Source organism: Lampetra planeri, chromosome 3 (assembly GCF_965212315.1).
Source record: "Lampetra planeri chromosome 3, kcLamPlan1.2.h2, whole genome shotgun sequence".
NCBI classification, from domain to species: domain Eukaryota; kingdom Metazoa; phylum Chordata; class Hyperoartia; order Petromyzontiformes; family Petromyzontidae; genus Lampetra; species Lampetra planeri.
In genome coordinates this window covers 29,363,814-29,425,224 of record NC_136109.1, presented here as the reverse complement: position 1 = coordinate 29,425,224, position 61,411 = coordinate 29,363,814, and the positions used below count along the sequence as shown (strand labels likewise).

At 53.0% G+C, this 61,411-nt stretch overlaps 4 protein-coding genes across 6 annotated transcripts; 1 reads left to right on the top strand and 3 right to left on the bottom strand.

Annotated features, from left to right (window-relative positions):
* The first annotated feature begins 1,641 nt into the window (after positions 1–1,641).
* Positions 1,642–9,695, top strand: VPS45 (vacuolar protein sorting 45 homolog). Its single transcript, XM_078592612.1, has 15 exons — positions 1,642–1,814; positions 2,354–2,488; positions 2,629–2,689; positions 3,358–3,437; positions 3,676–3,744; positions 4,202–4,339; positions 4,920–5,030; positions 5,666–5,800; positions 6,080–6,190; positions 6,319–6,486; positions 6,883–7,041; positions 7,151–7,258; positions 7,362–7,483; positions 7,753–7,884; positions 8,297–9,695. The coding sequence occupies exons 1-15, from the start codon at positions 1,722–1,724 to the stop codon at positions 8,394–8,396; spliced, it is 1,722 nt and encodes a 573-aa protein (XP_078448738.1). The 5' UTR covers positions 1,642–1,721; the 3' UTR covers positions 8,397–9,695.
* On the bottom strand, positions 9,642–22,293 carry CCDC87 (coiled-coil domain containing 87). The gene is made up of 13 exons (XM_078592611.1): positions 21,634–22,293; positions 19,026–19,126; positions 16,703–17,076; positions 16,129–16,222; positions 14,945–15,133; positions 14,398–14,544; positions 13,244–13,338; positions 12,369–12,564; positions 11,657–11,770; positions 11,346–11,471; positions 11,085–11,199; positions 10,457–10,593; positions 9,642–10,329 (listed from the first exon to the last, which is right to left on the bottom strand). Exons 1-13 carry the CDS (start codon positions 21,797–21,799, stop codon positions 9,991–9,993), a joined length of 2,193 nt encoding a protein of 730 aa, XP_078448737.1. The 5' UTR covers positions 21,800–22,293; the 3' UTR covers positions 9,642–9,990.
* Positions 22,294–33,957: 11,664 nt separating this feature from the next.
* Positions 33,958–38,951, bottom strand: LOC144717225 (beta-1,3-galactosyl-O-glycosyl-glycoprotein beta-1,6-N-acetylglucosaminyltransferase-like). 2 transcript variants are annotated; one of them, XM_078592609.1, is made up of 2 exons: positions 38,178–38,951; positions 33,958–37,582 (listed from the first exon to the last, which is right to left on the bottom strand). In XM_078592609.1, the coding sequence occupies exons 1-2, from the start codon at positions 38,321–38,323 to the stop codon at positions 36,238–36,240; spliced, it is 1,491 nt and encodes a 496-aa protein (XP_078448735.1). In that variant the 5' UTR covers positions 38,324–38,951; the 3' UTR covers positions 33,958–36,237. The 2 variants fall into 2 exon arrangements, with proteins under 2 accessions (XP_078448735.1, XP_078448736.1); XM_078592610.1 differs by lacking the exon at positions 38,178–38,951 and adding an exon at positions 37,726–37,945.
* A 4,964-nt stretch (positions 38,952–43,915) lies between these two features.
* Positions 43,916–59,123, bottom strand: LOC144717236 (beta-1,3-galactosyl-O-glycosyl-glycoprotein beta-1,6-N-acetylglucosaminyltransferase-like). 2 transcript variants are annotated; one of them, XM_078592629.1, is made up of 2 exons: positions 56,696–59,123; positions 43,916–48,061 (listed from the first exon to the last, which is right to left on the bottom strand). In XM_078592629.1, the coding sequence occupies exon 2, from the start codon at positions 48,051–48,053 to the stop codon at positions 46,680–46,682; it is 1,374 nt and encodes a 457-aa protein (XP_078448755.1). In that variant the 5' UTR covers positions 48,054–48,061; positions 56,696–59,123; the 3' UTR covers positions 43,916–46,679. The 2 variants fall into 2 exon arrangements, with proteins under 2 accessions (XP_078448755.1, XP_078448754.1); XM_078592628.1 differs by lacking the exon at positions 56,696–59,123 and adding an exon at positions 53,094–53,204.
* Positions 59,124–61,411: the final 2,288 nt, after the last annotated feature.

The window sequence follows — 61,411 nt, the reverse complement described above, 5'->3', positions numbered from 1 at the left end:
AGGTATCGGGTAGGGTACGGGTATCGGGTACCCGGTTGCGACCTCTGACTTTGAGGCTCCGTGGGTCAGGGACAAGTGACCGTCCTGACGCGGCTACGTAGTGACCCGGGTGGGGTCGAGTTAACCCGTTGTGACGTTAAAGTGGTAGCCCTGTTGGGGCCGCTGCTGCTGCGTGGATGGGGGCAGTGCAGGCACACTCATTGTTGTACCGTACGTCTCTATGCCCCCACGTATCTACTCCCCGCGTTCACCAGCGTGATCGAAGCACGGTCAAAGTTTCATTTCATTTCAGTTTCATTTCATTTATTTGTTATAACCGTGTGAGCAATGCGGCTCTTGACTCGGTTGCAACCGCAACAAACAAAAACATGAACAAGAAACATCTTAAAGTGATTACACGCAACAGAAGATTCCAGGAAAAGCAGCAAAGTCTTCCAGAAAAAGCACCGTATATCAACGCCGTGTGCAAAAATCCCAGTGGGATGCAAGTCAAACAATAACAACCATAAGACAATATAGATTAAAGTTATCAGGCTAACTCTGTACTACAACAAACAAATATGGCTAAACCAAAAGTTTTTAAAATCACCAAAATAAAGCTATAAAAACAATGTAACAGTGATCATAGGAACTGTGATTCAAATTAACAATAAATGATATACATAACATGTACGATCAAACTTTGCAGCCATCGCTGGCTGCATGAGTCACTCCATAACAGCAGGAGCATCAGTAGCGGTATAAAAACATTTCAATACACCTTTAAGATCAGCACACTATAATCAAAACACAAGATCCTACTTTGCAGCGGCCATCCGGAACGATACATTTTATTTTAGGCCATTCTGCATAGCAGTGGCAGCTAGGGGTGTAAAACTACTCTACAGCAGTTTGGAGTGAACTGGCGATAGCATTCCAGACCCTGGGGGCATCAATAGCAAAGGCCCTTCCTCCAGTGTTTGTGCGGCAATAAGGAATACGAAGCTGGTAAATGAGCGAAGACCTTAGGTCACATTTGTTCTTCGAAACAGAGAGGAGATCCAGCAGGTAGTCTGCTGATTTTTTTGTAAGTACATCGTGAAGAAATAAGATCTGATGCACAAGCCGTCGATCATTAAGAGACGTTAAGTTTGACCCAATGTAGAGATCGCAGTGGTGGGTCTTATATGGGTCGTTCAATACAAATCTTAAGGCCGAGTGATACATTGAGTCAAGCTTCTTCAGTAGAGTACTTGGGGCTGATTTGTATACGATGTCACAGTAATCAAGTGGAGGCAGTATGGTAGCTGTTATCAATTCCAAGCGGAACATAGGGGGGAAGCAGTGCTTGTGTCGATACAGAAAAACATTTTTTTTATTTTGTCTTTTTACCAATATAATCAACGTGATCTTGAAAATTCAATTTTGAATCAAAGATGACCCCAAGACACTTATAGATCTTGACTTGCTTTATTTGATGATTATTTAATGAATATAATTGGTGGGAAATAACTTCCTGCTTGAGTCCTGGTGAGAAGCATAACACCTTGGTCTTGCAGGTATTCGGGACTCGTTAAGAGCAAAGTAACTCGCGCCGGCTCCGGGTGGCCTCGTCTCGCAGTGGATAGATCCCGGCCTGGAGTGGAAGAATCGATTCGATTCGCCGCAATCGTTTCTGGGAATCGTCGTTCGTGGTGGATCGATTTGTTGCTGCTGTTGCTGTCACTGCTGCCGCCACCATCATGGACGTGGTGTCGGCCGTGAAGCAGTATGTGTGCAAGATGATCGGCGAGACGGGGCCCGGCATGAAGGTCCTGCTCATGGACAAGGACACGGTGCGTGAGCCCCGCTCCGGTGTCCAGCCCCGACGGGTCCCAGGCGCGGCATCTTTACCGGCCTGCTGTCGCGTAGGCCCGCGCGGAGCCTTACGCTTTTCCTAGCAGCCGGGCGGGGTGGGCGTGCTTGGGAGTGGGGGGCGCGGGGTGAGGATGGCCCCGTGGTTGGTTCCGTGGTTGAATGTGTGACCGAGTCCGTGGGGGATTGTTGAGGCAGGTTGCGTGTCACTCCGACTTCTGGACTGTGTCTGTTTAGGTCTCGTGTTATGGTTACGGAAATATGTCGGGGTGGTGGTAGAGTGATAGCGTTAGTCTTCGGGTTCGGGCGAGTAATGTCTACTCTGTCTAGCCTGCTTGAAACTAACGCTAACCAAAACTTAGATCTAATCCTAACTGAACGAAACCATAACGCGATTGTTACAGCCCTTGTCACTGCTCAGGAAAGCACACCAACCAGACATTAACCCTCGCGCGATCTCTAAATGTAGTCCTAGGTGTGTGTGTATCTTTGTCTAACACGCGTCTGCGTTTTCCTCCAGACCAGCATTGTGAGCATGGTCTACTCCCAGTCGGAAATCCTCCAGAAGGAAGTGTACCTCTTCGAGAGGGTGGACTCTGTCAACCGCGAGCCCATGAAGCATCTGAAGGCCGTCTGTTTCATCCGGCCCGTCAAGGTGAGTGCCCGCTTCCTGATAGGTGGAGACGTTGAGCTCCCGTCAACAAATAACAAAGGGATACACTGTGGTGCTTGTATTTTGTGTTGCAATGTTGTCAACTGCATAGCTGATGATGTCAACGTGTTGCTTTTTGACAGGAAAGCATCGAGCTGTTGGTGCAAGAACTCAGGCGGCCCAAGTATGGATTATACTTCATCTGTAAGTGCAGCGGTTCGTGCGATGTGCTCCAGACTCGGTCGTGGCTAACACCATTGGCAAGCGGTACCATAACCAGTCCCACCCTCCCCTCATCTTTTCCAACCTGCACTAACCAACATGGTGAAATATGCTTAAAGAATAACTGAGATAGTATGGGAAAGCCTTCATCCATTGATGAATTGAAAATGGCCGGAATAGATTTTTACACATAATATACAAACTGATTTTTCTCCAAATTTCAGCTGTGGAATGAACCTGCTGGAAATATAGTTTATTTTTTTTAACTAACACTAACCAAAACTTTTGTTGTTGTCAAATATTGATGGGAACTACTTTTTGTCAAGTCCATGCATGAGACCTACATGACGTCACAAGTTGGAGTGTTGATTTTAAGCCACTTGTTAACAAGATATGTTTGAGTGGCTCTTGTGACACAGCGGGAGTTAAGTAGACTCCCATTGAGATTTCAGCTGGAGGCAGCCATCCACTGGAGGCGTTGAGACAAGTGGCACATTTCCCTCTAACTGGAAATTCCTGTCGAGGGAGACTGGTCATGGTAGTATACCGGTTCTGATTGTGACTGTTGTGAGCGATTGTCCGGTGCTAATGGGAGCAACTCGAGGTTTACGCACTGAGGGTTGAGTATGTGGTGCGGTTCATCCCGGCAGACTTCAGCAACGTGGTGAGCAAGAGCGACGTGAAGACGCTGGCCGAGGCAGACGAGCACGAGGTCGTGCGGGAGCTGAAGGTGACTAGCGCACGCACGCACCCACACTACTGTGTTTCAGGGGTCAAGAGGTCATTGCTGCCGATGCCACTGATGCCACCTCACTGCACCGCCCCTTTCACTTGCTAGACCCTGCAAGCTTGCACCTGCATTATTGCACAAAACCATGTCAAAGCAGCTCCGTGTGCAAATGAGCGTGGAGTGGTATTCATCTCCTTTGCTAGCCCTGACCACGTGGATTCTCTCTATGTCTCTGCAGGAGTTCTACGCTGACTATATTGCCATCAGTCCCCACATATTCTCCTTGAACCTCACCGGCTGCTCACAGGTTTGCGCACTCACAGACGTCCTTTCGTTACGCCTAGTCACCCTGCTGGAGTTACCTGCCTGGTTTTTCTTTTGAGACTTCACGTAAGTTGTAGAACAATGGACCCAGAAATATTATTAACGTGCCTACAATTAATAAAGTTAAGACTAAAGTCAATACATATTTTCATATAGTGTATACTGGTATGAAGAGGACCAAAATAGAATAATTTTGAGCACAATCAAACTTTCAATTTGGTTTATTCTGGTTGGTTTTGTATACTGTTATATTGTGTTGTTTTTGAACAATGTATTTTGTCTGCAGTCACTTTCTAACTGAGTCATCGCAAATAACCCTTTGGTCTGGCGCCTCAATATATACTGCATGGGAGGTTTAGTGATATAAATAATAAAGAAGATATTGATGATTAAGACACCAGCCATCGTGACAAGACTATGGTGGCATCCGCCCCTGACAGGGTCGCAGCTGGGATCCGGTGCTGCTGACGCGAGCCACCCTCGGACTCACCGCCGTGCTGCTGTCACTCAAGAAGTGCCCGGTGATTCGGTACCAGCACTCGTCGGAGCTGGCACGCCGCCTCGCCGAGTGTGTCAAGGTGCCTGCTTCCCCGACTCCCGCCAGTCCCGCGTGGCCCAGTCCACGCCCACATGGGACGTGTTTGGTGATCCAGCCACTAATGCCTGTGTCGCTTAATGGCGCTAAGTTTAAGTTAATGCTTGAGTTATGAATATAGTTATGCATCGGGTAGCACTTGGGTTATGGTAAGAGCTTTGTATTTAGATCAAGCCTTAACCATAAGCATAGCAGAGAATATGTAAAGTCATACCCGTGGTTATGATCTGGGCCTGAATAAAGTTAGGATAGGACTAGAGTTACGGTATCGCTGGTGTTAGAGTAGAGCAAGAGTTAGGATAGAGCTCATGTATGGTCAATGCTAGGATTAAGACCTGGTAAATATTTGGCAGGGTTTGGTTTTTTGCTTGGCTTAAAGGTTAGATTCACGCCTAGACTTGTAGTTAGCTCTGTCCTAGTGATAAACACAACATTCGTTATGGCTTATTGGGGCTATTCCACATTTTTTAAAATTTCCATCCAAAAGTTCAGCAAGTGTGAGCGGTCATTTTATCATCCTAACTTATTTGCCCCGACATTTTTTCCCCCAACGACGTTTCAAGCAAATGATTTCTAAGGACGCGGCGCTGTTCGATTTCCGCAAGACAGACGTCCCCCCGCTGCTGCTGGTGCTCGACCGCAACGACGACGCCATCACGCCGCTGCTCAACCAGGTGGCGCCCGTTGCGGCCCTGTGGCTTCGTCCTTTCAGAAGCTACAGGACACCTGGCACCAACGGGGCACTCGGTGGCTTAGGCAGCACACCCCTGGTCCAACCAAACCAACCACACCGAGCACAGCCCTGCACAGCCACGGCCAATGTCAGATAACACGCCATCTGCTGTCATCAATCCGGTGCTAGATAAAGGATTTCCCAAGCTGCCACCTGTTAAGGTCCTGCGATGTATCAATCCATCTCGTACTTGTACACAATCTGATTGTATTGCTTCAGCTCCACGGTGGATGCATATATATATATAACATGGGCAGCATGGAGAAACCCCACCGATATGAGGGATTAGTAGACCACATCATAGCCCTGCAACATTCATTTCAACGAATATCAAACACATTCACTGATAATGCTGTCTTAAATTATAAAACATTCTAACAGGCTAACATTGTGGTCTCAGCACGATCCACCAACCTTGCCTCGTAAGGCACTGTATATCAGACTCGTGGTTTCAGGATCATTGTCTGCCCAGTATTGGTGGTGAACCTGTGCCATCGAGTTTGATACAATTTCTGAAACCGCGTTGGATATGCACATGCTGGAATCGCGTTTCTGTGTGTGGTGCTGCGTGTGCAGTGGACCTACCAGGCCATGGTGCACGAGCTCCTCGGCATCAACAACAACCGCATCGACCTATCGAGCGTGCCGGGCGTGGGTCGCGACCTCAAGGAGGTTGTCCTCTCCTCCGAGCACGACGACTTCTACGCCAGCGTAGGTGCCGCCCTCCCCGCGGCCCGCTCGCCTTAGCCCTGTACGCCCGCTCACGTTTTAACAGTGGTCCTCCCATGGAGAGACTGGCTCCAGCTATGGGAATGAGGAATTTCCACCGCTAGCTTAAGTCTGACAGTGCGACCATAAGTGCACCGCCTCATTGCTGTCTGAGCATGGAGACACTTTTTTTTTCCTCATAAAGTTCAGTGAATGTTATTTTAAGATGGTTATTATCTTCAAGCTCTATAATGTGTGACGAATGTGTTTTGAATCTTGCAGAATATGTACCTGAACTTTGGTGAGATTGGCACGAACATTAAGAACCTAATGGAAGAATTTCAGAAAAAGTCTAAAAGCTCGCAGAAGGTGGAGTCCATCGCTGATATGAAGGTGAGCGCCGATTATTCCATTCATCCATCGCACTCATAAGTCTTAGATAATCGCAACACTGAGACGTGCGCATTCCCTTGTTCGTTTTCCCTTGAGTCGGCCACCCCTGTGCGTGTGTGCGTGCGAAGGCATTTGTGGAGAACTATCCCCAGTTCAAGAAGATGTCGGGCACCGTGTCAAAGCACGTGACGGTGGTGGGGGAGCTGTCGCGGCTCGTGGCCTCTCGCTCCCTTCTCAGCGTTTCTGAGCTCGAGCAGGAGCTGGCCTGCCAGAGCGACCACTCTAGCGCACTGCAGGTGGGATGCGCACACGCACACACTGGCATGAGTGCGCGCACGTGGATGTGCACGTGTGGGCATGCGCACGTAGAGGCATGCGCACGTAGAGGCATGGGTGTTGTTGGCCATGCGCATGGCAATTTATCATCACCCACGATCAAACCATTGCGGGGTGAAGGCCTCCTCAAGCTTTCGCCATCTCTTAGGGTCCTGTAACAGTCCACTAGCATCTGCTCACGGCATATTTAATTTGCTCTGTCTCCATGGCAGATGTCCTCTCGGGTACGTTCCTTCCCTCGGCTGACTAACCTTCGTTAGTCTCAACCACTGGTCACCGTCCCTTCTAGTGACACGTCCTGCTCAAGTCCACTTACTTCCGGTTGACAGCGTTGGTCACTTGCGTGATGATCACAGAGCCTGCGGCGCATGCTGCAGCAGCCCAAGGTGAGCGAGCTGGACGCGGCACGGCTCGTGATGCTCTACGCTCTGCGCTACGAGCGCCACAGCAGCAACAACCTGTCCGGACTGCTTGAGGACCTCTCGCGCCGCCAGGTCTCCTCGCAGTACCGCCAGGTACCTTGCCGTCACCGCTGTCACCGCTGTCACCGTCCCCGGTTCCCGTTGCTTCCACGCCGGCATCAACGGCTCGGTCCTCACTCAGGCATTGTGTTCTTCCTAACAGCTGGTCAACTCCGTTCTGGAGTACGGGGGGTTACGCGTGCGTGGGAGTGACCTGTTTGGAAGCCAAGACCCCATGTCCATCACCAAGCAGTTCTTCAAAGGCCTCAAGGTAGTTTTCGTCATATTTTGCAATGTGCCGTCTGCCGTCACGACGCCGCTACTTGTCTTGTTGCAGGGCCGTTAACGCGCCAACGCGGTTCTCTGCTTTTCAGGGCATCCAGAACGTGTACACACAACACCAGCCCCTGCTGGCTGACACCCTGGACCAGCTGCTCAAGGGTCGTCTCAAGGAGGCCAGCCACCCCTACCTGGGCTCCAGCAGCCTGCGCGACAGGTACAGCTCGAGGGCTGTGAAACGATCGCTCGACGCTCAAAGGTCGCCCCCGTGTGGAAAAAACCGAATATTTCCCTTGCGCAACAACGGGCAGGCAGGACTCGCCGCGGTTCCAACTGATTGGCAGTGCCACTGCCTCGTCCGAGCAGCACAGAGGGATGGAGATTTGAGTGAAAGACATAATCCACGCCGGCGTTTTGGTGATGCGCGAGAGTGTGGAAAGATTTCGGCTTCGGTGAGAGCCGCGTGCCGCTGCTGGGTGTGCGCAGGCCGCAGGACGTCATCGTGTTCATGGTTGGCGGGGCGACGTACGAGGAGGCGCTGACCGTCTACAACCTAAACCGTACGAACCCAGGCGTGCGCGTCATCCTCGGAGGGACCAACATCCATAACACACGCAGGTACGTTGTGCTCGTGGCGCCATCGCTACGGAACGATGATGTCATGACCTTGGGTCCCTGTCATGGAGTTTACAGAGATCTCTGCCTTTCCTTAACTGGCCTCGCATGGATCGATAATAGGCAATATTTGAACGTAGTTGCACTGAGCATTTTTCATCGAGGCTGATCGATTCCCACAGTGGTTATATTCAGTGGTTGCTCGCAACCAAAGTGCATATTGTGCTCTGCAGGGGGCGTTAAAGACCCAGGCACCTTAATATCCACATTTATTAGACACATAAATCAAAATTGTATCGTAAGTTAGGAAATCTAGGCAATAATGAAACTCGGAGGGCTCTTTACTGTTTAAAGGAAGATGATCATGTTCTGCCAGCTGGTGAATGTGACACTGCATCTGTGAACATGTGTGCAGTTTCCTGGAGGAGGTGACTAAGGCCACACAGACGAGCGCCAGCGCGAGGTCTGGCAGCAGCAGCAGCAGCACCACCGCTCGCTCGGGGATGCGCAGATGAGCAGGGGCCCTCTCGCCCTTGCAGTGGGACCTGCCCTGGCACACGGTGGGACCCAGAACCCCCGAGGCAAGGGGTGACCACTCCCTCTCCTTGTGTGCCTCCTGTGTAGGCACGCATTGTCGACAACTCATCCTCATAAAATACGACCCCAATTACTGTTTTGATGTGGTGACCAACCTTGGGGTCGTGACCCGAGGGACGGTGGGTGGGAGGGAGGGAACGTTCATGAATGATGTCACCGCAGTGTCTCGTGTCAGGGGTAACGAGCCTTGCATGTGATGCTTGTGAACCCACACCATGCGCACGCTGATGCCAAGGTGTGGCAATCATTATGTTTCACATTTCAAGGTGTGTTCAGTGGCTGTGATGTTAATATTTCTTACCATTAATGGCTGCTTTTAAGATATTGCCACTGCAGATGTTATGTTTTTTTCTTATCTCTAGTTCTTAATTATTCGAGACCATTATTGGGGCCAAGTATTAATATTTGGGATGCTTTAACTGGGACCCCAACCCTGTCCGTGCACTGATAGGTTGGCCACACTTGCCCCTCACACCTGCCACCCGAGTAATTTACATAGAGGAGGCCAAACTTGCCTGATGAGCGTCCCGTATAGAAGTGCCGCGTCCCAGCACTTTGGTAACTCTCGCAGGAGGACATCGTGAGGCCTTGGTGATCGGCCTCAAGCCGACAGGCTGCCGTGGCTGTGGCCGCCTGTCTGCACCCTCCGCCGCAGGGGTCACCGTCACCTCCACCCGGCACCGCTCGCCCACTGAGCAGCTTGTCCCACCCTCGAGGGTTGCTCGGTTTGCAGCTCCGTACCTCATTGCCCGCCACATTCCCAGATTTCCAATTTGGCCAATGATTCTAATTTGTATGCGTCGGTGTAGGTGCCTGCAGCACTCTCATTCATTGGATAAGCAATTGCTTGCGGGCACAGGGGCTGTAGTGCAGAGAGAGCCTTGATACAGGCACCGATTGCCTGTCCCTATCTCCCTCTGCCCAGGATTCATATCTGCTTTCCAGATCTCTGCGCTGGCTAATTATACTACATCACATGTATGACGTGCAGGTGTAAATTGACGAGCGAAGTGGGTAATACGCAGTTTGTGTACATCTGTTCATTGGTTGACGTGAAAAGGTGGTGGATCATAATGGACTGGACTGCTCTGGTATTTATTAACAATCGTGTTGTCCACGGCGACTTGTTTGTGTTGGTCGTCGATTAATTTAAAACTGCAGCATGAATTTGTACATTTATTGGAGTTGATCTGTACATTAAAACAGTGGTGAACACATTTTTATAGCATGGCCTGTGCAAAGTTGTGAATGTGTGAGAGCACGTGCTGTCACATGCACGGGTGTTAACACGCAAATGTGTGTTCACGTGGTGCGTATTTCCTGGGTACGCTAGTTTTATCGTATTTTTGTGTCCTGTAGTTGTGTGACGTGTTGCCGTGCAGTGCGCGCGTGTTGTTGTTTCGTCTGTGCCTCTGTTGCGGCTGCCCTCGTTGTGGCAATGCCTGTTTGCGTTGTGACCAGGGCAGCATTTGCTATGGCACGATGGTTTGCTTGAAGTGACCCGTGTTGCTGTCACGTGGCAGCGTATTGTGGCTGCATGTCCGCGTGTTGTGGCTGCGCGTCTGCGTGTTGTGGCTGCGCGTCCGCGTGTTGTGGCTGCATGTCCGCGTGTTGTGGTGGGGTGTTCTGTGAGAGGCCAAGCGAGCCGCACGTCTCCGCTTCCGCACGGTCTTGATGGACGTGTGGAGGCGGCGCGAGCGCGTGCTGTTGCGCCCGCTTGTGTTCCGGCCGGGCACGTTGAGGCCGGGCGTGTTGAGGCAAGGCGAGCGTCCCGCCCGCACGTCGCTCTTGCTGTATGGCGTAGAGCATCTCCACACGGTCGCGCCGCATCCTCTCCACGTACGGCCACCCCTGGGGGCGAACGGGCCACGCTCCCGTCACGACTCCGCATCACCACACGCGCTACCGTCGAGCGGTCGCGTTTTCACCGACCAAATGAGCGAACGGCCGTGACTGAACGGGTGACGCAGCGGCTGACCTTGTAGTGGACCTGATCGCCGAATTTGCGCTCGATGTTTCCCAGCAGGCGGCGCAGCTTCCCCTCCAGCCCTGCCGCCTCTCGATAGAACGCTGCGCGCCGTTTGTCTTCCGTGAGCCTCTGTGACGGTGCGCCAGCTAGACAGGCAAAACATAATTATAACTCGTCAAACATTGAATCCTACAATGTCTTGATGAGGTGTCCTGCGTAATCTTGAATTTGCATATATCTGTTGCCGCACGTATTTTTATATACTTTACAACAACCACAAGGCCTAACGGGAGTGCGTAATTTCATCATTATATGTCAGAGGGAAGAATATGACAACAAGGCATGGTGTAAATTTGACAAAGACAATTAAGAGACAGTCTTAGAGAGGAATACGGTAGTACTGTTCAGCCTTGACCTGGACAGAGGAATGTAATCGGCAGTACAGACACCCAGGTGTGGTGGGGATTCCAGAACAAACATTGTCGGAGTTAAAGACATTTATTGTGACAGTTGTCCAAACAGAAAGCACGAAACCGAACTACGGCAGGGACCATATCAGGTCACAGGGGCCCAGCCGTTGCCTGGGAGACAACACGTCGGTTCGCTGCTGGCTCGTTGGGATGACCTCGCGGCTGACCTTTATGGAGCAGCCGATCCGGGCACGAGGCTGATCGCTCGAACTGGGCGAGGCTCCTCAGCAGCTCCTCCCTGCGCGTGACCAGAGTGGCTGCCTCCTCCCAGAGTCCTAGGGACTAAACATTATAAATGCGGCACGGTGAAGAACCACGGGGATAAAACGAACACAAGGTTTTTAATACCATGTGAATGGGTGCGCGTTCTCTTCAAAGCAATGATTGCGAGCTATGCGCACGCTGTCTTGCTACCGCATGCCCATCACCTGGTGCAGGTGTCCCACGCTCTCCGCGGACGTGTACTTGATCGTCATTGCCATGCGCTCCCACTCGGACATGCCCAGAGCCTCCCACAGCCTCTGCAGCCTTTCCTGCAGCTCGCCGTCGGTCGGCTGGAGACACGATGGAGACGGCGTGCTCACACAGGGAAGGGTACGTGGCGAACGTGTTTCGCCTGGGTTCCCGACGACCCTGACGCGACCTTTGCGGTGGCTCTCCCCCCCTGGTAGCCCACGGAAGGGGATGTTACGAGCGAGGCCTGGCGACGGCGGTGCCCCTCGTGGCGTTTGTCTCTCACCTCCGGCTGCACCTGGACGTCCGTGGGGCTCTGGGCACGGGCCGAGCGGCGAGCAGATCGTAGGCCGTCCTCCCCGGCCTCCCCCGCCAGTAAAACTTCAAGAAGGTCGGGCTCCTGTACAGGAAGACGTGCAAAATGTAATATACTAACTAGCCAATGCACCATAGATTTAAGACTGCCGTGTATCTAAGTTAACTGCTCTGGTTGCCTAAATCGTTGTGAATGAAATTGTCACACTTGGGCATTGATGGGAAACCTCGACGGGTTAGTGGGCCATATGAGCAGCCCTCCACCTCCATGGGTCACAAGCTTGACGCCGTGCTTGTGCACTAATCACGACCCCACGCATCGGCCTAGACCCACTAAGAGCAGGCCACCACGAGGGGGGGGCTCCACGGGACGCAGGTCGCCCACCACTGACCTCGGGCATACACATCAGCAGCCACGATCAATCTAGGTGATGAAGTCTTGCTCCTCAGTATTTACAGATTGATTCCAGTCTGCCTTTAAACACTCGTGGGAGTCGATGTTCTGCTGTGTTATCAATGATTTCCCTTGACACATGACTCCCATTTCAATAAATAAACAATTTATTCGCTTGAGAAATTCCTAAGGAACAAAATCTTGTCACAATGTTATGTTTGATATACGTGCATATATCATGCAAATGTCCACAAGCGCCCACGTCGAAATCCGCGCCGCTCTGACTCACCTCCGCGGACAGAAACCGCAGGTACTCGTCGACGCTGACGTAGGACTGCACCCGGCGCTGCGGCGGCGCAGTCTGGTCCCTCCGGGGAGGCGAGTCGGCTCTACCAACCCCCAAGGGAGCTGCAGCAGCTGCAGCAGCAGTAGCTGCAGCAGCAGCAGCTGCCGCTTCTCCCGTCTCCCCCAAAAAGGGGGTGCCTCTGCGGGGCACGCAAACAGCACCTGGCATGAGATCTCCTGCTGGAGTGTTTAAACAATCGGTTGTTCTGCCGAATATCGGTTCGATTATTAAGTCTCATCTCTGTGCCGCTGGACAGGAGGTGATGGGCAGGGTTTGGTGATGTCATCGGCATTGTCGGCCACGTAAAGCTGGCCGTGGCTTTTTGGGGGTTTCCCACCTTCGGTCACCGTTGTTCAAGGGGCCCGAGTGATTGACCATGAATACAGTGGTCGATTACAGATTTTAGTCGACTAATTGACTTAATCAACCCGGCTCATGATCTCATTTGACCTTTTCGGACGTTATGGTGGTTGAAATATGTTCAAGAGTATCGTAATGCTGGACGAGTAGTGGGTCGTTAACAGTAACGACCCCCTTGCTTTGAGCAGGTAGCCTGTTACACCCGCCGACGGTTTCCAGCCACTTGGGCATTACGTTTGGGATTGCCTTAGCCAATCAGTGGCTGTGCAATGGAGAGACCGGCCCCTGCCATAAGACAATGGAATTTCCTCCACTGGCTCAGGGATGCCAATGAAGAGATGCACCACTCAAGTTAAAAAGTTCAGTGACACTTTAATTCAGATCTGACCTGGATGCCAAGTGTATTTGCGCATCTTGTCACAAGGATGAATCGCTCAGTGTGTCCACGGTGAGCCCACCTGAGCGGCAGGTGTAGCTGGAGGCACAGGCCTGTGCGTGGCAGTCGGAGGTCATCCAGGACGGAACGCGGAGCTGCTCCCTGCAGCATCGAGTCCTGCACAGGGCCAGAGGTCACAGGTTAGAGATCGGAGCAGTCCATCGCCCCCTTTGCCCACGTATCTTCCCCGGATCACTCGTGAGAGCGTCCGGGAGGAAGAAAAGTGTGGTCCGCGTGCGATTTCCGGGCCTGCACGTGAGAGCACGAGCGGCGGGCATGGTGGTTACACCAGGCAATGCTGCTCATGCGTAGGAGTTTTTAAAGCTATTGTGGGTAACAAAAAAATCACCTCTATTTACACAAGAACTAAACCGCCACTTTTTATTATCTATTATACCCGCATACTAAATTGTGAGCCCTGTGCACTTGTTTGACAGAGCTCCTTTATTACTTGTGTAAAAGTTTAGAGCTGTCACGCTGAAGGCGATTTTAGAAACTCGTCATTGTGAGTGTGTTTCAGTGGTACATAACGAATGTCTCACCAACGACAGTTTTCCCGAAAATAATGTTAAAGGTATAATCTCAATTATCATGTATTTACTCAGTGCATTAATGTTAATAAATAGGAAAATACATATACACAGGCATGCATGCAGTTGAAATTGGATTTAAAACCAACTTTGGGCTCCACTCTGGCAAATGGGCCACATTTGGGCTCTTCTGGACAGAGGATTATGGGATTTGAGCAAAACTAATCTGGCAGCGTTGACATCTTCAAGATGCCCGGCATGCCCCCACAGCTAGACCCTAGCTGGAACACCAGTGACACCCAGCATGTTTAAGTGTTTTGCCAAGACATTTTTTCCCGGTTAATTAATGTATATGTAGTTGGGTTCCTGATTCACGTCCTGTTCACCTCCTGATTCACCTCATAGCTTAAGAGACACCTAAAGACCCCACCTCTTTTGCCTGGCTTTCGTGCGACACTGACCTTGGCTGAACACATCAACACTCACGGTCATTACAGCCGTGACATACTGTGCGCGCTATGCATTACATTATGATTATTTATTGTAGCGTAGCATCCTACACCAGCTAAAACCTATGGCCTAAAATAGGAGACAGCTGCCGTTGTGTTTGCTGGCAGGGGTGGAGCCGGTGGCGAGGGGCACTCACAGTGTAGAGCTGCGGCCGCCACGGCTCCGCCAGGGCGGCCAGGTCACAGAACACTTGGCCCAGGTCGAGCATCTGGTCCGCTCCGTCACCCGTTCGCTCTGCCAGCAGCCCCGCCTCGTCCATCTCTTGCACGCTGGCCGGGTCCACCTCATCAAACAAAGTCACAAAGTAGGCTTAGCCTGCTGCAGTAGGGTTGGCATGAAATACTCATGGAGGAAGATGTCAAACCCCAACAATTAACGGTCAAGATACCACAGCCGACACGAAATCTAGCACCTCTCACAATCCAAATCCCACTAAAGCATCTCATTTCTGACATGCTTCACCATTATTTTCGGGGTGGAGCAGTGGTTTAGTGATTGGCACACACTGCGCTGTGAAGCTGGTGAGCTCATTTGGATTCCTCGTCACGGCTGATGTCTGAACCGGTTACGGGGTCACGTGCCACCATGTGGAATTTGGCAACCCGGAGAATATTCAGTGAATTAAGCCCCCGTGCGGTTTGCGCCCTCCACCTGCCGAGCGAGTTTCCCCACAAGGCGCTCACCTCGCCGGCCAGGTCGTTGTAGACGGGGGGGCAGCGCACGAGGTCATGCGAGACGTCGCTGCACCGCTCGGACACGCGGACGTTGGGACTGCGCATGCGGCCGTGCGCCGCGTGGGACACGGGGCTCACCGCCGGCTGTGGCGGCCCACTGGGCACCGTGCCCACGCAGGTTTTACTTTTCTCTGCCACCTGCACAGACGACATATGAAAAGTTTCAAGTCTGTTTTAGTTAATCAGCGGAGAACGCAAGAGACCAGCATCGTCTAATTCACACGAGTGCCCTGAGACACAATTATAACAAAAGCAAAAAATATATAGGACAGCAACGAAGACGATAGAAATCAGAGCAGAAATCAACTGCACACAAACACAAATAGTCACTGTTACATAATTAATTCCCTGTAGTGCAAGTCGGCTCGGGCAGATTATTTTTTTACTGATCACCGTACAGTTCAAATAATTTACAGAAACATTAAACATGCGTTTGTACTAATATATAAACACATTGGGAAATATGACGTCAAATGCAATTGCAAGTGACATAAACAATCCATAGCTTAGTGTCAGAGTGATTTTGATGGGAGAGTAACCAAGGACAACTCTGAGGTGCAGAGCCAAGCTCAGTCTCGCCCAAGAGTGTCTCTTAAAGTGTCTTTTAAAAGTCGGTGTGGACTGAACGCGGCTGCTGCTGCTGCTGCTGCAGCTTGAATGTGCAGCGGTACGATGATGGCTGCGTTCCGGGTAGTGGGGGCTGCCACTTAGAGAGGAGGTCGTGAGTCGCGCTGCGGAGAGGGACGAGAACTACAGGCAGCAGGCGAAATTGTAGCTGACCCTGCTGGAACTGGGAAGCCATTCGAGGGAGGTGAGGGAGTCCAGCCAGGGTTTATGGGTGCCAAGGACCACGTGGGGGAGACGGTTTTGCAAGCTCTGGAGTTTCTTGAGGTTACAAAAAGCGGCTACGCCACAGCGAGGGTGCTGGCCATTTTGGTGGCGATGCGTGGAGACGCGGCGTTCCTATGATGGGGATGAGTTTAACCAGAGGACAACCACTGCTGACTTCCCCTCAAAGTGGTGCATATTTGATCAATCCCTGAATCGATGATGGGCTAAGTCAACCCCCAACCAGGAATGCGAACCATTTGAAACACGACACACGTATAATCACGCCCAGCAGGGATATTCACCGCTGCAGGGAGCCGGGGGACGAGGAGTTCCCGCGCGGCACGCGGAGTCCCGAGGTCGGCGCCCAGAAGAGCGGGGAGAGCCAGGTCACCGTCGCTAAGGGGACACGGGGGCCATGGCAATCATGGAAAGGAAGCGGAGATCCTCGCACCGACATCGGTATGCGCCACCTGCACAGCACCACCCCCGCGACCCCTGCTTATATGACTATTAACCATTCAACAATTGTAAGTGGCCCCCATATTCAAGGCAACCAACTATTTCTGGGTTGTCTAGATTGTGAGCTGATGAATTTTTCAGGGGTGGTGGTGCAGTGGTTAGCGCACTGCGCTATGAATCCCACGGCCTGAGTTTGATTCCCGGCCACGGCTAACATCAGAGGCGAGTGACGTCTAAACCGGATCAGTCCGGGCCCCCCCTTTTTCAGCAACCCACGCTGACCATCGAACAAACCCCCTTTGTAAGGCAGTGTGAGGAGGCCTTTGTCATCCAATAGTCAACTGACAAATGGCCATAAATATAATGTGCTGCAATTGTGTAATTATAACCGTTGCAGCAGGAGGTGCACTAACTCACCTGGAGAAAACGTCGTCACGAATCCTCTTCTTGTCATAAGAATCCTCAGCACGAAGAAGCCCCCTCCACTCCTCGGCACGAGTACGCTGCTCCCCTTGCTCGTGGAGGCGTCTGTCCACACTCTGGGGTTGCCTTCTCACCTCGTCACCATGAGGGAGCCTCTCCACCTCGTCACAGAGGTGCCTCTTGTCATCTGCGTCAACCGTCTCCTCATCGTGAAGGGCTCGCGTCCTCTCATCGTGAGAAAGCTCATCATGGAGATAGCTCGTCTCTTCATCACGCGATGGGCCCTCCTCTTCACAATGAGGAAACCTCCTATGATCGTGGGTCAGTCCTCTGTCCACAAGGTCAGCCTTTTGGGCCCAGGAGCAGCCCTGGGGAGGGATTCATCATCATCAGCCATGATCAGTACGCTGCTGGATGAAGGCTTCTTGCAAGCCGTAACCACCTACGATTAGCACGGTTGGCTGCATACGGTGCAAATGTGTTCAACATGCACACATATCTCACGTTCCTGAGATGGGACGGGATTTACCCCTCTATAAAGAGTCGCGTAATGTGATCCGGAGTCATTGTGCGCAAGTGGCAGCGTGCGTTTAGCAGCAGCTGTAAACACAAACCGAATTGGTACCAAACATCGCGGAGGGTGCAAATGAATGGCGAAGGGTGGTTAGCGTGACACAATCACCTGGGCGAGGGTGTGGCAAGGACCGGTGATTGAAGTTGCCAGGGTGAGGGCATCAGAGAAGTTTACTCTTGAATGTCTCAACTTGCATTGCTCCAAGGTCTGCTATTTATAGAACGTTGCAGTGACCTCCTGGATTAGGGTGAGTTGATAAATGTGTGGCTTAGATTGAATTGCACATTTTTTGACATTCTATACTGTTATTTTATTCAAAGGACAACCAATAATTGCTCCGGCAAGAGAGCTGCAATGTTTTGGGTTTCGCAGGGAATGTTGTGCCTAACAGCCAGCGGGCGCAGAAACAAAATCGGCATCTAATCTACCGGTGCAGAGAAAAATCGTGAACGCCTCTGTGAATGTAATCACCATCAGCCATTGTCTATCCACTGCTGGATGAAGGCCTCCCCACGCCGTTGCCATCCCTCACGGTCCAGTGTTGCTACCATCCACCTGACACCTGGACATGAATCAATCTCATCGCTCCATCTCCACGGCAGGTGGGCCCATCAACGGATTCTGTTCTTTATTCCGTCACCAGTCTTGTTAACGCCACGGTGGGCGCCACGGTGGAGAGATGTTAACTACCTCGCCTGATATGCAGGTGGTCGTGGGTTTCATCCCAACCCTGACGCCAGTATATTTGTAATTTGCATGTATCTCTACCTGTGGTTGCAGTAATTTTTCTGCAAGTCCTCCGGTTTTTCCCTCCACATTTAGAATCAACATCACGCGTTTAGAGTATTTGGCTGCTATACATTTCCACGTGATAACTTTTTTGAGCTATCATTTGTGGCCAGGTCGCTTCTGAAAAAGAGCTACATAGCTCAATGGGCCTTACCTGGGAAAATAAAAGTAGTTTAGTTTCGTTTTTCCATCACCAGTCTCATCAATTAGCTGCTGCAGGCTTAAAACTTCACTCACTCCGGCAGTGAAAGCCTGGTAGCTCCTCTGGAACCGAGTCGTCTCAAAAGCTACTGAGCACAGGCCACCCAACAAATTCCTCGAAGGCACCATTCTAACCATCAACTGCATCAGAACATTAACAGGCCGATGGGCGCATCTCCTTCATAAATGAAAAATTAAAGATACCGCCACAGTGGTGCGTCTGTGGCCATGCAACCCAAACTATGGACCATACAGTCGTCTGCGCTCTTTCAATGGAGGATTAGAGAAAAAAACGGACACAAACACTCTCCTAAAGCTCTCTCGTGGCTGGCAGACCTCAATATTGGCATCTAGCTCCTGAACGTATTGCTGCCATCAAGCATAGAATATAATTTAACACGTCGGCTTTCACAACTAATATTACCCGAAAAAAACCTGTATTTAGATCGTGATCTAACCCAAAAAACCCCTGTATTATGTCAATATGTGGGCACGGTGGAGTCCTCACCACACACATTTATCAACAACAACCGCCATTCACCAATAAGTGGCGGTGATGTCACCACGGCACTTGTGCCAAGCTAGGTGCACGTAGAGGCCACGTGAAGTGTCGAACGCCCGCGAGCAGGAGGTCAGGAACAGACCCCAGGTGCCATGGGTTGACTGAGATGACTTGCCGATGCTCCACCTGTGCCCCCTACTTTGCCAATTCCCATCACACATCCACCACGCACCCCGTGTTCAGGTACACACCTCGGGATGCCGGCCACTGTGAGCTGGCTCGATGGGCGATTGGCTGCTCGATGCCACGCCGCCGTCACTCGAGGTCCAATGAGCAGCAAGCCGCGTGTCTCCTGTACGTGACAGGTGGGGTTGATGCAACACGTCTCCACCTGGTTGTGTCTGTCTGTGCTTGCGGACGTCCAGAACAATCCCCCTCCCCGTCCCCCATTCTGGCTTTGACATCCATCCTCGAAGACACGGGTGGAACCACAGACAACCGGCCGATGTGCACGTCTCCCCTAAATGGAAAGTTAAGCAACAAGCTGCAGGAGTGCGATTGTGGCCATGCGACCCACACTATGGGCCGTGCAGTGAAAGCTACGAGCACCGAGAGCCGCGTTCCTCTAACGGAGGAGCAACCGAACAACTTCAACTCCTGAAGCCCTTCTCGTGGCCAGCAGACCTCAACATTGTCACTTAGATCCTCAACTCACTGCTGCTGCCATCATACGCGAGAATGGTGCTGTACTTTCCAGCTACTGCATCAGGAGTGCACAATATTATTCAATTGCAATTATGCTGGAGGGGGGATGTAAGGAAAGTAGAGCAAGCAGACTTCTGGCAAGGCTTCTCTGTTCCAATTGTCCGGGTCACACCGGTGCAATTGGCCATTCCCATGTGCACTGCACGTCGCGGAAGTTAAACAACAACAACAACAGCAGCGGGGTATAATAATCCGCACCGAGAGGGTTCCTGTCGGTATTAAAGGTGTCGCTCCTCCTTCCCGGCCAATGACCCTGCAAGTCAACACGGAGTCGGTGCCGCTGCTAAAGGTCAAGCGAGGCCACTTATCCGCGCTAGGGAATCTACGTCACCATGTTTATACGCACTACGGAATCAGCCGGCGAGTATGAGACGCTCGACGTTACTTGAGATCGCAACGCTGAAGACAAAACACGGCAGAGAGAGAGTGTGAGTGTTAGAGTGTTAGAGAGTGTTAGATAGAGTGTTAGAGAGTGTGAGTGTTAGAGTGTGTTAGAGTGTGTTAGAGAGTGTTAGAGAGTGTTAGATAGAGTGTTAGAGAGTGTGAGTGTTAGAGTGTGTTAGAGAGTGTTAGAGAGTGTTAGATAGAGTGTTAGAGAGTGTGAGTGTTAGAGAGTGTGAGTGTTAGAGAGTGTGAGTGTTAGAGAGTGTGAGTGTTAGAGAGTGTGAGTGTTAGAGAGTGTGAGTGTTAGAGAGTGTGAGTGTTAGAGAGTGTGAGAGTGTGAGTGTTAGAGAGTGTGAGTGTTAGAGAGTGTGAGAGTGTGAGTGTTAGAGTGTTAGAGAGTGTGAGTGTTAGAGAGTGTGAGTGTGTGAGTGTTAGAGTGTTAGATAGAGTGTTAGAGAGTGTGAGAGTGTTAGAGAGTGTGAGGTAGAGTGTTAGAGTGTTAGATAGAGTGTTAGATAGAGTGTGAGAGTGTTAGAGAGTGTGAGGTAGAGAGTGTGAGAGTGTGAGTGTTAGAGAGAGTGAGAGTGTTAGAGAGTGTGAGTGTTAGAGTGTTAGAGAGAGTGAGAGTGTTAGAGAGTGTGAGGTAGAGAGTGTGAGAGTGTGAGTGTTAGAGAGAGTGTTAGAGAGTGTGAGAGTGTTAGAGAGTGTGAGGTAGAGTGTTAGATAGTGTGAGATAGAGTGTTAGATAGAGTGTTAGAGAGTGTGAGAGTGTTAGAGAGTGTGTGAGAGTGAGTGTTAGAGAGTGTGAGTGTTAGAGAGTGTGAGTGTTAGATAGAGTGTTAGAGAGTGTGTGAGAGTGTGAGAGGTGAGAGTTAGAGAGTGTGAGAGTGTTAGAGAGTGTGAGAGAGTGTGTGAGACAGTGTGAGAGATACTGTTAGAGAGTGTGAGAGTGGTGAGAGTGTGAGAGGGAGTGTGAGTGTTAGAGAGTGTGAGACAGTGTGAGAGAGAGTGTGAGAGGTGAGAGTGTGAGAGAGAGTGTGAGAGACTGTTAGAGAGTGTGAGAGAGTGTGAGGTGAGAGTGTGAGAGAGTGTGAGAGGTGAGAGTGTGAGAGAGTGTGAGGTGTGAGAGTGTGAGAGAGTGAGAGTGTGCTAGAGGTGAGAGTGTGAGAGAGTGTGTGAGAGTGTGAGAGAGTGTGTGAGAGTGTTATAGTGTGAGAGAGTGTGAGGGTGTTAGAGTGTGAGAGAGGTGAGAGAGTGCGAGTGTGTGAGAGAGTGTGAGAGTGTTAGAGAGTGTGTGAGAGTATTAGAGAATGTTAGAGTGTGTGTGAGAGAGTGTTAGAGAGTGTTAGAGAGTGTGAGAGTGTTAGAGAGTGTGAGAGTGTTAGAGAGTGTGACAGTGTTAGAGAGTGTGTGAGAGTGTGAGTGAGAGAGTGTTAGAGAGTGTGACAGTGTTAGAGAGTGTGTGAGAGTGTGAGTGAGAGAGTGTGTGTGAGTGTTAGAGAATGTTAGAGTGTGTGTGAGAGAGTGTTAGAGAGTGTGAGAGAGAGTGTGATAGTGTTAGAGAGAGTGTGAGAGGTGTGATAGTGTTAGAGAGTGTGTGAGAGTATTAGAGAATGTTAGAGTGAGTGTGAGAGAGTGTTAGAGAGTGTGAGAGTGCGTGGGGCTGAGACGATGGGGATGAGGAGGAGGAGGAGGGGGGGGAGACTCAACCCCGTGGAGGAGCCGAGGTCACCCCGGGTCCCTGCGGCCCGAACACGGACAGGGCCTCCATGGCGCATCGGTATCCCCCCGGGGTCTCCACGGCGCCTCGGTATCCCCTTGGGGCCCCGACCCCAGGTCCCCTCGCCGTCGCTCGACGGGGTCGCGTCCTCTCCATGCCGGCCGAGGCAGGAGCGGAGGGGAGTGACCGGCGAGGGGGTGCAGGGGGCGATGAAGGCTCCGAGCTGGACCAGGCCCCCTCCCTCCACGATGTCTCCTGAGAGGGGTCCCCTCTCCAGGGCCGTCTTGGCCTCCTCGTAGCCCGTGGGCTGAGAGTGTCGGAAGACCCCCCGAGATGTCAGCAGACCCCCCGAGATGTCAGCAGACGCGGGGAGATGCGAGGAGGAGGAGGAGGAGTTGTCGGGACACGCCGAGGAACCTTCAAATGTCGGCAGAGGCCAAGGAGATGTCTCGAGTCGCTGCCGGGTCACGGACCAGCGGCACCGCCCTCAGATGTCGAGACGGCATCAGGAGTTGCCAGGGAGATCTCTGGAGACGTGGGGGAGATGTAAAGTGCAGGGGGGGGGGGGCGATGTGGGGGGGAGATTCCGAGAGGAGCCGGCGGCCCGCTCGTCCCAGACTTGTTCTGGGGCCCGGGGCTCGGGCCGCGCGTCTCCCCCCCCCCACAGTCTCCCCCCCCCGTCTCCCCCCGCCCCCCCGGGGCGCCGTCTCCAGGCGACGCGGAGGGGCGCGCCCGAGGGTCCGCGGGCGATGAAAGCGGCGGGCCGGGACCTCGGCCAGGGCCCCGCGCTCCCGCATTGTGATGGTGGTGGCGGGGGACAAAGCGGGGGGAGCTGCCGAGCGGAGTTTGATGAAGACGCCCCCGTGCCAGCAGCGCCCCTAGCCGTGCCCCCGACAACGCCAAGCGGACACCGACAAACAGCACTCACTCGCTTAGATTACGGGGGTTCCAACGTGGAGTGGTGCGAGGGAAGAATCAGTGTGGTGAGTGAGTGAGTGGGTTGCGTTGTGACCTGCAGTGTGGTGAGTGGGTGAGTGTGTTGTTGTGACCTGCAGTGTGGTGAGTGGGTGAGTGAGTTGTGTTGTGACCTGCAGTGTGGTGAGTGGGTGAGTGAGTGTGTTGTTGTGACCTGCAGTGTGGTGAGTGGGTGAGTGAGTGAGTTGTGTTGTGACCTGCAGTGTGGTGAGTGGGTGAGTGTGTTGTTGTGACCTGCAGTGTGGTGAGTGAGTGAGTGGTGTTGTGACCTGCAGTGTGGTGAGTGGGTGAGTGAGTGAGTTGTGTTGTGACCTGCAGTGTGGTGAGTGGGTGAGTGAGTGAGTTGTGTTGTGACCTGCAGTGTGGTGAGTGGGTGAGTGAGTGAGTTGTGTTGTGACCTGCAGTGTGGTGAGTGGGTGAGTGAGTGAGTTGTGTTGTGACCTGCAGTGTGGTGAGTGGGTGAGTGTGTTGTGTTGTGACCTGCAGTGTGGTGAGTGAGTGAGTGGTGTTGTGACCTGCAGTGTGGTGAGTGGGTGAGTGTGTTGTTGTGACCTGCAGTGTGGTGAGTGGGTGAGTGAGTGAGTTGTGTTGTGACCTGCAGTGTGGTGAGTGGGTGAGTGAGTGAGTTGTGTTGTGACCTGCAGTGTGGTGAGTGGGTGGGTGAGTGAGTGTGTTGTTGTGACCTGCAGTGTGGTGAGTGGGTGAGTGAGTGAGTTATGTTGTGACCTGCAGTGTGGTGAGTGGGTGGGTGAGTGAGTGTTGTTGTGACCTGCAGTGTGGTGAGTGAGTGAGTGGTGTTGTGACCTGCAGTGTGGTGAGTGGGTGAGTGAGTGAGTTGTGTTGTGACCTGCAGTGTGGTGAGTGGGTGAGTGAGTGAGTTGTGTTGTGACCTGCAGTGTGGTGAGTGGGTGAGTGAGTGAGTTGTGTTGTGACCTGCAGTGTGGTGAGTGGGTGAGTGAGTGAATTGTGTTGTGACCTGCAGTGTGGTGAGTGGGTGAGTGTGTTGTGTTGTGACCTGCAGTGTGGTGAGTGAGTGAGTGAGTGGTGTTGTGACCTGCAGTGTGGTGAGTGGGTGAGTGTGTTGTTGTGACCTGCAGTGTGGTGAGTGGGTGAGTGAGTGAGTTGTGTTGTGACCTGCAGTGTGGTGAGTGGGTGGGTGAGTGAGTGTGTTGTTGTGACCTGCAGTGTGGTGAGTGGGTGAGTGAGTGAGTTATGTTGTGACCTGCAGTGTGGTGAGTGGGTGGGTGAGTGAGTGTTGTTGTGACCTGCAGTGTGGTGAGTGGGTGAGTGAGTGAGTTGTGGTGTGACCTGCAGTGTGGTGCGTGGGTGGGTGAGTGAGTGTTGTTGTGACCTGCAGTGTGGTGAGTGGGTGAGTGAGTGAGTTATGTTGTGACCTGCAGTGTGGTGAGTGGGTGGGTGAGTGTTGTTGTGACCTGCAGTGTGGTGAGTGGGTGAGTGAGTTATGTTGTGACCTGCAGTGTGGTGAGTGGGTGGGTGAGTGAGTGTTGTTGTGACCTGCAGTGTGGTGAGTGGGTGAGTGAGTGAATTGTGTTGTGACCTGCAGTGTGGTGAGTGGGTGAGTGTGTTGTGTTGTGACCTGCAGTGTGGTGAGTGAGTGAGTGAGTGGTGTTGTGACCTGCAGTGTGGTGAGTGGGTGAGTGTGTTGTTGTGACCTGCAGTGTGGTGAGTGGGTGAGTGAGTGAGTTGTGTTGTGACCTGCAGTGTGGTGAGTGGGTGGGTGAGTGAGTGTGTTGTTGTGACCTGCAGTGTGGTGAGTGGGTGAGTGAGTGAGTTATGTTGTGACCTGCAGTGTGGTGAGTGGGTGAGTGAGTGAGTTATGTTGTGACCTGCAGTGTGGTGAGTGGGTGGGTGAGTGAGTGTTGTTGTGACCTGCAGTGTGGTGAGTGGGTGAGTGAGTGAGTTGTGGTGTGACCTGCAGTGTGGTGCGTGGGTGGGTGAGTGAGTGTTGTTGTGACCTGCAGTGTGGTGAGTGGGTGAGTGAGTGAGTTATGTTGTGACCTGCAGTGTGGTGAGTGGGTGGGTGAGTGTTGTTGTGACCTGCAGTGTGGTGAGTGGGTGAGTGAGTTATGTTGTGACCTGCAGTGTGGTGAGTGGGTGGGTGAGTGAGTGTTGTTGTGACCTGCAGTGTGGTGAGTGGGTGAGTGAGTGGGTTGTGGTGTGACCTGCAGTGTGGTGAGTGGGTGGGTGAGTGGGTTGTGGTGTGATCTGCAGTGTGGTGGTTGAACAGAGTTAATGAGACGAAACAGTCCCTCCAGTAGACCCGAGTCCTCGATATGGGCGGAGGAATCAATGAGTGAAGTTCACGTGAGCAGTCACCATCGTCGTAGCGACAGAAGGAAGCAACTGACCGACGGGGAACGAGCGAGTGACTGCCGTGATTCAGTGAGTGCTGGATCATCCATCACCCTCACGGCTGTTTTATTCAGAATTCTATCAGGAGCAGCGAGGTCGGAGCACGGGTGCCCCGCTCCACATGTGACAACGTGATTCCAGCTTCGTGCGCCACATGCTGTAATGTAGACGTTGAAGACCCCCGTCTGTGTTAACTAAGCCACCCGCATGAACACCAATATCGCTTGCACAGCCACGCAGTTTTCCGCTGCTGAAGAGATCACGTGCGTGTGTGCGAATGTCCTGGAAGGTCGCTCATTCATGGCTGCTGCTCCCATTGTCAGAACCTCCCTTCCCAGGCGTTCCTGCCGCCGGCTCCCTGCCCCTGTTCAAGTCCAAGCTGAAGACCTCTCTCATCTCGTCTGCCTATGACTGAATGCTTCTCTCTCTCTCTCTATATATAAAGTATTAAATAACTGTGCTCACTCTTTATGTTCTGCGTCATGAGACGCGGTCACACCTAGAGATGCTCTGCACTGTGTGAAGCCGCATTGCGTTGTCAAGGACGCCGACAATGCCGTCAATGATGCCGATATTCTGCACTCCCGTGGAGTCGTGGGACGATGGGGTGTGTAAAAAAAACTCCACTTATTTTGTTTGTGGAGAGACAGATGTGTATTGTTGTCCGCTTATGAATTTAGTAATGAAAGGTGTGATCGGGTGAAAGTGAACACAATTCCACCAGCTCCCACTGGCATCAGCACATCACTCTGAAACACGTTCACTTGAACAATCAGGCGAGTGAGAGGGCCTCCTCCATAGTGTGTAGAAGATTGGACTGGAATCGCACAGCTCTCATAAGATTGTACAGCTGTTCCAAAAAAACGGAGGTTGTATGTCCTTGCAAATCTTACCTGTACAGTTTTTCAGATCTGAGCATTGCTTCTAGATTTGAAGTTTTCGTGACTGCAAGGATCCATACTCTTTGGTTTTTTCGGTAAAGTCACGGAGGTGAAAATCAAATAAAAATGAAAACAACTAAATCTTTTATTTTCACCTACGTGACTTTACCGAAAAAAACAAAGACTGAGCATTGCTATTGGGTAAGCTGTTTGGGACTTTTCATGACCGTTGGTTTTGGGGTGTTATATCTTTTAGGAACACGCCCTGGGTATAAAAGATACACGCATAACTGATACTGACCAATCTTGGCCAATCTTGATTTGAAACGTTGTGATTGTTTTATTGTATTTCTACCTCCGTGACTTTACCGAAAGAGCCAAAGAGTATGGTACTGACCACCTTTGAGCAACAGCGCACGACTGTTTCCCAGGTGAGTGGAACGGTTCACTTCACGGCTGCTTTAAAAAGTTGGACGTTTTTTTACGACCGATCAAACACACCCTGCCCCGTAATAACCAACGACAGCGCGTACAAAACACAAGCCGACAAGATGTTTAATCGCCGTTGTCCGCGTGGAATCATTCCAAACAAGTCCGTGCAGGTTTGTTGCATGCACACTGCAGGATTAACAGATTCCGTTACGAAACCTCGCGGATTATCCCGGGCTGGGGAGGTCAGGAGGGCATGGCGATATGTGCGGATTTCGTGACTCACTCTCCTCTTTCAAAAGCACTCTGCTGCAGAGGAAGGCGAGGAGGCCAAAGCTCCAACAGTGCCCCGTGCATACAACTCGGGGGTGTGCGTGCGATCGGTGCCACTCGTACACCGGCATTCACTGAAGCGAGGCTGCCTCTGCTGATGAGACGGCTGCGTGTCGAACCGGTCCAGGGTTGTGATTTTTACTAAATGCTGCTGAAATTATGTACCCACAGAAGGCCGTGGAGCCAATATGTTGCGTAAAAAATACCTGTATATGTTTTTACGTTGAACTTCTTTCGCACCGTACGTAGCCAACTGTGCTCATCGGAGGTGGAAAGCGAGATATGGAGAGACGGAGATCTGGAGATGAAATGTGTGCTTATCTATTTCGTGTTTATATTTTGGGGCTACCATAACTAATAAACGAGGCTGTGTTTCACACACGTGGTCTGCAGTAGCGTCACGGTAGTGGGGGCAATGCTGCTGCTGCTACGTGTGTGATCCCAATTGGGTAATTTGCAGTGCAATCACTAATATGTGCACCATGCCGTTGGAACACAATGACCTACTCTGTTCGAACGACGTCACGGGATCTTTAACGTCCACGGTGAAGCAGACAGGATCGCATTTCACGGCGAATACACGCCGTGTTGATTAAGCAGAGCGGTCCGCTGGATTCGAACCGCGAAGCTCTGCAACAGGTGGCGAAAGCGCTCCCTGCCGGGCCGCGTCAGCACCGCCCCAACATGTCACGCCGCGTTCGGGTTCCTCTTGGAGTGGTGTATCCAGACAATCTACGTATGGTCTTTGGTGCTCTCAATTACTAGAGGCGTTTAACACGTAGGCTTTCGCGACCAATATCCATAATCCAGGCGTCACGGAATGTGGCTGCTTCGCGTTTCTTTTGTTTGCCAATCACCGTTTTAATTCCCACCTGACAGGACATAACTACGGTGTAGGAAGGGGAAATGACAGAACGGCCGCGGTATGAACTCGCCGCACAAAGGCGTGTGGAGCCTGCGCTCACGACAGTAGAACAGGATATAAAGTAACACGAACTAACGCAACGTTCGTCAGCAACGCCGGGGCCTTAAGAAGATTAAACAGGCGACGCGTCAGGTAATGGCGCTTCTGCAAGTCACAAAAAACAGGCCGGAGCTGGAGAGCGACGCCACGGATCTGGCCTCTCTGTGTTCTTTGTGTTTGTAAATCATTGCCAACGCAGTGCCGCCAAATGTTAAGCAGAATGAATACCAGATCGACCTGTAAAAACAACACCACCAAAAACAGCGGGACATCTTACTGACTTGTCGAGGAAGGAAAACTTTGGAATGTATTTGCTTATTTCTATAGCGAGCGTAAAGAAACGCTGACGAGGGTGGTGGGGGTTGGGTCCGTGATCTCAGGACATCGATCATCAGAATAGAGGCTGTCACATACAAAGGTGTAACCATGTATACTCACATTTGAGTAAATCTGCGGGTGACTTTCAAATGTGAGAAATTTGGTCTTGACGCCGGCACACAATGCGAATGATGTCAGGGGATCTTTAACGTCCGCGGCGAAGCAGACGACGCGTAGTATTAACAACTGCGGTTATTACACGCCCAGTATTTTGCAGGGCGGCTGCTGGAATTCGAACCGTGAACCTGTTCCCGCCTGCTCCCAGTGCTCGTGAGTTGTTTGGACGCGGCGCGTTCTCGTCAATGCTCTCGGACGAGTCACCCGTAGGCGCCTTTGCGTAAATCGCGCCTCAATGACCACACCTTGATGTATTTTGCGAGCGCCCTCTACAATATCACCCAGTGTCGTGACGCCCACGGGCGTGCGAGTCTCGAGGATCTATTCCGCGTCTCCTCTTCCATCCCCTCCAGCACCTTCGTCCCGTGACGTCGTCGTGGCGAGCAGGCGCCCGGCGGCCTTGAAGCCAAGACGACTCGACCGGCCAGGACACAGCACAGGGTGATCCATGCAGAGACACAGTACCCCGAACCTAAGAGGAAACTCAACACGCTTGTCAATACCACTGCGGCCTTAAAAGAAAAGTATCTTTCCGAGATTGATGATGGAAATGGTTACCACTTTGTGCATAGTCACCTGTATGTAACTCGTCCCCGCCATAGGAATGTGTCGTTCTCGTTGCTATACCCAAGCACGTTCGAGACTCGTGTGAACCTGACACTTGGGGTGAACGCAATGACTTGGTCAGCATTTGGCATTTTCTGTCATGGTTCTACATGATCAACTGTTGCGAGTTCACGACGACAGCTTGTTTTGTAAGAACCGTATAAAGTTCACGCTTGCAGTGCCAACTCGCGCCATGCGCATGCCTCAAGGTGTGGGAACGGTGTAATTAGACCCTTGCGTGGATGACTGCAGAGTCACTTTGCGGTCGGGCTCGCTATAGAGAACGGACGTTGAAGTAATTGGGGACATGATCGGCTGATTTGCCCCAAGTGCTCCGCTGGTGTTGTGAGTTTGTCCGAACAGATTTGTCTTTAAAAGAATTGCATCTATTATAAAATCCCGGCGGTCCATTTGTCCGTTTTTCTGTCAACTAGGTTATTAGAGAGCCTCGCAGAAGGCCTGCATCAAAACGTGATGAGAAGGTAGACCCCCCCCCCCCCCGCACATGTGGAGGCAACAAGTGGATCCAACAAGTTTCCAAAAATTGTCGACGCGGGCGGTTGCATGTTGTATAAAATATAGCGAGTGCAAAATGATGAATGAATCATGCCAGAGGTGCCCCCCCCTCCTCGCCTTCGCCAGGAGCACCTCTGTGAATGCCGCCTAGACGAGGGCATCCGTGACCATATCGCGAGCGGTGGCGCAGTGGTTCGCGCTCTGCGCTATGATCCTGGCAACCGGGATGCGATTCTCAGCAGCGGTGGAATAATAACCTGCCCCCCCCCCCCGCACTCCCCCAGGGCCGATTTAGCTTCGTGACTTGGTGTAAACGTGGGCACTGGGGAGACGAGGTCGACTGGGCGAGGTGTTGGCCACAGCAGCCCCACACGTGCCGTGTCGGCCTGAGTCCACCACGCTCGCTTTGCCGAATCAAGACCTCTACGGTGTCTGTATGTGCGGTGCCGTCTGCTGGGTCTGTGGCCTTCATAGGTGCTCGCGAACAGTACTTGCTCAGACAGTCTATTAAAGGCAATACGGGGGATATTTGTCTTTGCATTGTGTACACGCTTCTCGACTGGCCGTGTTTTATATACAAGCACGGACATGTGGACGTTGCCTTACCCGTCCATCGAGTCGCAGTTCTGGGGGGGCAATTGTTTTCAGCACTTTAACGCCGGAACATTAAACATTTGCAGACTTAAGCGTGTTTAGTTTACAATAAGCTTCCTTGTTATGTTCGTATGAAGGTTTTATTACGCACTCTCTAAATTTGTTAAGTCATAAAAAATAACCTTATATGAAGCTTAACGTCTAACGTCGCCTAAGCCCAAGGTGGTTTCTTGTTTGCAGTGAAAGATCCGCGCCGAGATGAAAGCGAGCCGTGCTCCGGGGCGACCCGTGCTCCGGGAGTCGGGGTTGACGGATCACCCTTAGATGGAACCCTCGCGTACAATTGCTACCCAGCAGCATCGGTCGAGCACTTTCCCCCTCCCCCCCCTCGCCATGTGTAGAGTCTCTCTCCGGGCGTTACGGTTGCCTCCGGCATGCAAAGTTACTTAATAGTAGTTGGACAAAACTGAACACGTTCGTCAATGAAACTACTGCCTTAAAATGTGAGTATAAAAACTAAAAAACATTATAGGCGACGTTTCTGGCAATGGCCTTTCTTCACAGCACATCGAGAGGGCAGAGAGGTAGAGCTGAAATTAGCCAACCATCCCAAACAGGAGTCTCCTGGAAAGGGGCTTAACATGCAGCAGTGATTGCTGCCTGTGTGATTAGAGAATGGCAGTTGACTCACATAATACAGACGTGACGTGGTCACTTCCCCCTGGGTCCCTCATGGTTCTTCATCTCCCTTCGCATGGATGTGAGTTGAGAGTAGCGGCAGCTATGTATCTGCGTCTCAGTTGTGAACCCAGCTGCTGCTACCGCCTTCAGAAGACAGCGAAAGTGAATGCCACTCGTTCGCGTGGAGAACGATCGCAGTGGACACGAGACCCATGGACTCACAAAGAGACCCACAGAAACACACAAAAACCATAGACTCACACAGAGACCCACAAAAACACACAATGACCACAGACTCACACAGAGACCCATAGACTCAGAAAGAGACCCATAGACTCACACAGAGACCCACAGAAACACACAATGACCACACCTCACACACAGAACCATAGACTCACGCATAAACCCATACTCACAGAGACCCACAGACTCACACGCATAGAAACCCACAGACTCACACAGGGACCCATAGACTCACACAGAGACCCATAGACACACAGACTACAGACTCACACAGGGACCCATATACTCACACAGAGACCCATAGACTCACACAGACACATAGACTCACATAAACCCATACTCACAGAGAGACCCACATACACAGAGATCCACACACTCACACAGAAACCCATAGAAACACACAGAGACCCACAACCACACAGAGATCCACACACTCGCACAGAAACCCACAGATGCACACAGAACCACAGGCACAGGGGTGGGAGGGCTACAGTTCGAGTGAGCGCAACTCCGTCGCTGCTGCTGCTGAGGAGCCTTTCATCTGTTGCTACTGGTTCGGTCCACATGTCCGCCGGCTGCGAATGTGCAGAAACAGCAGCGTCGTTTCCACTGAAGACGCGACGTCTCCCTCGGCTACGTCACGAGGCGATTGATGTGGTGGTGGTGATGATGACAGTGTTTGAAGCGCCCACTATAACCCTCTTGATGCGAGTCTCGCTACGTGACGGCAAGGAGAGCCCTGCGGGTTGCAAGCGTCACCTTCTCGAGCCAAAATAGCATTACTATGGGGTAATAAGCGGTGTCAGCGGTCCAGTGGGGTGTTGGTGACACAGCATGAAGTCACCGGTCTCCATTCCCGACTCGGGCGCCTTTCTGCGTGGAGTTTGTGGTTTCTCTCCCCCTCTTCTGCGTGGGTTTCCTGCGGGTTCTCTGGATCCCTCCCATAGAAGAAAACAAAAACACGCGGTATTGGTCAATCTTCCCAGCGCTGAATCGTTCCCTGAGAAATCACTGAATTGGCGTGACTGCAACATCGCCCCCGACTACAAAACACTTGGCAGAGACTCTCCTGAAAATTAATCGTCACACTCGGCGGGGCTTTTCCTGCGTAAACGAACGGCAAAACTATATACTCAGGTGATGTGGCTCGGCGAAAGTGCGAGCGACTCGCAATGGCAAGGTTGCGGGTTCACTCCCTGGTTGGAGGTTGCCTCGGCCCATCGATCATGCGGTGGGGTCAGTAAAACCAGTACCATTGTGGGGCAGTCACGGTGGTTGCTCTCTTATGGGTATATTGTACTCGCCCCGCCACAGGAATGTGGGATTTCCACCGCTGGCTCGGGGCTGTGAACAGGCGATGAGCACTCATGCATCACTGCTCGTTTAATGAGGAAATAACTTTGCCTGTTGAGGCCGAAGCAGCCCACGAGGGAGGGGGTTGTGTGACACATCACGCAAGGCCCCCTTGACATCCCCAGTGTGCTGGCGTTCACACATCGCAGCAGGCCGAAGCGATCTCGGTGGACTACCGGGACAGATTCTGATATCACTGTCCACGACATGGTGAAAGCTTGACGATGATGATGACACTTTGCAGTACAGTGCGCTGGCTACCGACGCCACCGACCACGTCTGCAAATAAAATTGCGTTTCTTTAGCATCACAGACAAGCAGGAAGGCAGCCAGGCGGTGAGCCAGCGCTACCAACAATCACCCAACGTCAGATGCACCATCTGTGCTCCTCACTGTCGTACCGCGCTGCGTGTTCGCCGGCTCGTTGTTGTGAGCGTCGCTCATTCGCCATCCGTTGTTGCCTTCAACTGCCCAGTAGCATCATTCACGGGCCTCCTCCATAGAGGCCGATCTTGACACCGCTGGTACCGGCCATCGACAAGTCCACTCAGCTCCACGTCCTCCTGTACCATATCACGTCATTGCTCTGCCGTCCGCGCCGCGCCCGTTTAATCCCATCGATCCAACCAAACAGAAGCTGCTGGGGCAGGCGGTGGCTGGGCACGCGGATTACGTGGCACAGCCAACGCTGCATCGCCGACCAGATCTTTCAAGAATCTCTCAGTTCCTCAGGCAGTTCAGCTTGGTTTAAACCCAGGATGGTTCGTAGGCGGGTCAGGCTGAATGTTTCAAACCGGCGCAGATGTTCCTTTAACGGTTTCCACGTCTCAACGGTATTGAGAAGCGAGAGCAAGACTGTGACTGAGAAGACCCGGATGTTGGTATGGAGTGATAGTCCAGGCAGCTGATGAGCGAGACCTTCGCTGAGAAACCGGAGTTGGTCATCAGCACTGTCCAGATACATAAACTTCTCCTCTCTCTCCACAACTCCCCCATTACTAATGTAGAGTGGCGGGGATGAGGCATTTGACGACACAGAATCCCCAGGCAGGTCCTGCTTTGTTTTTATGGGGCCGATGTTGAAGCCCCATCCCTTAGTTGCACGCTCCATGCTCAGCAATTGCGTCTCTAATGCCTTCTCAGAGTGAATAGCAATCACCAGATCATCAGGGAGCCATCTGTTCACCGTACCCAGGCATCGATCAGCCTCTTATTGTATCTGTACCAGATTAAAATTACTCCGGTACAGGCATGGAGAGCTTCTTGTACCCCGAGGTCGAAACAGATGTTAAATAATGCAGGCGCCAGAGGACATCAATGCCGCACCCCAAGGTGAACAGGAAATGGCTCCGACTCCTGGCCAAGCAGCTTTACCGGGTCTTACAACATCACACACAGAGACTGCCACGTCTTCGGGTCGTACAGGTTCGTACACCAACCAGTTAGGAGGAGGGTGGGGGTTGATTTCTCTTACTTGATTGGGGCCATTCACATTCCTCATTCGTGAGCAGCGTGACGAGTCTCGAGATCAAATCATGAGACCCGCATTGTTCCTTGCGCCCATTCTATTTATAAGTAGCACAGCGTCCAAAAGTGATATTCTGCTCTAGATAACACAAACGGCCGGCGCTATATCGCCTGCTTTGCAGGCATTGGTGGAAATTCCACATTAATATGGCGGGAGCGAGTCTGGTATTCATTCTATCGGAGGGATGATGGGTCGAGTCAACCCTAAACAGGAGTTGAACTCTCGGTCTGGTCATTGCGAGCCACGTGGCCCGATCAAGGGTTCGTTGGCCGGCTTGCAATATTGTGACCTTGGCGACACCGACCCAGCGAGTGTTCGAAGTGCACGCAGTCTCATTCACGGCTCATTGCAGTGATTTTCACAATCACGACGACAACTTTACTTCAGATTCTACCGTGCGCGGCGAATCTCAAAACAGACGACGCAGTTCAATGCACATGAATCTGTGAATCTGTGTTCACACGCACCGCGAATCTGTGTTCACACGCACCGCGAATCTGTGTTCACACGCACCACGAGTGGACGGTCAATAGCCGCATTCACAGCATCGGAGCAACCCGTCAGGCCGTCCGCCTAACCACACGCGGGGTGGGTTAACAGCAAAGACAAAGATCCCCCGGATAGTCTTTAATAGTAAATTGGGGCAAGTGGTGTTAGCGATAACTTATATGAAGATCGGCACGGAACAAGAGAGAGTGGGTGGCCAGCACTACGCCCGGTCGCCTTCGTATCCCCAAGATGTATTCACATCCCATCAGGTACTCAATTAAGGCCGAGTCGACCTTTTGGAGGCCGAGGACCGGCTCAAATATGTTCCACTGTTATTGGTGGCGAGCGGGAATCGAAAGCGAAATGCGATAACCACTGCAAGACGACTGCTCCCCAGACGGACTCATTTTCTGTGGGTAACAGCACGCGCGCACAGACAGCGTGTCGAGGGCCACGCAGTCAGCCTGCGTGTCGCGGACTGTCCGACACCACTTTGAGATTCAATAGAGAAAAAAAAAGCTCATCATGTTCAGCCCATCATCCTCATGGTCCGGAGTCAATAAAATTTGTAGCATTTTGCGGGGAAGTCAAAAGTGACTGCCCGTATTTATAGATTCACCCCCGCCCCCCAAAGCAATTTGGCATTTACACCACTGGTTCAAAGCTTGGCACGGCAGAGGTGCACCGCCTCGATGCTCATTCGAGTAGTAAATCGCTCTGGTCCTTGACCGCTGAGAGAAAATAATTAACCATTCATGAGCTTACGTGAGCAGAGCTCCGTTCCGTCTCCATGCGCAAATAAAATGCGTTTTGAAGGCTATCAGCCTTGTGGGTTTTCCAGACCAATAGTGACGCATCGAGTCCGTCTCGTGTAATCGTGGCCTTCACGCCGCTGTGACGTCACACATGGTGACCAAGTGCTCTTTAATGTGCGAGGGTGATTCGGGAAGCGTAATGCTACATCTCCTCGGGTCGTGTGAGATGGCGACGGCTTGTGGTGGACTGTCATCCAGCAGTGGCCTGATCACGGCTAATGATGCTGCTGCTGAAACAAGGTGGGCGCAGTAGTCACACTCGTGCCTCCTCCCAGCAAGAATGGGCCTCGCTGGGTTCAATTCCCACCTCGGTCGCCTGTGTTTGTTCTCCACCCTGCTCTGAATAGGTTTCCTCCCGTAGCCAGACCACCCAAATAACACCACAACGTACCTGGTACGGGGCCAAAACATCACAATGCTTACAACTTAACTTTCCTATTACACAATTGGGATCGCAGACAGCAGCAGCAGCAGCAAGTGTCGTCCTCCTGTGAATACTTGACATGACCCACCTGAAAACAAGTGGTGACAGTTTGTGAAGCTTTCCTGGGTAAACTACCGAAATCGTAATGACAAAGATTTAAACTCGTGAGACCTCCCTTGGCGAATCGCAGCCTGAACATGGAGGCGCTTGCAAAGGAGCAACTAAAACACCAACCCACGGCAAGCGACCGTGAACTACGTGAGCGAATTAACTGTAGTCATTCGCCAAGCCTCATCGGGCGATTGTCAATCTTGAAAGAAGTGCATTACCCCACCCACTCTCACCACGGCGACACATTCTGTAACCGAGTCGGTAAAACAATGTCTCCTTTCCAAATCAGTCTCTCCGCGTGAACGATAAAAGTACCGCATGCCATGATGCAATTAAGCCGGACTCTGCTTATGAAACACGACGTCGTAAAACCGGTGCAGAGTCTGCGTCTCCTGAATGGATCAACGCCTGATTGTGAGACCACCACCACTATTGTCCATGCGCAGATGCCTGCTGTGGGAAGGAGACGTAATCGGCTTTCGTCATTATTTATTTACATCATCCACAACGATGTCATTTTTTACTTCGTCTGCTGATAGTTTGGCTCATTAAACATGTGCGCTATCGTTAGGGACTACGCAGTTAATCACAATCGACTACAGCCAGACGCGAATTTGAGGAATTCGATTGCACGACGAGTTAAAAGGGCCGCGTGCGTCACGGGCGCAAGCGAAGACGACGATGACCGATCGCCAAGTCGACCGCAGCGAGTTAAACCGAGCCGAGATCGAGCGACCTCGCCACTCACAGGGGCCGGGGCATGCGGGAGAGGAGGGATGGCCGCTCAAGGGCCCCGCCACGTGCCGGACAGAGTCCCGAGCAGGCCCGAGGGCGAGAACACCTGGCGCAGCGCCTTGCGCCTCAGGTGCCTCTCGAGGCAGTGCACGGCCAGCTCGTCCACGTCCGAGTCGAGCTTGTTGACGAACAGATGCCGCTGCTTGAGCACCCACGCCAGGTCCTTGGCGCTGTTGATGCAGATGGCTCGCATGTGGGTGCCGCGGCAGGGCGGGTAGGCGGCCCCTTGCAGCGTGTCGCCCTCCATGTAGGACCACCGCACGAGGCGCGCGATGGCCATCATGTCCTCCACGTCGTACTTGTCGTGCGGCGGCGAAGAGCCCGGCACCCCGGGCAGGCGCTGCAGCGTCGCCCACAGGTGCTCGTCGGGGCTGAACGTGTCCTTCTCCCACTCGATGAGCACCTGCACCGTGGGGTCGCTCAGCACGTGCTCCACGAAGGCGCGCGTCACCACGATGTACGCGTTCCCGGAGAACATGGGCGTGGGGATGGGCGGAGGGGACTTCTTCTCGCCCGTGGAGCGCAGGCCGTCGTTCACGATCTCGTGGCGTATCTGCCACCGGCCCACCTTGCCGCCGGGAGTGTGCATGGACTCCATGCTGTTCTCGCCGTTGAGGGCGCGCAGCGCTCGCACCATCTCCAGGTTGGTTTTAATGGGGAAGTCGAGGCCGCACAGGTTGATGAAATACTTCCAGGGCTGCGGCGCCGCCACGAGGTCCCGCATGCAGTTGAGGTCGGCCTGCACGCGCAGCCAGGAGGTGTAGACCACCCGCTCCTGCCGGCTGGCCAGGAAGACGTTGGGGAAGCACGCGGCGAGAGCGCGCACCGCCTCTTGGTAGGGCGGCGGCGACTTCTCGTCCACGTGGATGCAGTAGACGTTCTGCGGCGCGTAGATGGCGCGCAGCAGCCTCTCCAGCATGTCCACGCGGTGGTGGGCCACCACGGAGTAGGCGATGGGGAAGGCCGCCTCCTCGTCGCTCAGCGGCACCGTCACGTACCTCCTGTCGCGCTTGAACGCGTCGCAGTCGCGCGTCATCCTCACGCACTCGCTCTCGTTGAGCCGCCAGCGTCTCCTGAACTCGACGGTCTTCGTCAGAAGCGATGCCTCGGCCCACGTCTCCTCGTCGCCGCCGATGATGGCGGGACAGTCGACGTGAAATCGCGGGTCCTCCCTAAAGTCGAAGTTTTCCCCGCGCTTGGTTATGGCGATCTCGAACACCTCCTGGTTGAGGCAGATGACGAGGACGGAGCCGACGAGGAAGATGGACATCAAGGTGACCTTGCACGTGCAGGTGGTCCACACCATGGCGCTGGCTTGAATCGACGCGCGGATTCTGCGACAAAGGGGCGAGGCGGGTCACGTATGGCCTTTGCGTATTTGCGATGCAAATCAACATTCAACAATCGGAATGTTCTCGATCGCGGCCAAAAAATGATATGCGCGATGTCGATTTCCGTCCGCCCGTCGACGCGTAACTTGATTTCCAAGCGCGAGTCGGAACAACAATGGTTCACTCGACTCAGAAGAGGAGGACGAGAGGCGAGACACGAGAACGAGGCTGGCGCAGCTGCGTAATTCGTGGCGATTTGCGCCGTGATGACGCCCATTGGTGGCTGTCGCAAATTATTCGCGTGAGGCTGACGGCCCGGTTGGACTCCCCACGCGGCGAGACAAATTCCACTTCGCCTCGAGTCAAAACCTTAACGAGGTCCTTTTGTTTTCAATTGCAAACGGAATGTCAATGGCATCGTGATTTCAGTTGCGATGTAATCACCGCAGCCTCCCCTCCCCCCTCGTGTTTTTGGTATTGATTTGTCCCACCAGGTTATTCGTTCGCCCGAATGCAGTCGAATGCAGCTGCGGTGTTTAAATTGACGTAATTAGATTGAATGATTGTGTATATGAATGCGCTCGTGAACGGAACGCACCTGCCGGCTCCTCGGTTGTGGAAGAGTTTCGCGTCCCAGGTGGAGAGCGGGGGGTGCCAGAGAAGCACTGGCGCGGAGTCGGACGGGTCGCGTGGGCACGCGCGAGGAGTGGCCGATGCCGCCAGCAGGACACGAGTACAAGTCATCTCGGGGCGACTCAGGTGCTACCCACACTCGCAACACCCACCGCCCAACGATGCCATGCCGTGGTCAACCTTTCCCCACCCCCTAGAGCTATTGTTATCGAAGGGAAGGCGGCATCGGAGGGTTGGTGGGCGGAGTGAGATGTATTCTTCTCGTGAGAGGGGAAGGAATTTAATACTGGAAACCGCGCACCAATTCCTGTTTTTAATTGGAAGGGATGAGAATAAAGAAGAACCGCTTCTATAGCGTCGTAACGTGGGAATCCATCCATCGCAGCGCGGCTGAACAACCGACAAATAACACGAGCTCAGGTGCGAAAGAAGTTCCACGTACAGACATCGAACGAGGTGAGAACGCAAGCGACCAGACCGAACTTGAGTTGCATGAGAGCCGTAGGGGAATCTTCTGCGAGGCAAGGCGGGGGGTGATCGCCGCAGCAGTTGTGTGTAAGTCCCGGCGCAGGTGTTTTGAATGTGTGGGTGGATGTAAAACCCTGAGCGTGCCAGTCCGCTGAGCGAGTGGCGTGGTGAGTGGCTGTTAGCGACGAGGCGAGGGGCTGCGAGCGAGTGACGAGGTGAGTGCCTGCGAGTGACGAGGTGAGTGCCTGCGAGTGACGAGGTGAGTGCCTGCGAGTGACGAGGTGAGTGCCTGCGAGTGACGAGGTGAGTGCCTGCGAGTGACGAGGTGAGTGCCTGCGAGTGACGAGGTGAGTGCCTGCGAGTGACGAGGTGAGTGCCTGCGAGTGACGAGGTGAGTGCCTGCGAGTGACGAGGTGAGTGCCTGCGAGTGACGAGGTGAGTGCCTGCGAGTGACGAGGTGAGTGCCTGCGAGTGACGAGGTGAGTGCCTGCGAGTGGCTGCGAGTGACGAGGCGAGTGGCTGCGAGTGACGAGGCGAGTGGCTGCGAGTGACGAGGCGAGTGGCTGCGAGCGAGTGACGAGGCGAGTGGCTGCGAGCGAGTGACGAGGCGAGTGGCTGCGAGCGAGTGACGAGGCGAGTGGCTGCGAGCGAGTGACGAGGCGAGTGGCTGCGAGCGAGTGACGAGGCGAGTGGCTGCGAGCGAGTGACGAGGCGAGTGGCTGCGAGCGAGTGACGAGGCGAGTGGCTGCGAGCGAGTGACGAGGCGAGTGGCTGCGAGCGAGTGACGAGGCGAGTGGCTGCGAGCGAGTGACGAGGCGAGTGGCTGCGAGCGAGTGACGAGGCGAGTGGCTGCGAGCGAGTGACGAGGCGAGTGGCTGCGAGCGAGTGACGAGGCGAGGGGCTGCGAGCGATTGACGAGGTGAGTGGCTGCGAGTGACGAGGTGAGGGCCTGTGAGTGGCTGCGAGTGGCTGCGAGTGGCTGAGTGACGAGGTGAGTGACGAGGCGAGTGGCTGCTAGCGACGAGGCGAGGGGCTGCGAGCGAGTGACGAGGTGAGTGACGAGGTGAGTGCCGAGGCGAGTGCCTGCGAGTGACGAGGTGAGTGGCTGCGAGTGGCTGAGTGACGAGGTGAGTGCGAGCGAGTGACGAGGTGAGTGGCTGCGAGCGAGTGACGAGGTGAGTGCCTGCGAGTGGCTGAGTGACGAGGTGAGTGCCTGCGAGTGGCTGAGTGACGAGGTGAGTGCCTGCGAGTGTCCACGGCGGCAGCTCGGACGCGCGGAGTTCCCCCCCCCCCCCGGGGCTCGCGCCGCACGCAGCCAACCGCGTGGGGGTGGTGGTGGTGGTCGCGGTGGCGGCGGCGGTGGCGACGGTGGTGGTGGCAGGTGCGGGGGAGGACGACACGCAAACAAAAGAGCGCACAAAAAGCAGTTTCAAAGAAATGGGTGTTACGAGAATCGGATATTGAATTCGAGAAATAGACGCGTGAATATACATGGAGGCGGTATGGGTCACAACAGATGTGTGTTTATAGAAGAGTACGTGAGATGTACACACACGAATATCACGTGGCCCACCGGGAGCGCGTCAGCCGCTTGGTACAGCGGTTCACTGTTCGAGTCCAGCGGCCGCCCTGGTGAATACTGCGGTGGGTGTATGAACCCTAATCGCACTACGCGCCGTCTGCTTCACTCGAAGTGGACAAAGATCCCATCGGGCCATTCGCAAGAGTAGGCCATTGTGCGGATTGACCGCGCAATCGATCATTTCTAACCTCTGGACAACCCAGTGTATGCTGATAGTTGGGGTTGAGGTTACCGGATGGAGCTGTTTAAGAGTGGGCGGGAATCGAACTCGGGTCCCCGGGTTCATAGCGCAGTGCGCAAACCACCGATTTTCACTTCTCCGTCCGATGTTAACTCTTAAGCCGAGAGGTTCACGTTTGACAGACGTGTAAATCAGGAGTTAATGTCTCGCGCCAAGTTACGCGTTCACGCGGCTCGTGTCCTTTGCGAGAACGCGCACCGATAGTTTGTGATTAACAAGGCCACGGTTGTTTGGGTTGACTGCGAACCCCCGCACCTCCGATTAGCACGGCTGGCTACTACGTAAGGTGCGAAAGAAGTTCAACGTACTCGTTTATCTCGCGTTCCTGAGATGGGAAGGGATTTACCCCTTTATAAAGAGTCGCGTAATGTGATCCGGAGTCATTGCGCGCAAGGAGCAGCGTGCTTTTAGCAGCAGCTGTAAACACAAACCGAATCGGTACCAAACATCGCGGAGGGTGCAAATTAATGACGAAGGGTGGTTAGCGTGACACAATCACCTGGGCTAGGGTGTGGCAAGGACCGGTGATTGAAGTTACCAGGGTGAGGGCATCAGAGAAGTTTACTCTTGAATGTCTCAACTTGCATTGCTCCAAGGTCTGCTATTTATAAAACGTTGCAGTGACCTCCTGGATTGGGGTGGGCTGGTAAATGTGTGGCTTGGAGTAAATTGCTAATTTTTTGACATTCTATACTGTTATTTGATTCAAAGGACAACCAAATAATTGCTCGGGCAAGAGAGCTGCAATGTTTTGGGTTTCGCAGGGAATGTTGTGCCTAACAGCCAGCGGGCGCAGAAGCAAAATCGGCATCTAATCTACCGGTGCAGAGAAATTGTTTCGTCACTTAAAAAAAGAACGCCTCTCGGAATGTAATCACCATCAGCCATTGTCCATCCACTGCTAGATGAAGGCCTCCCCACGCCGTTGCCATCCCTCACGGTACAGTGTTGCTACCATCCACCTGACACCTGCACATGAACTATTCTCATCGCTCCATCTCCACGGCGGGTGGTACCCGTCAACTGATTCTGTTCTTTATTCCGTCACCAGTCTTGTTAACGCCACGGTGGGCGCCACGGTGGAGAGATGTTAACTCCCTCGCCTGGTATGCAGGAGGTCGTGGGTTTAATCCCGACCCTGACGCCCAGTATATTTGGAATTTGCATGTATCTCTCCCTGTGGTCCCATGGGTTTTTCTGCAAGTCCTCCGGTTTTCTCTCCATTTAGAATCAACATCCCGCGTTTAGAGTATTTGGCTGCTGTACATTTCCACGTGATAAGCCACTTCTTTGAGCTATCATTTGTGGCCAGGTCGCTTCTGAAAAAGAGCTACACAGCTCAGTGTGCCTAACCTGGTAAAATAAAAGTAGTTTAGTTATTTTATCACCAGTCTCGTCAATAGCTATCATCCCGTCTAGGCATGATCAGCAAACAAACATAAATCACAGAGATTAACAAATAATATTCTTTGCGTCTTTCGGTAAAGCCACGTAGATAGTAAACATAATACAAATATCACGCCGTTTCGATGGCAACACAAGCAATAGTCATCAGGTGAAAATAGAGCGGGAGAGCTGCTGAGGCAGGATGTTAAAGGTTTGAGATGGGTGTAGCCCTAGGGTCATCAGCGAAGTGGGCGGGGCTAGAGATTAAATTTGCACGTCAATGTTGAATCGGGTGAATCGGAGAGCTTCCTCCACGACGATAAAGCTGCGGAGGTGGCCATTGTCTTGTGAGGAATCCGCATGTCAATGTAAGATCGCAGAGCCACCGCCACATCGAGGAAAACGAGCAACGGTGGCTGTGTTAGTGAGACATTTAACCTGTTAATGTAAAGACATTTAACCTGTTACTGTAACACCAGAGAGTCTAAAATAACTACTAACAAGAAATGTAAATGGGCTTGAGTATTTACATTTCCCTAGACGGGATAATATGTCCCTAGACGGGATGATGCATCCTACTCGAGTCCATTCACATTTCTCAAATGTGAATGAGTGGCTCGTTCTCACGTCTGCGCAATCGCTCGTCGTCTACAAAGAGCGCCCTCTCGCGTCTCGGGTCATTCCAGAACGTGGACAACCGATCGGCAAGGTTGGCTACGTACGGTGCGAAAAAGTCAATTATAGATACATACAGTGCCATAGCTGCCAACATTCAACACCGTAAAAAGGCAGACACAACGCCCACTTCCCGTGTGTCTCTCCACATAGTATATGTGTCTCCACATACTATATATGTCTCTACACATACTATATATGTCTCTACACGTAAAACATAAACGAACCTTTTGCATAAACGTGCGAAGGAAGAAAAGTGTCAGCTTGTCTATTTTGTTATTTATATTCTCCACAACCAATGCGCATTGAGTATTGAGGACAGATGGGAAGGGATGGTTCACACCATCCATCATTTAAGCAATGATTTCATGTTTGTGTCTGGCTTTGTACAAATGACCACCGAGGGTGCAGGGGGCCACCCGGGGAGGTTCCCCGCAGGCCCGAGGCCCCGATGCAGAATCCCACGTGGGGCACCCCCTCACCTCGCTCATGGGCACGGTTGGGCCACGCTCTGGAATAACTCGAATCGCGAGGGGCGCTCTTTGTAGACGACGAGCCACCTCATTGCGTCTCTCACCTGGGGGCGGCGACACCCAGAGACTCCGTGCTCCGATGGCACAAAGGGGGCGGCTCGTTGGTGGTCTGTGATCCATCATCACGATGGAGGCAGCGAGGGTTGGCGGATCACAGAAATGTTGCGAAACTTCCCGACGGGTCCGTTGCGGTGTCCTGGGCGACCACGCCAGAGTGTGCAAAGTTGTCACCCGTCTGGGTCAATCGTCTTTGTTGATGGCCCATTTACGATGAGAACGTAAGCTCACATCTCAAACATGGACACATTTTTAGAATACAGGGCGGTCTTCACACATATCCCACTCGCTGTGAAATGGTTGGATATGCGATTGGGCGCCGTTGGTTATGCGCGGTGCGAAAGAAGTTCGGCACAGAACACGAGGGTCGCACCACCAAGCGTGACTCTGGAGCAGCGGCTCTCAACCGGGGGTACGCAGACCCCTTGGGGGTACGCAGACCCCTTGGGGGAACGAGAGGTCATTTAGAAATGTGTGAAATTATATCATACACGAGAGTCATCGGTGGATAATCACGTGTGAATCTGGCGATATAAAATAACTTCGATTACATTTCACTTCAATATGGTAGCCTAGAGCGGTATAAACAAAACCTTTCGAAACTCATTCATCGCAAACGCCGTGGTCTCCAAGAGGAACGAGCGAACGCGAACAAATAACGTCACGTGTGCAGAGCATCTGTTGATTTAGTTTGTACGCGCTTGTAGTTACAAGCAGCTTGTCACGATAAACCTTACAAAATGGACAATTTTGCTACAATATTGATGTTCATTATTCGTACATTTATTTCTCAGAACCCCGTTGGGTCGGGCAAGGGGGTGGCCACTGCTCGGTAGAAACAGAACTCGACATGGGAGGGGGGAGCAAGAGGAGCTAAACAAGGCCGGGAACCACTGCCTTGGGAGAGAGATTGCACAACGCGTGATCCACATCACACGGCTCGATCCAAACACGAAGCACATCCACCACTGGCGCTGCTGCTGCTGCTGTGTTGACGGCGGTGCACATGCACACTCAACGATATGACTTGCATGATCTTTGTATCGTCCGCTGGTGAGATGAGGCCACAAAAAAGCACGTCTCGGATGGAGGCCAATGAGTATCAAGGACGATGCGTATATCTTTATCAGATCACTTTTGTTTGCATGTTTTGCGACAAGTATGTGTGAGTCATGCAAACGTGATGCCTGCAGAAGGTATCTATTTTGGTGTTTGAACATCTTAACACGCCCTGTTTCATTGCTTGAAAGAGTAAACCTGTGTTTATGTTTCATCGAAGTCAAAACATGTCAATAACACCGCCTCCCAAACCCGTATCCACGATGCCTCTGCAGCGGCCCTCTGTGCGTCGTGGAGGAGGGGCTCACTGCCCGTGTAGTGACTGTGAGTGTCACTGTGTGGTGCCAGGCTTGCGAGGCCACGGCGGATCATGTGTTGGCATTATGTGCAGCCCGCTTACTGGGCGTTCAACACCCGAGTGTAGGTTACGTTATGTTGTGTGTTGAGTTGCTGTAATAAAACGTGTTGCTCCCAAGACAACGTCTGCGACTACACGTGGAACTTGGCCTATTTAAATTACTTTTACTTTTAGGGCTCACGGTGTTATCAACGAATGTGTTGATTCTTCTCCTTGTATCTGGGAGAGGTCAGACACGTGAACAATGGTTGTTCGCGTGAACAATGGGTGTACGCGTGAACAAAGGGTGTACGCGTGAACAATGGTTGTACGCGTGAACAATGGGTGTACGCGTGAACAATGGGTGTACGCGTGAATGGTTGTAGCGTGAACAATGGGTGTACGCGTGAACAATGGGTGTACGCGTGAACAATGGGTGTACGCGTGAACAATGGTTGTACGTGTGCACAATGGTTGTACGCGTGAACAATGGTTGTACGCGTGAACAATTGGTGTACGCGTGAACAATGGTTGTACGTGTGCACAATGGTTGTACGCGTGAACAATGGTTGTTCGCGTGAACAATGGTTGTACGCGTGAACAATGGGTGTACGCGTGAACAATGGTTGTACGCGTGAACAATGGTTGTACGCGTGAACAATGGGTGTACGCGTGAACAATGGTTGTACGTGTGAACAATGGTTGTACAATGACGCTCGCGCGCGCTCCACGGCGCGCGTGGCCGACACTGGGCGCGCCCCCCCCACCTCTCTCTCTCTCTCTCCACGCGTCCCCGCCGTTCTCTCGGTCTCCGCTTGTATTGCAGAGGCCAACGCAAGGTGCCGTATAGCGACAGGTGCCTTCAATAAATACGGTCGTGCTGTTCCATAAACACCTTTCGGCAATTTCGGGTGAATATGAAATTGAGCTGTGGGGCTTCAATGGGCAACGCGCTCGCAACTAAAGCAATATGTACACCGTGCATTGTTACGTCTCGCGGCTGCATGGTTTAGTCCCATCCACACCGCAGGTGACAACAACACACTCACCCCCACTCACCACACTGCAGGTCATAACAACACACTCACCCACTCACCAAACTGCAGGTCACAACAACACACTCACCCACTCATCACACTGCAGGTCACAACAACACACTCACCACACTGCAGGTCACAACAACACACTCACCCACTCACTCACTCATCACACTGCAGGTCACAACAACACACTCACCCACTCACTACACTGCAGGTCACAACAACACACTCACCCACTCACTCACTCATCACACTGCAGGCCACAACAACACACTCACCCACTCATCACACTGCAGGTCACAACAACACACTCACTCACTCATCACACTGCAGGTCACAACAACACACTCACTCACTCATCACACTGCAGGTCACAACAACACACTCACCCACTCACTCACTCATCACACTGCAGGCCACAACAACACACTCACCCACTCATCACACTGCAGGTCACAACAACACACTCACTCACTCATCACACTGCAGGTCACAACAACACACTCACCCACTCACTACACTGCAGGTCACAACAACACACTCACTCACTCATCACACTGCAGGTCACAATAACACACTCACCCACTCACCCACTCATCATACTGCAGGTCACAACACTTCTCTGCTTCTTTCCTGACACTGCTCCACTTTGAAATTTGACCCCATCATCGTCTCTCTTCCAAAATTCTTCTAATAACCTCTCTGAATGCAAGAACTTTGATAAATAGTGCCGTTTGTCGCTGGTCTCTTGACCTTTTGGGCATTTTTTTAGCCTGCCCTAGAAATTAAGAAAAAAAAAATGTCTTTGAAAAATTTGCAAAGCATAGCGCCCCGCTTAAAAATCAGACATCAGAGAATCCAGAGACGTGGCTATTCATGGTGAAGGTCACCGGTGGGGCGAGGCAGCGAGGTCGCCCCACGTGAGTGCAACAATGCGACTTGTAAAGTACAAGCAACGGCACCGGACGAAGCAGGCTTCACTGATGAAAGGCGTAGAGTCGTCGATGTGCCTCGTCACGCGACGTGGCGTGCATCCGCCGTGGCTCACAGAACGACTCTTCTGAAGAGGAGCCATCGAAACGACTCCTCTTAGGCCCCGCGCTCCGCCACGTGCCGGGGCCGCGTCTCCTCGCAGGCGGCTGTGCTGGCGCCGGCCCCGGCACAGGGGCGCACGGCCTCCCCGAGGGCCTTGCTCCTCAGGTGCCGCTCGAGGCAGTGCACGGCCACGTCGTCCACGGCCGAGTCAACCTTGTTGACGAAGAGGTGGTGCTGCCGCAGCGCCCAGGGCAGGTCGCCCACGCCGTTGACGCACACCCAGCGCACCACGGTGCCGCGGCAGGGCGGGTAGGCGGCCCCTTGCAGCGTGTCGCCCTCCATGTAGGACCACCGCACGAGGCGCGCGATGGCCATCATGTCCTCCACGTCGTACTTGTCGTGCAGCGGCGAGGAGCCCGGCACCCCGGGCAGGCGCTGCAGCGTCGCCCACAGGTGCTCGTCGGGGCTGAACGTGTCCTTCTCCCACTCGATGAGCGCCCGTGCCGTGGGGTCGCTCAGCACGTGCTCCACGAAGGCGCGCGTCACCACGATGTACGCGTTCCCGGAGAACATGGGCGTGGGGATGGGCGGAGGGGACTTTCTGACGTGCGTGGAGCGCAGCTCGCCGTCCACGATCTCGTGGCGTATCTCCCAGCGCACCGTCTTGTCCCGCGGAGTGTGCAGGGACTCCATGCTGTTCTTCCCGTTGAGGGTGCGCAGCGCTCGCACCATCTCCAGGTTGGTTTTAATGGGGAAGTCGAGGCCGCACAGGTTGATGAAATACTTCCAGGGCTGCGGCGCCGCCACGAGGTCCCGCATGCAGTTGAGGTCGGCCTGCACGCGCAGCCAGGAGCTGTAGACCACCCGCTCCTGCCGGCTGGCCAGGAAGACGTTGGGGAAACACGCGGCGAGAGCGCGCACCGCCTCCTGGTAGGGCGGCGGCGACTTCTCGTCCACGTGGAGGCAGTAGACGTTCTGCGGCGCGTAGATGGCGCGCAGCAGCCTCTCCAGCATGTCCACGCGGTGGTGGGCCACCACGGAGTAGGCGATGGGGAAGGCCGCCTCCTCCTCGCTCAGCGGCACCGTCACGTACCTCCTGTCGCGCTTGAACGCGTCGCAGTTGCGCGTTATCCTCAGGTAATCGTCCTCTGCGAGCGGGCGCCGCTTTTTGAACTCGACGGTGATGGAGAGGAGCATCGCTTCAGCGATGCTCTCCTCGTCGCCTCGCACCACCGCAGAGCAGTTCACGGGGAAGCGCGGGTCCATGTCCGGCAGCTCGTAGCGGCTCAGGTCCCAGGTCTCCCCGTGTCCGCGCGGCTCCCTGGGCACGCTGTGACTCCGGACGCACACGAGGAAGACCGCTCCTGTGGCGATCGCGACGGCACAAACGATCACCCCCTTTCTGTTCCACTTGACCGCCTGGCCCATGTTTGCGCCTGGAAATTAAAAGGAGAAATATGAAAGCCGCGTTGCTGAGTATCTACGGCTACCGTATCAACACAGCAACTGCTCGCACCGCGAGTAATACCCTGTCCCACCGTGAGTGATGATAGCGTTTGGGAAATTAATTAATGAAAGGTGACACCACGAGCAGAGCCAGGCATGTTTAGACAAAGTAAACAGGCGGCTCATCTCTCATAAAGACAATGATAGGCCTCACCAAGATTCTCCTCCCCAAGTCATTTCATTTTCAGACCATTCGACCGCCAATAACCGAGACCATTTTACATCGCTGCAAAATTAATGATTATAAATGCCTCATCCTCCTCCTGCAGGTCACTACTCGTGTCCGTGTGTCCGTACGAGTGACGCGCAGGGTGGCTCGGGATGACACGATATGTGCTATTCTTAACCTCATTATCGTAATAATCGTCATAATCAACAACGCGCGAGAGTTCTGCACAATAACCACCGCTACCTGGAATTCCCAAAACACTGAGCCGGACGATGGTCATCATTCACTGCTGTGTTTGAGGATAAACATTCCGGTTGAACAACCACCACAGTAGATATGAGAATCGGCTCCGTGGAGTCTCGTTAGCCACGAAGATGCCTTGCGGGTCTCAACCCCAGTCTCGGATCATCCTGACATTTGTTTTTCTGGTCTCCGTGGAACTCTTGGCACCCTGCAGACCCCCTTAGCCTTGACAGCTGCTAGACCCCCGGTTGAGAATCTCCGTCCCTCGTCAAGACGGAGTGTGGTCTGCCGCTGAGCACAAGGCCGATGTGATGTTTGATATTTCGCCGGTCATCCCTTTGCAAGTTTGGCGGAAGCGGCTAGCGGGTGGGAGCAGGAGGTTCTCGATGAGGAGGACACCCTGGTTCGGATCCCACTGAGCCCATGGACTGCCCCCCCACCCCAGCATCCGTAACTGTTGATAATTACAATCCGGCGGTGGCGGGCAACAAGAGGTGCGTTTGTGGCCGCGGTGCCATTAATTACAGGCCCCATCCCGCACCCTGGCGTGGCCAGAGGCTGCTGTGGGACGTGTCCATTGCGCAAGACGAGTTGACAAACCGGCCGTGTGACACAGTCACATGGCGACTTCCGTGTCAATGCCACATCATACTACCGGGCTAGGTGGAGCGGGGAGTTCACGAGCATTGATTTAAGCTACCCCGCGTCTGCTGATGAGACAGTGAATGTCGAAACTGCTCCAGGGTTGTCCTTGTGTTGAACCAACGCTGCTTAAAATGTACGCACTCCCAGAAGGTCGTGTGGCTGATGAGACGTGGAAATCCATTGCTTTAATTGTTTACGTGGCGGGACAGATATGGGATGGGAAGGAGGCTGAATCGTCTGCTTATTTATCTCTCTCTGCGCTCGCTCAAACGAACGCCGCTTTATAGAAAACCAGAAATGGTTGTTCGAAAGAAATGACTTCGCCATACGGGAAGGAATTCCCGCCCGTGTCTCAGTGCACTGCCCGGCGCATCTCCCTCACACACGGTGCCTGGCCACGCTCCGATTCTCGATCATTCCCGTCGGCAGCAGTCCACTGGTACTGCAGGCTGACTCGACTGTCATCACACACACACGTGTACCGGTGCATACGAGTCGTCGGCCCGATGTAAACTGGCCCATGAGCCAGCCCAGACCGCAGACGTTTCGCCAGTGGGAGCCACCCGTGGCCGCCTCGCCACGTGGAACGTTCCGAATTCTCTCGTGCGGCCAACAACGGCGACTGACGCGAACACAGCGCACTGCGTGGTGACGACGAGGGGGGGGGGGTCACTCAGTGACGAGGGGAGTCACTCAGTGACGAGGGGGGTCACTCAGTGACGAGGGGGGTCACTCAGTGACGAGGGGGGTCACTCAGTGACGAGGGGGGTCACTCAGTGACGAGGGGGGTCACTCAGTGACGAGGGGGGTCACTCAGTGACGAGGGGGGTCACTCAGTGACGAGGGGGGTCACTCAGGTGCTGCTGCTGTTGGCGTGGGTGAAGCTGGGTTCTGCCCTGGCAATATGCACAGGAGCCTCCGAATGAGCACGCGTGGCTACGTACGGCGCGAAAGAAGTTCAACATGCAGTGTAGATACACACAGGACGAGTCGCAGGCGGACAAGCAGGGGCCGGGCTGCGAGACGGAATCATTTGGCAGCGCCGCCGTTCACTCTCGACTTCTGATGGTGGTTCGAGTGTTTTAGAACCCCTGGCATGTCACACACACACAAGGCAAAGAGACCCCATATAGCCTTGAGCTCACTGTTGAGACAAGTGCTGTGAGCGAGCGCCTATGGAGGTCGACAGTGACACACGACGGTGATGGGTGACCAGCACCATACCCGGCCGCCTTTGTCTCCCCAGGGGCGATGTTTACGCATCGAATCGGGTACTCGTTTGAGGTCGAGTCGACCTAGGCGTGGGCCAGGACCGGTTGAAATATTCGCGGGACTCGAACTCGGGTCACCGGGTTCGTCGCTGCGCGCACTCCAAATACACACACAGTACATACAGTACATACAGTACATACAGTACATACAGTTGCGCGCAGTACACAGTACATACAGTACACACACAGGACGCACAGCACATACATTGCGTACAGTACACACACAGTACACACAATACACACAGCACACACACAGTACACACAGTACATACAGTAAACACAGTACACACACGGTACACACACAGTACACACGGTACACACACAGTACACACACGGTACACACACAGTACACACGGTACACACACAGTAAACACGGTACACACACAGTACACACACAGTACACACACAGTACACACGGTACACACGGTACACATGGTACACACACACAGTACACACAATACACACGGTACACACACACAGTACACACGGTACACATACAGTACACACGGTACACACACGGTACACACACACACGGTACACACACACTACACACACGGTACACACACACTACACACACGGTACACACACACTACACACACGGTACACACACACTACACACACGGTACTGTGGTGCCACAGCGACGGGGCCGCTCGGCCGAGCCAGGGAGCCGCCCGGCTTCCACCGCCGCACTGCCCCCCATCACCCCCCCCACATAAACACGCACCCGCACCCACGTAGGGCCTCGTGGTCGGGTCACCTACCCTGAGTTTTCACCCGAGGGCCCCCTAGGGGGGTTACCCCACGGTTTCTCAGGGCCAGGGAATTGGACAGGACCCTTCCCAGGCCAAGTAACACTGCGGCGCCGTGGGCGGATTTGAGATCGCACGACCACGGCGAGCTCAGAGAGCCCCGCAGTTAGAAACGCATACAAACACAAACATGGGTCAGCAAGGCAGATAGCTGGGATCAGGACCCGGGACGACTGATTGGTCGAAAGTTCAAAGGCCGGCGGGATCGCAAAAGAGCGGGAAATCCTAGGCTCAGGATTGGTCGAGAGACCAAGGCGGTCGGGACGGGGGCGCCTAGCCTTTGATGTGAATAGTTTAAAAGAAAACGCAGGGGCAGTAGGGAACTCTCTTCTTCTGGAGTTTGGACAGGGGGTCAGCGACGAAGGAGTCATCGGGCGAGCCGCTAGATTGTCTGCAGGACGATCTGAGCGCCGCAAGGTCACCAAGGACTACAGACGGTATCGTGTTGCGCGCCTTACAACACCTCAGAGCGGAGGGTAGGATCCGTAGGAGAGGGTTAGTTCGGGGTAAGGACGAGTAGGAAAGCGGTTTAGCAGAGAGCGCAGCATAGAATAGGGCTACACGGCACCAGAGTGTGGGTTAGAAGCGCCTTGCTGTCCCGCACACACACACGGGTGGCTCGGTTGGTTAGCAAGGGCTAATAAAATCTCGAGCGTAGTAACAAAACCGTGTTGTTGGGTGTTTTTGGAACGTGGTATTAGCGTGCACTGCATTCGCGAGTGTGTGGTCGTTGTACGCATAAAGGCCGTGGTCTCTGTACGATTGTGCGGGTACGGAGGTGTGTGCGTTAACGCCCGGGGAGAGCACTTTTGGTGTGTTGGCGTGACTACGCAGCCGTGTGAGAGGAGAATCGTCCTTGTACGATATTTGTGTTGACGTGCACGCGCGAGTGGGGGAGGGGACGAGTCGTCGTGTCGGCGTGTGCCCCGCTTGCGTGCGCTCGTTACTTGCGTAAGCTCTCGGCGTGCGTAATCGGCGTGCCCAAGGTGCGCGATCGTAACGTGGGCGGCCAGCGCGGCGCAGAGCGGCGCAGGAGTGGGTATCGCGTGTGGAGCTGTATGCGTGTGTGCGCGCACGTTCACGACGTGTGTAACACAGGTGCGCGATCCTAACGTGAGTGGTCAGGGTTGGGTGAGTGCCGTGCAGAGCTGTGTGTGGGTGTGCGCGTGCGTGGTTATCCATGCCTGCTACGCGGACCCGCGGTGGAGGGGAATCCTCGGGTGACGGCTCCCACACCCTGGGTGAGGAGCCTAGCGGCGGTTCGCTTAGCAGCGGGGGGGCGATTGATGATGTTAGTCCGGCCGTTAGTATTATCGAGGGAGGGATCTCGGGGGCTAGCGACCCCCACAGTACACACACACTACACACACACAGTACACACAGTATACACACGGTACACACACGGTACACACACACGGTACACACACACGGTACAGACACACACAGTACACACACAGTACACACAGTACACACTGCACTGTACAGCCATCCACCACGGCAGAATCCCCGATGAGCCCCGCCGCGCACAGCGGCAACAGCCGACGCGCTGACGCCCCGATCGGCAAAGACGACGTGGAGGACGACGTGGAGATCGCAGCTGCGACCCCGCCGCCGCCTCCGCTGCTGCTGCTGCTCGCGCGGGTCACCCGGGGCTTGACCACCCTGGCCCGATGTGAGGTCGTCGTCGTCGTCGTCGCTTCGCATCCACAGCGGCAGCCGCGCGAAAGGAAACGACGAAGCCCCTCCAGTAGCACGGCACGCGTCTCGCACGCGCACACCCCGTGTCTGTGTGTGCGTGCGAAACGTCGGACAGAGGGCCCTTACCTCGCCACCAGGGCCGCCGAACTCGCAGCTCTCTGTGGCTTCTCCTTCAGGGCAGGCGACAGAGCCTGCGAGCTGTGGCCACCAGCGGCAGGTGAGCGGGGAGCGAGTGCGTGCGTGCTACAGGTGATGATCAGACCCCACCTCGAGCCTGCCACCTGCACCCACCCCCACCTCCCCCTCGCAAGGTGACGTTTCGCTCCATTCTGACACCACGGCTCACGCCTTCCTCATCCCTCCAAGTTCAACCAGACACTGGTAAAGTTCATTTCAATTTCGATAATCATCTGCTGTACGTCTCTGTCCTCCGTGTGTGTGATGTGAAGAAGGGCTATGTCATTGACTAATGTGTCCAGTTTAATAATTGCACTGTGGAACAAAAAAAATGTTGTCCCTGGGTAGTGCTATTTTCTAATTGATTATGCCTGGAAGGTAAGATGGACAATTGTTGCTCGGAATTTTAAGTTATAAAATTTGTAAAAATAAATAAATTGTGAAAGTTTTTCATTTTTAAATGTTTTACAATTTCTAATGTTATTAAAAAAATATGTCATATATGAAAAATGTTTCGAGAATCTTACACATTCGTCATGGGTGAAATAAATGTATTTTTGTAGGATGGTACAGAGGGGAAAAGAAAGCCATGAAGTTCGCTATCCCAAGAATCTGGCGGGAACCCACTGACCAATCATGCAACTGCTACTTCTGCATGGTGGACCCTTCCAAACGTCGGAATGTCAAGAATGCACCTGCTATCACCTATCCGGATCTTCCTTCATCCATTGCCCCGGTACCACACTGCCGACTTTAGAAGAGAGCAGCAAGTCAGAGAGCGAGGAAGACGTAGATCGAGATGACAATTTCAGAGGTGGAGCTGAGGAGATAAACCCAGACTACCCCAACCAAAAATACCTCAATGACTTGATCAGATATCTTGGTCTCACCAAGTCCAATGCCGAACTTTTGACGTTTAGGCTCAAGCAGTGAAACTTGTTGGATGCAAGTGTGCAAGTCGCAGATCAGAGGAAGCGTCACCAACCTTTTTGCAGCTTCTTCACCCGTCAAGATGGGCTCTGCTTCTGCCACAATGTGACCATTCTGTTTCAAGCAATCGGAATCGCCTGTAACCAGAATGAGTGGCGCCTCTTCATTGACAGCTCATCCAGGAACCTCAAAGCCGTGCTGCTCCATAATGGTAACAAGTACCCATCTCTTCCCCTGGCTCACTCGGTGCACCTCAAAGAGGATTACAACAGCATCAAGACCTTGCTGGATGCTTTGAAGTATGATGAGTATGGCTGGGCGGTCATCGGAGACTTTAAAATGGTGGCATTCCTGATGGGTCTCCAAGGCGGTTTTACCAAGTTTCCCTGTGATCTTTGCCTTTGGGACAGCAGGAACACTAAGATGCACTAACACAAGCGGGACTGGCCACAGCGGACCGAGTTCTCTGTGGGGAGGAACAACGTCAAGTGGGAGCCACTGGTGGACCCCCAGAAGGTGCTGATGCCACCACTGCACATCAAATTGGGCCTCATAAAACAATTTGTCAGAGCTGTAGATAAGGAGTTGGCAGCCTTCAATTACCTTCAAGACTACTTCCCTAAGCTGTCTGAGGCAAAGGTCAAAGCCGGTGGCTTCGTTGGACCACAGATAAAGAAGATCCTGGAGTGCAATGAATTCCCCAAGAAACTCACATGTAAGGAGAAAGCGGCTTGGAACAGCTTTGTCGCAGTGGTTCGGAGCTTCCTGGGCAATCACAAGGTCGAAAACGATGTGGAGCTAGTTGAGACTCTGGTGAAGAACTACGGCACAATGGGCTGTAGGATGTCCCTCAAAGTCCATATCCTTGATGCTCATCTTGATAAATTCAAGGAGAACATGGGAGTGTACTCGGAGGAGCAAGGCGAGCGCTTCCACCAGGATATACTGGACTTTGAACGCCGCTACCAAGGAAAGTATAACGAGAACATGATGGGAGACTACATTTGGGGGCTGATTCGTGAAAGTGGTTTACAGTGTAATCGTAAATCTCGACAAACTACTCACTTCTAAATCTTTTGTAGTAAATTTTGTATTACTTTAGTATAAATACATGTTAATTTCGATTAATATCTTTTTTTCTGACTTTATGTGAACGAAAATACATAAATTCGCCCGTTTTCTCAATGAAAATAGGTACGTTTAAAAATATCACTGTCCTGGTCACAAAAGCAAAGTTTGTGGGGAATAATAGCCATTTTCTATACTTTTTAGGCATAAGCAATTAAAAAATAACACTTACTACCCAGGGACAAAAATTGTGTTACAGTGTTATTTGTGGTTATGCACCCCTACCAACGCAGCATCAGCAGCATCACCAGATAACGTAGCAGTCCTGTCGGACGTAGGTTACGTGTTTAATATCAATGCGATATGGCATTGACATACAAACCGATGTGAATGGGCAGGAGCGCACGCCGGAGGGTGTTGGTGTTCACAGATGATCTGTCGGGCTCACAGCCAGAGCTAATGTGACACGTCTTCACAATTGGTCCGCTTAAAAACACTCCCGTAACATCGTGGTGCAGTATATGAGGGCTGCTCATTCATCCGCGCTCCATGTTGCGCGTTATCGAGAGAGGATGAGCGATCAGCGACCAACTCTCGTAAGAGTCTATAACCCACCGTAAAGAAGACAAGTTGATGTCGACTTCCTTCTGTATTCCCCAACGACGCGTGCATGCGATACTCGTGTCGTGATGACACCGCGACCACCCTCAACCCGGCGACATCTGCGGGCGCGCATCTTGCGAGGGGTTGGAGGGAGCCCCCCCCCCTCCTAGATTCGTAATGTCGAGCCAAGAGATAGTTGTGACACAACGCACATACAGATGTACAAAGCGATGGTGGGTCGCGGCCTTCCCCCGTTTGCGCGGGGCGTGAGCCTCGTGTCGCGACAAAGCCGGTCGCGACTCCGGGTCGTTGGTCCCGTCCCGGTCGGTGCGGCGGGACACGCCGCGTGTTCCACGCCTCCTGCGACTCCAGCACGTCGTTTGAACGTTCGCCGTCGTCTTGCCCGTCCCCATGGCCTTGGCACACCAACCTTGCCCTTGCAGCTCGCTTTGCCAAGTCACATTTGTCTGGATTTCAAAGCGGACTTGTTCGGGGTAACTTTATTGCACTGAATGTAACATTGACTTCCGTTCGTTCTCTCTTCTCGATATTCTGTTACGCGATTGTCATTCCCCATAATCACTGTACTACGTGTTGTTTTTGGCCCAATTTCTATTTGCCGAGTAAATTTACTTTGTTTCCATGTTAATTGACTTAATCGTGTCGGTGACCCAAATCACTGTTATCGCGAGGTTGTGACGTGGCCGCTCACCTGGTTACGCAATCATTAACTGGACATAGAAAAAAAATAGCTTTATAGCTCATCGGATTCCTCCAGTATAAAAAGAGATTCTGAAACGTGAAAGTGGAACCCAGAAAAAGCACGTGACCGTCCCGGCGGCAGCACAAGTGCGCGCGTCCTCCCCCAGGAGATCCACGCGCTCGCAGCGCCACTCGCACGACCCCTTGGCTCACGCCCTCGACTCGCCCCGCCACGTGCGGGAACCCACCTGCACACCCCAGCGAAGACGGCGTGCGGGTTCCCCACCAGGCCCGGACCCTGCCCACTTCCACAATCCTCCTCTGTGGTGCGTTGGGGCTCAGCGCGCGACGCGGGATTGGCGACGGCTGGAGATGCGAGTGACAGACTCGTTTATTGTCGTGGAATGTGCATACAATGGGCTCGAGCGATACGAGGAGCGAGTCGTGTTGCGGTGGGGTAAGGCGCTTGGCGTCACGCGGTCGCGTGCATCTGCAGTCGTGAGATCGGGCGTTTGTCCAAGTGGTAATCGAGGAATGTAATGACGCAGACTGTAACCATGTCCGTTTGCATCATTGCGAGGGCAGGTGGCGCTTCTGCCGGTCAGTGCCCCCTTATCGTCACTCCCCGTGATCTCAAAGTGCAGCTCGTCTTGCATAAGCTCCGCGGAGACGTTGGCACCACTCCGTGACACCTGCTGGTGGATGTTAATCGGGGCGTGTGTGTGTGTGTGTACTCGTGGAGGGTGCAGGTGTAGGATGGAGGTGTGCAAGTGTGTCGAGTAGCTGCAGGGGTGTGCTGAGAGAGGGGGGTGTCGAATTATGATTGGCGAGGATTCTGCTCGTTTGCCCGTGACAGACCTCACCGAGCTTCGCGACTCTTTTCAAGAGGGTCCACGTGGTGGCAATGGGCCAGAACGACCTGGAAGGAACCAGCCGGAGTGAGTTAGTGCGGATCGAGCTGGGGAAGCGGGGGGGGGGATGGTCCAGATTACCGGCACTGGAGTCTTGCAAAAAATTCCAGTCATGGGCAACCTTTGCTCTGTATGAACTCAGTTTAACTTTTTGCGGATAATTGTTTTTTTTAATTGGACTGACGCAGTCACACAATGGTCTTACTTAATTTTGGAGCTTTCGGTGAGCTTCCCTCTCTAGCCACTGGTGATGGGGAGGCGTTCCGCAGTCGTGGCGCAACGCATATTTATCGGCCACCACAGGTGGAGAGTCCAGCTCTCGGCACGGGATCTGGACTTGGAGCGGTCGTGGCGGTATCAGTTGTTAAATGTAAATGGTGCAAGGTCGTTTAAGGCCTTGTAGGTCAGCGGCAATGCTTTACATTGTACCCAAAACGTAACGGGAAGCCAATGACGAGATGTCATTATTAGTGGTCGCAATGTGCTCACGGGATGACGTTTGGGCGAGCATCCTGGCAGCCGGGGCCAGCAGGATAGGCACCGGTGCTCCTTGGCGTTGCAGAGAGCATGCACGGAATGTTTTGTGGGGTGACGCGATTTCAATCGCATCTTTCATGCCAGGAAGTAATCCACAATTCACGAAGCCTGAATGTGGGCTAGACCGGTCGAGCCAGTTCTGTGTTGAGAAAAGGAGCGGCTACATGCTGGGTGCTGCTGGGCTGCTGGGTGTTGGTGGGCCGCGCGTGACGGATCACGAGTGGTCATCGAGTAGGCAGAAGTTCCGTTTTTTTGTTCATGTTTTTGTTTTTTGTTTGTTGCGGTTGCACCCGATTCAAGAGCTGAATGGCTCACAGGGCTATACCTAATAAATGAACTTGAACTTGAACTTGAACTGTCAAATGAAATCGTAACCAGTGCGATGCGATCCATGTTTGATTTTGGCCCAGGCTACGCAAGTGTTTTTAATGCCAAAACGTCAGGTGGTGGTGGTGGAGGGATGACGATGAGACTTTGTATCGAAAAACTCTGTGGCCTCACACCCACAAGCAAACGGTTTCTGTCTGTATTATGACATGGATCAGAGCTGGTGTCAAACAACTGGAAAATACATTATTGGCATTTGAGCATCAAGTATCTGAGATGGATGCTGGGAATTTCGCGAAAAGACAGAAGCAATGCATGTCGGGAAGAGAACGTGGCAGGCGAGTGGTGTAGATGGGATCCGGTGGGCGAGGCCGTTGTGTGCAGGATGGGGGAGGGCCGATTACCGAGACAGGCATCAGAGTGGTCTCCATGAGGGAAGAGAAGATCTACTAGCAGATGGCGGTAGACGACTGTCAGGGCAGATCTTGGCGGCCGCGTGTTGACTGCAGCAGCTGTGGGATCTGGCAGCGAGGTATGGGTGGCATCGACCTCTGACCATGACGACATCCTGGTCTTGGAGATGGGATGGTGCAGTTGAAATATGACCACCTTGGAGCCCCCCTTATTACTCCGGTTACACCCGCATTAAAAAGAGGACCCGCGGGAGAGTCGGATCTTCGCTGTGCTCACCGTAGGGAGCAGTAAAACAAATTAAGTGAACATCTGGGCGCGAGGTCACATGACAGCTTCCAGTCACAATCCCTGCGGAATAAGAACCGAGCGCCACCACGAACCCGACCTATAACAATTCACCAACACCAAGTAAACGGTGACCCCAGCACGAGCATAACTATAAACCCCCCACTCAAAACATTCCACTCGACCCCAAAACACAACCTAAACATCCTCATGTAATGACGCAGACTGTAACCATTGCGAGGGCAGGTGGCGCTTCTGCCGGTCAGTGCCCCCTTATCGTCACTCCCCGTGATCTCAAAGTGCAGCTCGTCTTGCATAAGCTCCGCGGAGACGTTGGCACCACTCCGTGACACCTGCTGGTGGATGTTAATCGGGGCGTGTGTGTGTGTGTGTACTCGTGGAGGGTGCAGGTGTAGGATGGAGGTGTGCAAGTGTGTCGAGTAGCTGCAGGGGTGTGCTGAGAGAGGGGGGTGTCGAATTATGATTGGCGAGGATTCTGCTCGTTTGCCCGTGACAGACCTCACCGAGCTTCGCGACTCTTTTCAAGAGGGTCCACGTGGTGGCAATGGGCCAGAACGACCTGGAAGGAACCAGCCGGAGTGAGTTAGTGCGGATCGAGCTGGGGAAGCGGGGGGGGGGATGGTCCAGATTACCGGCACTGGAGTCTTGCAAAAAATTCCAGTCATGGGCAACCTTTGCTCTGTATGAACTCAGTTTAACTTTTTGCGGATAATTGTTTTTTTTAATTGGACTGACGCAGTCACACAATGGTCTTACTTAATTTTGGAGCTTTCGGTGAGCTTCCCTCTCTAGCCACTGGTGATGGGGAGGCGTTCCGCAGTCGTGGCGCAACGCATATTTATCGGCCACCACAGGTGGAGAGTCCAGCTCTCGGCACGGGATCTGGACTTGGAGCGGTCGTGGCGGTATCAGTTGTTAAATGTAAATGGTGCAAGGTCGTTTAAGGCCTTGTAGGTCAGCGGCAATGCTTTACATTGTACCCAAAACGTAACGGGAAGCCAATGACGAGATGTCATTATTAGTGGTCGCAATGTGCTCACGGGATGACGTTTGGGCGAGCATCCTGGCAGCCGGGGCCAGCAGGATAGGCACCGGTGCTCCTTGGCGTTGCAGAGAGCATGCACGGAATGTTTTGTGGGGTGACGCGATTTCAATCGCATCTTTCATGCCAGGAAGTAATCCACAATTCACGAAGCCTGAATGTGGGCTAGACCGGTCGAGCCAGTTCTGTGTTGAGAAAAGGAGCGGCTACATGCTGGGTGCTGCTGGGCTGCTGGGTGTTGGTGGGCCGCGCGTGACGGATCACGAGTGGTCATCGAGTAGGCAGAAGTTCCGTTTTTTTGTTCATGTTTTTGTTTTTTGTTTGTTGCGGTTGCACCCGATTCAAGAGCTGAATGGCTCACAGGGCTATACCTAATAAATGAACTTGAACTTGAACTTGAACTGTCAAATGAAATCGTAACCAGTGCGATGCGATCCATGTTTGATTTTGGCCCAGGCTACGCAAGTGTTTTTAATGCCAAAACGTCAGGTGGTGGTGGTGGAGGGATGACGATGAGACTTTGTATCGAAAAACTCTGTGGCCTCACACCCACAAGCAAACGGTTTCTGTCTGTATTATGACATGGATCAGAGCTGGTGTCAAACAACTGGAAAATACATTATTGGCATTTGAGCATCAAGTATCTGAGATGGATGCTGGGAATTTCGCGAAAAGACAGAAGCAATGCATGTCGGGAAGAGAACGTGGCAGGCGAGTGGTGTAGATGGGATCCGGTGGGCGAGGCCGTTGTGTGCAGGATGGGGGAGGGCCGATTACCGAGACAGGCATCAGAGTGGTCTCCATGAGGGAAGAGAAGATCTACTAGCAGATGGCGGTAGACGACTGTCAGGGCAGATCTTGGCGGCCGCGTGTTGACTGCAGCAGCTGTGGGATCTGGCAGCGAGGTATGGGTGGCATCGACCTCTGACCATGACGACATCCTGGTCTTGGAGATGGGATGGTGCAGTTGAAATATGACCACCTTGGAGCCCCCCTTATTACTCCGGTTACACCCGCATTAAAAAGAGGACCCGCGGGAGAGTCGGATCTTCGCTGTGCTCACCGTAGGGAGCAGTAAAACAAATTAAGTGAACATCTGGGCGCGAGGTCACATGACAGCTTCCAGTCACAATCCCTGCGGAATAAGAACCGAGCGCCACCACGAACCCGACCTATAACAATTCACCAACACCAAGTAAACGGTGACCCCAGCACGAGCATAACTATAAACCCCCCACTCAAAACATTCCACTCGACCCCAAAACACAACCTAAACATCCTCATCCCCAACGCCAATCTAATCCCAACCATAATCTTAACTTTACTAAAGTACGGATGGAGGCAGCAGCCAGGAGGAGCGTTGGCGCCGTGGTTAAGAGTCAAGTTGGGGGGTAACGTGACAGTTTGGTGAAGGCCATAGCCCAGCG

Coding starts and splice junctions, on each gene's coding strand:
- LOC144717236 (XM_078592629.1), bottom strand. CDS start 48,053: ATGGGCCAGGCGGTCAAGTGGAACAGAAAGGGGGTGATCGTTTGTGCC.
- LOC144717225 (XM_078592609.1), bottom strand. CDS start 38,323: ATGACTTGTACTCGTGTCCTGCTGGCGGCATCGGCCACTCCTCGCGCG. Junction 37,583..38,177: donor CACAACCGAGGAGCCGGCAG/GTGCGTTCCGTT, acceptor CCTTTGTCGCAG/AATCCGCGCGTCGATTCAAG.
- VPS45 (XM_078592612.1), top strand. CDS start 1,722: ATGGACGTGGTGTCGGCCGTGAAGCAGTATGTGTGCAAGATGATCGGC. Junction 7,042..7,150: donor TCTCCTCGCAGTACCGCCAG/GTACCTTGCCGT, acceptor TCTTCCTAACAG/CTGGTCAACTCCGTTCTGGA. Junction 7,484..7,752: donor TCCAGCAGCCTGCGCGACAG/GTACAGCTCGAG, acceptor GGGTGTGCGCAG/GCCGCAGGACGTCATCGTGT.
- CCDC87 (XM_078592611.1), bottom strand. CDS start 21,799: ATGGAGAGGACGCGACCCCGTCGAGCGACGGCGAGGGGACCTGGGGTC. Junction 12,565..13,243: donor CAGCTACACCTGCCGCTCAG/GTGGGCTCACCG, acceptor CGTGCCCCGCAG/AGGCACCCCCTTTTTGGGGG. Junction 10,330..10,456: donor GCGATCAGGTCCACTACAAG/GTCAGCCGCTGC, acceptor GTTCGCCCCCAG/GGGTGGCCGTACGTGGAGAG.